The sequence below is a fragment of the Lolium perenne genome, chromosome 3, assembly GCF_019359855.2.
Source record: "Lolium perenne isolate Kyuss_39 chromosome 3, Kyuss_2.0, whole genome shotgun sequence".
NCBI lineage: Eukaryota > Viridiplantae > Streptophyta > Magnoliopsida > Poales > Poaceae > Lolium > Lolium perenne.
The window spans coordinates 34,809,690-34,881,778 of NC_067246.2; the positions used below are offsets into that span (position 1 = coordinate 34,809,690).

The 72,089-nt window shown below is 46.2% G+C and overlaps 3 protein-coding genes and 1 pseudogene across 3 annotated transcripts; all 4 read left to right on the forward strand.

Annotated features, from left to right (window-relative positions):
• Positions 1–12,224: 12,224 nt before the first annotated feature.
• Positions 12,225–13,133, forward strand: LOC127339080 (uncharacterized). Its single transcript, XM_051364976.1, has 2 exons — positions 12,225–12,652; positions 12,770–13,133. Exons 1-2 carry the CDS (start codon positions 12,225–12,227, stop codon positions 13,131–13,133), a joined length of 792 nt encoding a protein of 263 aa, XP_051220936.1.
• Positions 13,134–27,625: 14,492 nt separating this feature from the next.
• Positions 27,626–29,342, forward strand: LOC127339079 (putative F-box protein At3g25750). Its single transcript, XM_051364975.1, has 2 exons — positions 27,626–28,692; positions 29,189–29,342. Exons 1-2 carry the CDS (start codon positions 27,626–27,628, stop codon positions 29,340–29,342), a joined length of 1,221 nt encoding a protein of 406 aa, XP_051220935.1.
• Positions 29,343–34,304: 4,962 nt separating this feature from the next.
• LOC127339077 (putative F-box protein At3g25750) lies at positions 34,305–35,513 on the forward strand. The gene has a single exon (XM_051364974.1). The coding sequence runs from the start codon at positions 34,305–34,307 to the stop codon at positions 35,511–35,513; it is 1,209 nt and encodes a 402-aa protein (XP_051220934.1).
• An 18,209-nt stretch (positions 35,514–53,722) lies between these two features.
• Positions 53,723–54,678, forward strand: LOC127339076 (aquaporin NIP4-1-like; annotated as a pseudogene).
• Positions 54,679–72,089: the final 17,411 nt, after the last annotated feature.

The following is a 72,089-nucleotide window of genomic DNA, read 5'->3' on the forward strand; positions in this document are numbered from 1 at the left end:
AACTTGTGTTGCAAGTGAATTGCTTGGGCAGTCTCTCGGACACGTATTCTACTAACACTCCGGTGCTACTAGTCATGGTGATGGCCTTCTTGGCACAGTCAATCAATCCATGATGTTTCGACATCCAATCCATACCCAACACTACTTCCAAACCTTTGGCTCTCAGAACTATCAAATTTGCATAAAAATCTACTTCATGTATTCTGATGGGGACTGATTTGCAAATTTTTCTAGCTTTGGTGGTTGACCCAGGTATTTGAACTATCATAACATGCTTCAAACTGATGGGTTGAATCTTACTAGTGCATGTAAAATCTTCAGTAACAAACGAGTGCGATGCTCGAGAATCAAACAAAACTTTTGCAGGTACTGAGTTAACAGAAAACATACCCAGCACGACATCTGGCGCTTCCTGGGCTTCTTCAGCATTCATGTGATAGAGGCGGCCGTTGCGGTTGTTCGGGTTGCTTGGGGCAAACTTTCTTCCGGTGCTGACACGGTGTTGCTGCTGGGCAGGTGCAGCGGTATTGGGGGCAGTCTTGGCTAGCTTCTTGGGGCACCCATTGGAGTAGTGACCCGTAACTCCACACTCATAACAAGTCACAGTTGACTTGTCCTTTGGGGCAATGGGAACAACATTGCTCCCAGTCGTTGGAGAAGTGTTGGTGTTGTTGTTGCCGGGGGCTCTCGTAGGGGCACAGTTGAAGTGGTTGTTGTTGTTGTTGTTGTTGTTGTTGTTGTTGTTGTTGTTGTTGTTGTTGTTGTTGTTGTTGTTGTGGTGGTGGCCTCCTGGCCTGGGGTGTCCTCCACCACGGTTGGGGAAACTTGGGCGTGACAGCGGTGCCGAGGGCTTGTTGAATCTTGAGGCAAACCCTCCACTTGAGTTGGGGCGATACTTGGGTGTATTGCTGGGCCCACTCTGGTTCATCATCCTGCGCTTGCGGTTCTCGTTGGCCTGGTTGAGCTTCCCTTCCATCTGTATGGCTGAGTCAACAAGGGCTTCTAGGTCGGTTAACTGGATGTTCACCAACACAGTCTACATCTCATCATGCAGTCCGTTCAGGAATCTCTCCTTCTTCTTCTCGTTGGTGTCGGTCTCATCCGGGGCGTACCTTGACAGAGTGAGGAAACTGTCGCGGTATTCTACCACGGACATTCTTCCTTGCTTGAGTTCGCGGAACTCATCCCTCATCTTCTTAATCAGACCCGGTGGCACATGGTACCGGCTGAACTTGAGCTTGAAGTCTGCCCAGGTCATCATCTGTCCTCCATTCATGGCACGGGCACTGTTCCACCATGCTCTTGCAGGTCCTGACAGGTTGTGGGTGGCAAACAATACTTTCTCCGTAGCATCTACTCCTGCGACTTCCAGGTTGTTCTCCATTGACTGGAGCCAATCATCAACATCTAGTGGCTCTTCAGTCTTGCTGAACATGGGGGGATTAGTGTTCTGGAAATTCTTCAGCTTAGATCCTGCGTGATCATGATTTCCATGTCCTTGATTGTTCTGGGCCATCTGCTGCAGTACGGCAAGATTGGCTTGTCGCTCAGCTCTGTCAACCTCTCTATCTGCTACCATCATCTGTAGCATCTGCATTATTGCATCTTGGCTATTGCTGCAGGTTGGAGGGGCCATCTGAATATTGAGATAGATCATGAGATAAGAGGGAATTTTCTATGGCTTGTTTTGGGTAAAGTTCAAAAAGTTTAAAACTTGAGTACTTGACATGTTGAATTCAAACACACTTTCATTCATTCATTCCAAGCGACATTACAAACTAACACCCAATGATTTTAAGAACCATTTCATCATTCTACGATACAAGGGACCGATACAAACTCACACCTACGCAAGTGCACAAGTGATACTACTCCTCATCAACATCTATCGGAATGAAGTCATCCACTCCGGCTTCCATGAACTCATAGCCATCCACATAGGGGTGGAAGGCCAGGTCTTCATCTTCTTCTTCCTCAAAGTCATCATCATTGCTCAGGTAGGAGGTTCCATCTCCCTGGATGTCTTCTCCTTCTCCTTCCAGGTCCTTCAGTTGGGTTTCATGGGCCTGGACAGTCTCCTTCATTGAGGCTATCTTCGCGCGGAGGCGAGCAATGGTGTAGTCCTTCTTCGCATGCTGACGGCAAAGAGTCTTGCACTCCTTGGCAAGGATATCTTGATGGTCTCGTGCTGTGCCTGCTGGAGGTAGGTCTGGTTGGCGTAGGCGCGGGAGTTGTCCAGCTCCATGCGAGTCTCACACAGAATGAATTCAAGGTGCTCCACATGGTACTTCACCACGGGGTGAGGTGACAGATCCATTGGCGCTCCCATGGAGTCATGCCTTGCAAGGTGTTCGAAGCGGGTTCCCCGGATCTGGTTCAGATTCTGCCCACACAGACGGGCAAGTGCTTCCTGCATGGCTCGAGCTAGTCCATTCGCCCAGTTGTTCTCCCTCAAAGAGAACTGTATCCTCTCGGACATAGGTGGCTCCAGCTTCCCTCGCAGGTCTGCAATCACGACCCACTGCAGTTGCCCTCCACGCTGATCGTTGACTTGTCCTCCAAAGAACTCCGGGTGCGGGCGCTCGAGGTACTCAGCTGAGGCCTTCAAGTCCTTCTCAAAGATCAGGCTTCCTCCGTTGCCCAGCTGGTAGAACTTGGTTTGGGTGAACTGTTCCATCTGTAGATGAATTGGATGAGTAAGTTAGAGAAGTGCAAGTGTGTCAAAATTTTAGGTAGAATTACTAGAAAGAGTAGAGCATGAATTTCTCTTTTTAAAAGATCTCAAAGGCAAGAGTGAGAATAAGTTTTCATAAATATTCACTTCATTCATTTTGAAACTTAGTTTTTCAGACGTCCATTCTAACTAGGGCCTCCTAAGGTCAAACAATGGCTCTGATACCAACTTGTCAACACCCGGATTTTTAAGTCCAGATGTCTATTATGCCGTACATCGCAATCCCAGGAAGATTTTTTTGCGAGACATAATAAGTTCATATCACAACACATCATTCATTACAAACCATAATTGTCTTACAACAAAGGATCACATGATCCAGTCTCATTACAACAATTGATCTAGAGATTAAATACATAACACACAACGGAAGATACGTAGTAGTGGTTCATCTGTTCCACAGGCAACGCTTGACGTCAGGAGGTAGTCCTAGTTATCGTAGACGTCATGTTGACCATCTTCCGGGTACTGGTTCTCCTCTTCATAGTCTGGCCATTTGAATAGCCAGGGACAAAGCCATGAGTACTTTAAAGTACTCGCAAACTATACTAATAGAATTACCAATATCTCTAAGTAGGTTCTAAGCTCTAGGTTCATTTGCATAAAGCCAGTTTTATTTCATAAGCACTTACTAGTTAAGACTCTTTATTTACCTAGACTTACTCAAGTGGGAACATTAGTGTCGTTCCCACAACTCTGTTGTGATTCAAGTCAAAGTCACATATCAAGTCACCATTCATTTTTAGAAAACATCTGACAACGGAACAGTATGGCCTTTCCAACTGTCCATGACCGCGGACGCGGCTATTCGAATAGTTTAAACTCTGTAGAGGTCGTACTCTTGTGCCACAACTTTTGATTACATCCGTCAGGGATAACCCTGAATCATCATAACTCAGTATGCGGATCATAAACCATTAACCTTTCACTTACATAATCTAGTATAGGCACCTCCCCTATGAGCTTGGCCTCCTAGTTATGGAAACTGCCATCCTAGGAACTGCACAGGGCTTGGGTAGGACATTCAAGTCTTTTTCACTTCATTTCACTTTCAACAGAGGCAGCCTCGGCATAACCTCTATGATGCTTGTTCAGGGGGAACCCATACTAAGATACATAAATTTCCAGCTAAAGCCTTATCCATAATCAGGTATTGTGGGGGTACTCTAAAATTGGAAAGGTATCGTCGCATCCGAACCCAACCATCAGTTTTTATCAAAATCACCATGTCATTCGAGTCACATTCACCTTCAAAATCTTTCATTAGAATGAACAATCATTCCAAGGTTTTCAAGATCATTTTTTCACAAGTTCCCATCTAGAGTAGTCAATTTTAGTTTAGCACTAGCAACTAATCCTGAGGGGTGCTAACTATAGTTTTGCTTTCTAATCTAAGGGTGAAACTCTTGTGATACTCTATACTTAGACATAAATTAAAATACAATAAGAAACCTTGGTAATTAAAGTAAAAGTAAAGCAGGATAAAAACTTGGGCTTCGATGAATAAGACTTTAAACACCAATACTAGTGCCCTGGTATCTTGCACTAGTAACTTGGCATAGTAGAGCTTGTATTAGGGTAGCTTGCCTTGGTTGGTGTACTGATCAAAGTTTTCTTCTTCTTCGTAGAAGACCTCCTCCTCCTTGTCCTTTATCTTGTATGCTCCTCCTTCAATTACTTCTGTGATGATGTACGGGCCAATCCATGGCGACTCGAGTTTTTCATGGCTATTTTGCGTAAGCCGAAGAACTAAGTCGCCTACCTGGAAAGATCTTGGTCGCAAACTTCGACTATGGTAGTTTTTCATATCTTGCTGGTACTTGGTGACTCTTGACAACGCCTCATCTCGAGCTTCGTCGAGTGCATCAACGTCATCTTCCAGGGCCTTTCTCGAGGTTTCTTCATTGAATTTTGCCACTCTCGGGGAATTGTGTTCTATCTCTATCGGCAGCACTGCCTCAGCTCCATGGACTAGAAAGAACGGAGTTTCCTGTGTCGCTGTATTTGGTGTTGTTCGAATACTCCATAACACGCTAGGCAACTCGTCAGGCCATGTGTGTCGAGCTTTTTCCAATGGTGTTAACAGGCGCTTCTTGATGCCGTTGCAGATGATGTCGTTTGCTTTTTCGACCTGACCATTGGTTTGCGGGTGCGCAACTGAGGCAAATTGTAATTTGATGCCTACCTCTGCGCAATATGCCTTGAATTCCTTGGATGTGAAGTTGTTGCTGTTGTCTGTGACGATGCTATGAGGAACTCCAAATCGAAAAATGATACTCATGATAAACTTGATTACCGATGCTGGATCTGGTGAGTTTATCGGCTTTGCTTCGATCCACTTCGTGAACTTATCGACAGCTACGAGCATATACTCGTATCCTCCTGGCCACGCCTTGTGCAGTTTTCCCACCATATCAAGACCCATTGAGCGAAGGGCCATGATAGCGGTATTGGCATCAACTCTGCTGCCGGAGAATGAGGCTTCGCGGCAAACCATTGGCACGCATCACAAGTACGCACTATGTCCTTTGCATCCTCAATTGTTGTTAGCCAATAGAATCCTGCTCTGAAAACCTTGGCTGCTATAGCTCGTCTGCTTGCATGGTGTCCGCACACCCCCTCGTGTGCATCCTTCAGAATAAGCCTTCCTTCTTCGGGTGTGACACATCTCTGTAGCACTCCCGAAATACTTTTTTTGTATAGCTCTCCTTTGATCACAGTAAATGCTTTGGAACATCTGATAACTCGCCTTGCTTTAACTGGATCTTCGGGTAATTCTTTCCTCAGGATATATGATACGTAAGCCTGCATCCAAGGAGTTTGTACCATCATTATCACGTGTGGTTCCTCCTCACCTTCCGATGTATTTGCTTCCAGTGCTGCTGGAGCCCCCGAGGCTTTCTCATCCTTCTCCTTCTTCTGTTGTTTCTTCGCCTTGGTTGATCTTTCAGTTATCTCTTCCCAGAATACACCAGGTGGTATTGCTAGACACCAGGTGGTATTGCTAGACACTGCGATCAAGAACATCGGCTTCGTCATTGCTGAGCCTGCTGATATGACTTACTTCGCACCCGTCGAACAGTTTCTCGAGCTCATTATATACTTCCTTGTATACTATCATACTATCATTGACTGCGTCACATTGATTCATCACCTATTGAGCCACCAGCAGAGAATCACCAAACACTTTTAATCGAGTTGCACTGCAGGCTTTCGCCATCTTCATCCCGTGTATAAGTGCTTCGTACTCCGCCTCATTATTAGATGCGTTTGGAAACATCATCCGTAGCACGTATTTCAACTTGTCGCCTTGAGGTAATACTAGTATCACGCCTGCTCGAGCTCCTTTTAGTCTCTTGGACCCGTCGAAGTTCATAGTCCAAGTTCTCGACAAATCTGGAGGTCCCGTATTTGGCAGCTCCATCCACTCTGCGACGAAGTCTGGTAAGATCTGCGACTTTATTGCTTTTCTCTTCTAATATGTGATATCCCGAGGGGAAAGTTCTATTCCCAAAAGGGAGACACGACCCGTAGCTTCTGGGTTGTTTAATATATTGGATAAAGGCGCCTCATTGACCACTATTATCGGATGCGCCGAAAAATAGTGTCGCAGTTTTCTTGCGGTTGTGAACACTCCATATGCTAACTTCTGGTACTGCGGGTACCACTATTTTGAAGGCGACAAGACTTCGCTTATGAAGTATACCGGCCGCTGTACTCCGTGGAGTTTTCCTTCTTCTTCTCTTTCGACTACAAGGACTGTGCTAACCACTTGAGGCGTGGCTGCGATGTATAACAGGTGAGGCTCCTTCTCCTTAGGCGCCACCAAGATTGGCGGTGTCGAGATTGTGCGCTTAAGGTCCTCAAAAGCTCTGTCTGCTTCTTCGTTCCACTGGAACTTCTCTCCTTGTTTGATCAAAGCGTAAAATGGCAACGCCTTTTCTCCCAGCCTGGCGACGAATCTGCTTAAAGCTGCGACTCGCCCAGTCAGCTGTTGTATTTCCTTCAACTTTGTTGGCTTCCGCATCGTCACGATGGCTTGGATTTTCTCTGGGTTGGCCTCGATTCCTCTTGCTGAAACCAAAAAACCAAGGAGTTCCCCTGCAGGAATGCCAAAAGAGCATTTTGTCGGGTTCAGCTTGAGGCAGAACTTGTCAAGGTTGTCGAAAGTTTCCTTCAGATCCTCGATCAAGGTTGACCCCTTCTTTGTTGTTACGACGACATCATCAATATACATTTGGACGTTCTTGCCAATCTGTGTGGCAAGACACTTCTGCATCATCCGCTGGTATGTTGCTCCCGCGTTTTTCAATCCAAAGGGCATTGTTCTATAGCAGAACACGCCGTAAGGTGTTATAAAAGCTGTTTTGACCTCATCGTCTTCTTTTAATCTGATATGGTTATAGCCAGAATATGCGTCCAGGAAGGAAAGACGTTCACAACCTGCCGTGGAGTCGATAATTTGGTCGATCCTTGGGAGGGGAAAGTGATCCTTTGGATAATGTTTATTGAGACACGTGAAGTTGACGCACATGCGAAGGACCTTTGTGTTTTTCTTCGGGACCAGTACTAGGTTAGCTACCCACGTGGCCTATGTATGTAACTCTTTGATAAAGCCAGCTTCTCTGAGTCGATTGATTTCTGACAGCATAGCTTTGTGGTTTGGTTCCGAAAAACGCCGCAAAGGTTGTTTAATTGGCCTCGCCATTGGATCCAAGTTGAGGTGGTGCTCGGCAAGTTCCCTGGGTACTCCTGGCATGTCAGCTGGACACCATGCGAAGATTTCCCAGCGCTCAGGGAGGAACTCGATGAGCGCGCTTTCCTATGCGAGGTCCATGTTTGTTGCAATGGATGTCGTTTTCTTGGGATCTGTCGGGTGGATCTGCACCTCCTTGGAATCTTTGGTGGTGTCGAAGGTTGGCTCCTTGAGCGGCCTCCCTACGTCTGGCAACACATCATAATCAGTTGTTAGCCTTGACGCCATATACTCTGCTTGCATCCCGAAAGTTTCTGATAGTCAATGAAAATCCTTATCGCACTTATCAGCTAGCGTGAAACTGCCTTTTACTGTGATCGGTCCCTTGGGTCCAGGGAGTCTCCACAACAAGTATGTGTAATGTGGTAATGCCATAAACCTGGCATAAGCTGGTCGTCCCAACAAAGCGTGATACTGCAACGGGAAATCCACGACTTCAAACTCCAATCTCTCTCTTCTGTAATTTTCTCGGGTTCAAAACTGAACGTCGAGGTTGATCTTTCCCAATGGATAACTGGGCTTCTCCGGTGTGATACCATGGAAACGCGTATCTGTTGGTAATAAGTTTGCCAGGGATATGTTCATCTTCCTCAATGTATCTGCGTACATGAGGTTTAAGCTGCTTCCGCCATCAATGAACACTCGTGAAACGTCGAATCCTGCGATAACCGCTGGTAAGATCAAAGCTGGCTGTCCTGGTCGTGGAACCTGTTGCGGGTGGTCGGCTATAGTGAAGCTGATATCTTGCCCTGACCAGTTCAGATACTCAATTGTTGGTGGTGGCATCTTCTCTGCCATAAAAACTTGCCGCGATATTACTTTCTAAGCTCTATTGGATGGCCTGCCTTTCTGAATCATCGAAACCGCACCACTGGTGTCGATATAAGGACCTGGTTCTGGAGCTGCCGCTAGCTGCAACTGGTGCCGATTTTCATCCGTAATTGCGGGTGGAGGTGGAAGGTGAATCTCACTCCTTGGCCCTTGGGGGTTTCTGTGTACTGCCTGCGTGCTAGTATGCCCTGCATATCTATGCAGCGCTAGAAAAGTTCGGCAGTCCTTCTACAGATGTCCTGACTGCCTCTTTCCATTGTTGTCGAGGTAAAAGTGATTTGGCATGGTCCATTTTAGAGATCCTCAGGTGATACATACGGCCTCTGAAAAGTTGGTCCATTATTTTGCCTATTGGGACGGGAGTCGTCCTTGTATTCACTTCGCTGCTCAGTGCTCACCACTTTTTTGATAATCGTCTCGATTGTTTTCCCCCGCTATTTCCTCGAAAACCAACCGATATTTGGCCGGGAGCATCATAATCTGAGAACTGTCGAGGGAATCATCGCCTATTTTGAAAGTTTTGATTGCGCTCATCCTCGGGCGATCTATGCCGCTTTTTATGAACAGCATCTTCTCCATCCGCCCAGCGATTTTTCCATGAGTGCTGCTATTGTTTTTGGGTTGGTTCTTCCCAAATCCTCGGCAAAGTCCCTCCTTCGGATTCCAGCGACGAATGCACCTATTGCTCTCTCGTCAGATATGTTCTCCGCCGAGTTTTTGATGATGTTCCACCTCTAGATATACGTCCTCATTGATTCGTCGTATTTCTGTCTACAAGCCCTTACCTGCTCCAATGATGCGGGTTTCTTGCACGTGGATCGGAAATTCTTCACAAATATATCCTCGAAACTTTCCTAGTTGTCGATAGAACCAGGAGGCAGCTTCTTTATCCACGATCATGCGGCTCCACTCAAGTGTACTTGAATGCTCTGCATGGTTGTTGCTCTAGTTCCACCCATCAGCTTTACCGTCTCTAGGTAGTCAATTAGCCAATCCCCAGGATCTTGCAGGCCATCGAATTTTTTGTAATTATCGGGTAGCTTAAACCCTGATGGAACTCGAGTTTTGCGGACTCGTCTCGTAAAGCACGGGAGCCCGCACATATCCTCTTCGTCAACCTCTGGTGAATGCCGATGTTCCCTTCTTTCGTGTCGCGCTGTGTCCACCCTTGCTTGCGTCGCTGTGTCTCTTGCCCCACTCGTTCTCGCAGGATCTTGCACCGCTGCAGTAGGTCGTGGGCTATTTTGCCATGCAGATCCTTCGGGAGGCGTACTTGCGAATGCTGTTCCCATGGCTCCAACTCCCGCCATGGCCATGTTATAAAGCGCTTCTCTTGGGTCTCCGGGAGGTGGCCTGGACGCCAGAATGAAAGCTTGTGTCGCCATATAACCAGCTCCTGGTGTTTTTGGAATAATATTCCCCCTTGTATCTATCGACATAAAGGACATTTCGAGGTTTTGAACTAGGTTCTCCCTCTCAGCCTCAGGTATATGTTGCAGTCGAGACCTTGCCCTATTTCGAGCTGCTCTGTGACTGTCTCCTCCCGAAGTACCTGATTGTCGACTCAACTCCGCTCTTCGCCTGCTTGACGCAGAGGCCGCAGCTTGCCTCCTATCCAGCTCAACTTTCTGTTTTTCGAGCTCTCGCCTAGCACGGACGAGTCTATATTGATATGCTTGCAACTCTTCCGCTATCGCAATTACAGTCATTGGTTCTGTGCCATCAATAGCTCTTGCAACTATCCCAATGCCTCCGGAAATTGTACCATCTGTCATGTTCCAGGTCCGACATATTTGGTTCCCAAACCTCGCGTAAGATCAGCGGGATCGACGTACGGATTTCCCGCGTTATCGAAGTCCTCGGATGTCTCCTCCTGTGGTCGGTTTGTATCTCCGATTGCATAGATTAGATGATATTTTGAACTTTGACCTTTGTCGGGATTGGTGACACCGTCGTATAGATCGACGAAGACTTCTCCGATGGAAGTGGATTTGTCGATGAAGCTGAAGCTGTCGACGCTGTCTGAGTCGCTGCTTATATTGGAGTCCGCTGACGACTCGAAGGACATGTTACCGAAGATCTTGGCGAACTTTTCGCTTGTTGTGGCTGCGATGAAGCGTGGCGGCGAAATCTCCTCATCGCCTGTCTCGAACGATGACGATGAATCCGAAAAATCGGAATCGACCGCCGACGGTTCCGACGAAATCGGAACCTCAAGACGATACGACCCTTCTTTCTCGATGCGGAAGTGGAACCTTCCGAACATCATCTCCATAGGCTCATCCAGATACGCATATGCATCCAAACGGGAGGGCGGGTGATGAACAAAATCGACTAGATCAGTTTCGATCTGTTTACCTCTATCCATCGCGTTGCTTGCTACCGAAGAAGTCGACGATCTTGAACGTGCCATTGAGATCAGCTCCTTGTCGCCTCCAATTTCCACCGACGATGCCAATTTACAAGGTATTAACTTGTCAATGCCTACGGATGCCTATGTCAGTCACAAACCAAATTTGCACTATCGAGTACCAAAGTTGCTCTGCAGACACTAAATTTGCTCGATCGGGCACCAAAGTTGCTCTGCAGGGTTCGAAAACTACGTCGCCGGGCACGAATGTTGCTCTGCATGGCACTTAAGTTGCTTCATCACACATTGAAATTGCTCCGATGGACACCAAAGTTTTTGTCGGGCACAAAAGTTGTGCCTTCATGTACCAAAAAGTCTACATGTTCCTTGCACACCAAAGTTGCTTTGTCGCACATCAAAATTGTTTTGTTGCATAATAAAGTTGTTCTGTCGCGCATCAAAGTTGCTTGTTAAAAAAATTCGTCGAAACATATGAAAATGTGGTCTAGTTTCGAAGATCTCATCGTGGAAATTTTAGAAATGAAAACGAATTGTAATTTCGTTGCACGGTTTAAAAGTTACAGTTTTTTTTTAAAACGATACCTCAGCTAGCCTATCAGCCGGACGCAACAGTCTGTCGACTAGTGCGTGTGCCCGGGACGTCCGTGTGGCACGCACCCGCCCGTAAGATTGCTCGCAATCCTACCCGATTCACATTGTGATTTGTGAGACCACTTCAAACATCCATCAAACTCTTCGACCATGCAAGAAGCTCTCCGATGCTTATAGTATGATACGTACAGACAGAGATTTGGTGCACATGGGCACCCGTATTCTCATTTCTAGAATAAATTAAAAATCATATTTTTGAGCTTCAAAAAAATCTGAAAAAAATCTTCATATAGCTCATAATGTATCGCACAAACGTGTAAAATATCAAATTCAAATACTTTATATTTTAAGTTGCACAAAAAATACAAAAGTTCAGATCTGAGTAGTCATTTTTAAATCTCCAAAAACATGTCAGATTTTGTTATTTTTGTCTAGCATAAAGTAAAACGAATTTTGGGTTAAGATTTTCCATAATTGTGAGATGTATCACTGACAATCGATAGAATTATTTTTCAGATTTTTGATAACTAATAAACATTTTTTATTTTTTTTAAATGACGAGAGCTCGGGTGTTAAAAGCACTTTTCGGATAGGTACAAAGTATTTAATTCCTAGTTTAGGTGCTTGAATTGTAGTTGTGCCCCTCAAACTTTTTAGTCTTTACCCGATTCAACATATCGTATGTTTGATATCTAAGAGATGTGTTCTCATACACCCTCAAACATATACATAATTACATATGAAGTGAGGCTTCCGTAATTGTTCTGATTCAGTTTCAGTTAGAGATGCGTTCGGACGTACGTGGGCGACCTCTCCTAGTCGGGCTCGGTTAGCTGGGCCTACAAGTGTATATGTTTGACTCTCTGATCTGGCCTTGGATCGAATCACATAGTGTAGTCTCCTAATTGATCAACCTGCAGTCTGCTCGAAGGTCGGCACACATGATCTCCGTTGGCAGCATCGCACAAGGAAGGAGCTCGCCGTGGTCGGCGGTGGAGTGGTCCAGCCTCCCCGACGAGCTCCTGGCCATAGTCTGCTCGAAGATCTTTTCACCGCGTGGCCGAGTCCGCTTCGCCGCCGTCTGCAGCTCGTGGCGCGCCGCCGCGTCACAGCACCCAGCGACGCCCGCTCTGCCGCTGCTGCTCCTGTCGGCCTCGAACAGGGGCACGGAGAAGCGGCGGTTATACTGCCCTGAGGACGATGACATCCTGAGCGTTCCACTCCCGAGGGCGCTGCACGGGCAGAGGACGTGGCTCAGCGGGTCCTATGATGGCGGCTGGATCGTGGCTGGGGGCATGAACAAGATCGCCATCGTGAACCTCTTCTCTGGCATCGAGGTGGCTCTCTCCAAGAAGCAAAGCAATGTCAAGTGCACGCGCCACCGTGGACCATACTTTGTCTGAAAAATTATCTTCTCTGAGGCTCCCACCTCGGACGGGTGCGTCCTAGCTGGCATCACTGACGTGTGCAACATCGCGCTCTGCAGAGTTGGCTGCCCAGACGGAGGTTGGACGATGGAAGGATGCGAGAGGGAGGAATTAGGGGACATTGCCTTCTGCAAGGGCCAACTCTATAGCCTAACAAAGTGCAGCGAAAAATTGTTCAGATACAACATAGGCGAGAACGAAGATGGCGCCCCGGTCGTCACCGCAGCCTGCCTGCTGAACGTCAAAAGACGCGATGGCCCCGTATGCAAGAGCAAGTACTTCAGTGATTACGTCAGCTACAACTTTGAGTTCTGTGGTAAGCTGGCCATGGCCGTGAGGATCCCGTGGTACCGAAACGGCAAAAATTTCTTCAAGGTGTTCGAGCTCGACCCAGCCAATGCCAACAATGATGCACATGACTAAAATTGGGTAGAGCTGCATAGCTTAGGCGACTACGCCTTGTTCTTGGGGTCAGCGTTCTCCTCGAGAGTTGTCCACGTGCCGGTGGGCGGTCGTGGGGGCGTAAAGAGAAACCACATCTACTACTCACACCATCTAAGCCTATCAACCAAACATGATAAGGAGTCCGACGGGAAAGTGTATCCGACAGGCTCTGCGCACGGTGGCCAGATGTATTGCAGGGAAGATCAAAATGCCAGGGACGGTGGCGATGATGTGGAGCAGATCACAACACTAGTATACTACGTTGTTGGTGAACCTTGCGTTCCCACGTGGTGCTTCCCTCCTGACTTCTACAACGTATTTCATTCTAGTGCAGTTTTTTTTTTTTGTACATACCATATTTTGGGTCCGCCAAAAGTTGTCTAAGATTGGTGGTGCATCATATTTTATTGTACATTTCCTTTTGGATTGGTATGATATTATATGCAACACAAACAACATTTGGATTCCAGTAAATATGGATAACATTTTTTTGGGGGGAAACCAAAAGAAACTGAAAGTTGTATAGGTCTTAGTTTTAGTCATGATGTTATTGTTTTTGTCATGTTCACACGTTTTTTGTTTGGACATAGAATTGTTTCATGAATGATTGGATATGTAACCCTATATTTATGTGCAGTAGTAGTGTCCCTGGAGATTGGTATTTATGATGCAAATGGTGAAGGTAAGTGCACAGAATATTTAGTCTATGATAAAATGTTGAAACATTTTGGATGAATTTCTGTTGTATGCATGGAACATTTGGAAACTTAAGGAAACTTGCACCATGATGCAAATGATGAAGGTAAGTGCACGAAATATTTATTTCTATGATAAAATGTCGCAAGAATATGGAAGAACTCTTGTTGTATGCATGGAACATTTAGCAACTTGAAGAAACTTGCATCTGAAGTTCTTAATTAGGACTTTATCTCAGGGCTTAAAGCATTGTTTGTTGATAAGCTTCATGATACGCACGCATAAGTATAGACCTGGTCCCGTAAGTTTGATTATTTTACAGATGTTTCTCAACACTCCTCGCGTGTATAAGTACACCAATAGTTGGTCCCTTATCTTAAAGAAAAAAGAACTCATATTAAAAAGTTCACTTGTATAGCTAAATATGGTATTGACCGAACTGAACTGCCCGAGATGAATAAGGCTGGGGACGCCGATGACACTGCGTAAAACGAGAACGAATCTTGTTATCGGTATTGTGCAACCTCTGCCGGCTGACCGGTCCCGAGGGTGCACAGCGTAGACGAAGTAGATGGACATCAAAGGTACACCGAATGCACAAAGTAGATTGACACAGCGAACATGGGGAGAGCTCTTTATTGATCTTTCTGGTAATTGAGCAAAGTATAGGCCAAGGGGATAAAAAGATAAAACCCACTTAACGTTAAACGTGGGAAAGACTTAGCCAAACGTTCCCACCTAAGTGGGCCACGCGGAGGCCCAAGTTTCCCAACGCTTCCCTAGGTATTATCCGTATATCCATGTCTCAAAACTCCGAAAAGACCCAATGGAAAAAATCTGGAGAAAAGGATCGTGTTATACTTTGCTATGTTGCACGAATTGCCTCATTAAAAACCTCATGTGAGAAACTTCATAAAAACTCACTTTTAACTGCAGAGTTAAGTACTCAATCATCAGGATCAAGATTTCAGTGACAATTTTATGAAGATTCTCCCCCTAAACCTTGCATCTCCATAAGTCTCATCATATCAATTGCACGAACACATCTCTCGAAAGAAGATGCCGGTAATGGCTTAGTGAATAAATCAGCAAGATTTTCACATGACTTAGTATGCAAGGCCTTTACCTCATTCATCTTCTGCAATTCATGTGCATATAAGAACTTGGGGTGTATGTGCTTTATAAGATTACTCTTCACATAACCCGTCTGGACTTGTGCAACACAAGCGGCATTATATTCGTAGATAATGTTTGGGGTTTGGACAGTATTCAACCCACATGTTATCTGGATGTGGGTGATCACCCTTCGAAGCTAAATACATTCATGTGATGCTCCATATAGTGCCATGATTTCTGAGTGGTTCTTCGAAGTTGATACGAGAGTATGCTTAGACAATTTCCAAGAAACCACAGTTCCATCACAAAGGAAAACATATCCAGTCCGCGACTTGGACGTGTGCGGGTCTAAAAGGTACCCAGCATCAGCATAGCCTATAACTGATAGGTCTTGATTTCTTCGATAAAACAAGCCAAGATCTTTAGTTCCTTGCAGATATTGGATGATGTCCTTAGCGTATTTCCAATGTCTCTTGGTAGGCTCAGAACTGTACCTAGCAAGCAAATTGACGGCGAATGCAATATTCGGCTGTGTACAATTCGCGAGGTACATTAGTGCGCCAATTGCACTCAAATAGGGGAATTTTGGTCCTAGAATTTACTCCCCCTCTTCCTTGGGCCTAAATGGCTCCTTGTCTGGCTGCAAAGATCTTCTGATCATCGGGGTATTAGAAGAATATGCATCTTTAAACCCAAATCTTTCCAACACCTTCTGGGTGTAGGTTGACTGGTGCACGAGAATCCTAGCAGGGGAATGCTCAAGTTGCAGACCTAGGCAAAACTTGGTTTTTCCCAAGTCCTTCATTTCGAATTCCGACATCAGGTAGGAACTCGCTTCCTCAATATCCGCAGGTGTGCCGATTATACTCAAATCGTCCACATGCACCGAGATAATACAGAAACCATCTTGCGATCTCCGTATGGGAAATCTTCATTGCTCATGTAGCCCTTCTGATGAAGGAAATCACTTAACCGATTAAACCACATCCTACCAGACTACTTAAGTCCATAAGTGACTTCTTAAGTTAAGCACCGTATAAACCTATGTTCGCTCTATCTTGGTTCGGGATAGGGATACTTTCCGGTACCTTCATGTATATGTCCGAGTCCAAGTTACCATAAAGGTAAGCAGTGACAACATCCATAAGTTTCATTTTCAAGTACATGTTGACTGTCATTGATATCAAGTATCTAAAGGTAATTCCATCCATGACCGGGGAGTAAGTTTCATCAAAGTCGACACCTGGTCGCTGGCTGAAACCTTGAGCAACGAGCCTTGCTTTGTACCTTACTAATTTATAATTTTCATTTCTCTTTCAAACAAAAACCCACTTATGGCCAATAGGGAGAATGTGGGGAGGAGTTAGACAAACAGGTCCAAACACCTCTCTTTTATTAAGAGATAATAATTCAGTAGTTATTGCCTTCTTCTAATCATTCCAATCTAACCTTTTCTTACAATCAGCGAGCGTGTTAGGCCCTGGGTCAAGATCTATGATTGAGGCGATTTTTCTGGAAAAATTAACGTCAATATTTGCCATGGCTCGATTGAATGACTCACCCAAATTAACATAGTTAATGGCCATTTCATCATGGAGTGCATCTGGCACATCCACTTGCTCCACCGAATTTCCCAATCTGGGAGCTAGGTCCTTTAGCTTTCCCGCTCCAATGTGTGCGCACACATCTTCTCTAGGCATTTCCGATATAGGAAAATTTAAGTCCGGGATTTCGTGCACTGAAATATCCGTACTTGTGCCACGTCTCAATTGGCTCCCCTCTTTAGGGCTAGACTGTAATAAATCCCTCTTGTCCTTTTTCTTTGGGTGTCCCCGGGTACTTGGGATTTGAGGTGCCGGATTCCTCGTCCTTTTAGGCCTTTGGACGGTGGCGGGCATACCATCGTTTCACTTTGGTATTTCAACCCTTTCCGGTGCATTGCGTGCGGGCATATGTGACTTTGTCACAGTCTTTAAGTCACTAAAGTGATCTGGCAGTTGATTCACTAGTGAATGCAAATCTATTATCTTTTGGACTTCTTTGTTAGAGCCAACAATGCGCGGTCATGAGCGTGGGTCCCCGTGGCTTGCCACATGATTTCTCGACTTTTATCGTCAAGAGGTTGATTTCCTCCCCCTAAAGTCGGGAAAAGATCCTCGTCGAAAATGCAATCAACAAAGCATTTCGTATGACAGTCGCTTGACATAGGGTCCAGGAACCGGATTATGGACACAGTCTCATAACCAATGTATATCCTTGAGTTACGGGGAGGTCCCATTGCCGATCCAGGAACCGGTGCCGACCCTTGCGCAAGTGCCATAGGATAATGGATATTGTAGACCGATGGTCGGAAGTTGATGAGATTGGCAGCGTATAACACCGTGTGGCCCCAACATGTAGTTGGTAAATTACAACCTTGAAGGAGCGGTCGGGAAATGAATTTAATCCTCTTAATCAATGCCTCCGCAAGCCCATTTTGTGTGTGGACATGCGGTACAGAGTGCTCAACTTTGATTCCCGTTGCCATGCAATAATCATCGAACACTTTTGAACTAAATTATCCAGGGTTGTCCATTCAAATATACTTAATACGATGATCAAGGAATTTATTCCATATTGTATGATCTGTGAGATCAACTTTGCAAAAGCATGGTTCCTTGTTGACAGCAGGCAAACATTGGACCATTTAGAGGAATCATCGATGAGCACCATGAAGTACCTAAACGGCCCCGAGAGGGGCCGAATGGGACCGCATATGTCCTCTTGAATATGTTGCAGCAATGTGGGATTTTCATCATTTACCTTTAGGGGGTGGTCTAATGATTAATTCCCCCGTGGCGCATGCGGAGCATGTGAAATCATCAGGATTTGGGAATTTTTTTACATTGACCATATGACCATTCGAATTGTTTATTATATTTATTATCATCCTAAGATCAGGGTGGCCTTGTCTATCATGCCATAGACAGAATAGTTCAGAGCTTCGGAAGACAATTTTAAGGGTAGTGTACACAGGGGTGCTACGATCTTGGTGTAGTACAACCCGTAGCAAATGAAGGAAGCCTTTCAACCACATGTTTACCATTTTCGTCGCGCTTGGTGATGAGTAGGTACTCCTTACCATTGTTATCATCACCAGTTTCCATGTGGAAACATTTGCGTGTATATCTTTAAAACTTAAGAGAGTACGAGTCGATCCGGGTACAACAATGCTTCAGTAATGATCAAAGTTGTGCCCATGGGGAGTATAATAATAGCTCTTCCGGAACCAACTATGTTCGGACCGCAACCGGCGTTGGTCATAATATTCCCTAGATTTTTATTTATAGACTTGAAGTACTTTGTTTCTCTGAAGATGGTATTGGTGGTGCCGCTATCGGCAAGGTGCGTTTAATCCATTTGGGCGCCACACATGTTCTAAAATATAGTGTCTAATTAATATAATAGGGCGAGGAAGATGCATCATTAAGTAAGTAGACACATAAACATTCCAGAACATAACATAACCATCTCATATTAAATAATGTAATAAATGAATGAAACAAATGTCATCCAATCGCCGAAACAAATAATAGAATATTATTCAGCAGTGGGTGACATTGCCTTCGATAGCGAGACGCCTATGGTGACTTCTTCAGTGGCCAGATCCATTGGATCAGTTTCTTAAACTCAGCCTCTCCAAGGTTCTCATAGGATTAGAGGGTGTGTGTGTTTTCATAGAGGATAATTTATGTACCTATTTTTTTCGAAATCGGAAATGCCACGGCCTCTACATCAGTTGATGCACACATCATTTTATTATTCAATTCAGTGCTTACATCTCATGGGTCAGAGAGGGTCAATACAAAAATCAACCATCGAAAAAGAATGGGTGATTGTCTAGTCTAGACATCTTGCAATCTATTAGTATGCCGCCATTTAGCGTGGTAGACGATATCCTGAGCAACCATCAGCAGCCGGTTGCATCCAGTAACTAACTAACCATACACTCCGGCTTTAACCATACACTCCGGCTGATCCTTCGGGGAGAGAAAACGCCATAGATGAATCCATTGTACATCCAACCTGCAAATTTTTTGTAGAGTCCTCTATGTTAAAAACAATATTATTTCAACAGTTCCATATCGCCCAATTTAAAGCTAAAACACCAATGCGAATTTTAGCCTTAGTTTTAGCACTATACCATTCAACCAATTTCCAAACAAATTGGTAATATTAGTTCGTAGTGAGATACCAAAAGTAGCATGGACAACACGCTAGACTAGTTTAGCAAAAGGACATGAGATAAAAAGATGATTCACGGTCTCCTTCGAGTCACAGAAACAACATTTCGTACTCCCATTCCAATTCATTTTAGCTAAATTATCCCGTATGAGAAGTACTTTCTTATTTAGGAACCACATAAAAACTTTTATCTTTAGTGGGATTTTCAGTTTCCATAGGTATTTTCTAAGAAAACGAGTATGTACATTCATTAAGTCCACATACATTGATTTAACGGTAAATGATCCTAAAGGGTTCAATGTCCAGACAAAAGAATCAGGCTCCTCATTTAAATGTACCTCTATTTAGTATGCGGCATAAATGTACCCAAGAGTCCCATGTGTTGCCAATTAAACGCCGTGTGAAACCCATGTTAATAGGGTTCGAGGACAACACATTTGCGACGGAGACATGTCTCCATTGTGCAATGTTATATAAAGAAGGATATTGATGAGCAAGTGAGCATAAACCTAACCAAATATCTTTCTAAAATCGAACGGTAGTTTCATCACCAACTTTGAAAAGACCTCTATCAAAGTTATGTACCTATTTGTAAGCATCTGCATATATACTCGGTTTCCTAAAACAAAATCAACTTACATTACATGCTTCAGAACACAGGCCCAGCAGGTCCGGACCAAAAAAATGCATGACTAACCCAGATGATTTTAGTTTCGTGCTGCATACCATGGTCTGAATCATGTCAATGCATGTTACCTCCTATAACGATACAGAAAAACCTAATACTGTAGTTCTTTCCCGTTGTTTCGTGTTGCTGTAATGTTATCATCATGCATCATATCATCTACATGTGTTTGTCAAAAAAAAATCAAAACTTTTTTCAAATGTTGCAAATTCCTTCCCTCTCTTTTCTTTCTCTTTGAACTCTTGGCATATTGGAAATTTCATAAAATATCTAAGGGATTTCTATTTTCGTGCACTTGGATCGTTAGTTGTACTCAGTTTTCCCAAGCCCCTTAGTTTTTCCTCAGTTTTCCCCAAGCCTATGTCTGAAACCCGCAGAAGGAGCTCAGACGGAAGGAATCCGTTTATTTGGACGTTCTGTACTGACGTGTTGCGCCGCGTCGTCTGTGGAGCCGCGTCGTGTGGGGCCGCGTTGTGTGGGGCCGCGTCGCGTGGGGCTGGTAGAAAGGGACCGCGTGGGACAGGACGAGAAGCGTTTGGTTGCACGTGAGCAGGAGCTGGGTTTTGTCTCTCTCGGTCCAAATTGGCATTTTTAAGACCACCTTTTTCCCTCTTTCTCTCTCTGTCTTTTTCACCAAATTAGTATCAAATCTAGAGAAGCTTCTATTTCTGTCTTTCTTCAGTATGGCAGCAAATCTAGTAGCAAATCTAGTAGCAAATCTCTGGGGTTATTTATGCCTTTTGGCCCTCGTTTTTTGCCCAATATGGCAGCAAATCTAGAAGCTAGTATATGATAAATTCACAACAGCATAATCAGAAAACTAAGTATAATACATAAACTGCATACAGCAGCCAAAAGCAGCCAATAACGTTGTTAATGTTTACGACAAACTAAGCTGAAAAATATACAAGACGCACGCAATGTATGGACAACAAGAAGATTAGGATAGCGACCCCAGGATGAATGAATTTGTTCTTCATTCCTCCCCATATATTTCTTCCTCCCTCCATTCGTGCATTACCCCAAGGAAATATGCACTGAACTCCTTCCGTCTGCAGTGTGAGGCCAATACATCCTCCAAACGGTATGGCCTGTGTTCATTTCTCATACCGTAGAGTCCTATTCTATCCACACGTAGTGGCCACTCATCCCAGGCCTTTGTATCATGAGAGTACTCTCTGATATAACCCAAATCCGTGTAGTAGATGCTGCCAGGTCGAAGTGTCGGGTACACTCTGGTGTCGACGGAGATACACCGGATATAATTCACGAAGAAGACATTACTGCCAATGTTACTGACCGGATGGAGAGAGTGGCTCTGAGTGTCCACACGGTACACCAATGGTTTTCCCGCCAAAGCCTCGCTGACCAACAACACAAGCAGCAGATCACCATCCGACTTCACAAGGTAGAACTTCTGACGTCCAAGTTCTGGAAATGAAATTAGTGTCTCCATCTTGACAGTGCTCGCGCGCTGCTGCAAGTGTACATTGGTGCACACTATTCTTCCGATCTCAAAATCGCCCGTAGCTACTGCATACAGTTCACCATTGAACGGGGTAATGGAACGCAGACAATGGTTCTTGATCGAAAATCTTCCTTCTCCCCAATCTTCATTTATATCCTTAGTTGGAGTGCTCTCATCGACCCACCAATTTCCGATGGGTAATGTGCGGCAACGAAGACCATAGTCGGGGATTTGATAACAACGACTGATTTTAGAAAAACAGATGGCATCTGCGCCTCAAACATAGTGTTCGATTTCTTTGTGAGTGGGTTCAGCAGCCGTATCTTGTGCGGCGGGTTCTTCTGGGCAAGCACGATGACGCCACGGCAAAAGCCGACGAAGTAGTATCTAAAATATATTGATGAAGATAACATTCAGCACTAAGATGTTTAAGATTGAAAATAAAAAGGTAGATATAGAGGAATTTGAACCTTGTATGAACTTCCGATAGATCTATGGTGACGTAGCGTGATGTGCCGAGTTGGAGGAAGGTGAACTCAGCGAAGCGTGGAAGGGTGTGGTCTAGCATGATCCATTCGTCCAGGTGCACGTCGGGCTCAGGCAAACCTGAGCGCCAATTTCTACAGACTTGCCTCATAGCAGAGTAGGTGTCGGCGTACTCCTCGTTCGTCAGCTAGCATTCGCCGATCTTGTGAAGTGGTCCATCAGCCGAGAGAGAGACCCAGTTCACAGAGGCGCTGCGCTTGGATGCGCCGCCCTCGGAGGCGACGCGCTCGGCGGCGACGGGCTCGGCGGCGACGGGCTCGGAGGCGACGGGCTCGGAGGCGACGGCCGCCGGCGCATTCTTCTTCTCCATCGCCGGCAGGGTAGCGTGCGTACGGCGGTTGGGGTTTTTTCGATTTGGAGAAGTTGATGGGACGTGAGAGGGGTGGTTTCGTGCGTGAGCGAGAATGAGACGACTGTGTGCAGAGGGAGGGAGGGAGGGGCTTACGCGTCCTAAATGCGACCCGCATCCTACGCGTCCACTATTTGCACGTCTGCACCGCGACACGCGTCAACAATGGCACGTCTTCCACTTCTGCATCGCAACACGCGTCCTCGGGTCTAACCCTGGAAATTTAGATATACTCAGGTATACCCTCGAGTCATATACTAGCATTTTTTGTGTGCTCAGTTTTCCCCTTGAGTGCTAATACTGGCTAGTGCAATATACTCAGTTTTACCCTCAAGTGGCTGGTTAACAGAGAGTCAACAAATGGGATTAACTAGTTAAATGAGTTATTTAATGTGCAAAAAAATCCGAAAAAGAGTGGCACTTACTCATTGAGTCTTTACCATAAATTGCCACTTCTCAAATCGTAGATAAATCATAGATAAATCAAGTTTCACCACAAATTGCCACTTCTCAAATCACCTAGTAGCTATGAAGGTGCATGGTTTTCCATAATAAGCCCTACCCAAAACATCTTTCCCCGAAATATACTTTGTCTGAATGAGGCCATAATTTTCACACTCATGTAGATTTGTATTGCAAATAGTTTGAGGTAGGCCAAGATGGGTTTCATTGTACAAAACACGCATTTTCCATTTTTTAAATCTCATATTTGAATCCCTTAGTCTGTTTACTACTCACTTGCCCTTGGTTTCTTGATACTACTCAGTTTTGCCCTCTCCCTTCACAAACTCTCACACACGCCCAACATTGCCCTGATTGGTCTAGCCCATGTCACGCGGATCGTGCCCGCCGACCGTTGATCGTATGATATAACGGGCAGGATAACCCCTATCTCTCTCTCTGGTCGGGGCCACCACCCTCTCTCTCTCTGTCGTCGGTTAGCTTCACGCAAAGTTTGGTTTTCTGCATTATTTTTCACGAGCTAAATTATAAACTCTTTTTAGGCATTACTTTTCACGCAAAAAATGATAAACCATCACCGATTTGTTGTATCCATTACTTTTCACGCAAAAAAATGATACACCATCACCCATTTCTTGTACCCATTACTTTTCACGCAAAAAACGATAAATCATCATCGATTTTGTTGTAGCCATTACTTTTCACGCAAAAAATGATACACCATCACCCATTTCTTGTAGGCATTACTTTTCACGCAAAAAATGATAAACCATCACCGATTTTGTTGTAGCCATTACTTTTCACGCAAAAAATGATACACCATCACCCATTTCTTGTACCCATTACTTTTCACGCAAAAAACGATAAATCATCACCGATTTTGTTGTAGCCATTACTTTTCACGCAAAAATGATACACCATCACCCATTTCTTGTAGCCATTACTTTTCACGCAAAAAACGATAAACCATCACCGATTTTGTTGTAGCCATTACTTTTCACGCAAAAAATGATACACCATCACCCATTTCCTGTAGCCATTACTTTTCACGCAAAAAACGATAAACCACAACCGATTTTGTTGTAGCCATTACTTTTCACGCAAAAAATGATACACCATCACCCATTTCTTGTAGCCATTACTTTTCACGCAAAAAATGATAAACCATCAACGATTTGTTGTAGCCATTACGGTAAATGATAAACTATCACGAATTACCATTTCTTTTAGGCATTACTTTTCACGGTAAAATGATAAACTATATCACGAAGTTCCATATCCGTCAAGATAGTCCGCATTACATTTTTGTTGAGATATGTACCCCCACAACGGTCGTCTCCTCCTTAATTTATTGTGTAAACCCCCACAACGGTCATCTCCTCCTTAATTTATTGTGTAAACCCCCACCAACGTTCACCTCCTCCTTATTTTATTGTGTAAACACCTACAACGGTCATCTCTCCCTTATAAATACCAACACGGCCATCCCTTGTGTCAATAGGTTCTGCCTCTCTCTTCTTCGTTCACATACACTTGATCCATTGCCATGGCTTCCACGTCTCGGAAGGGGAAGGGGAAGGGGAAGGGGAAGTGGATCATCATCATTGCCACCACCACCGTCAACACTGCCATTGATCATAGAGGAGTTCTTCATCGTCGTCTATGAAGATCCTTTGGCCAAGAAGGTACGTACGCGTTCCCACATATATGATGCATGTGATTAATTATGAGCATGTTCTAAAAAACCTTTAATTTCAAACGATCGGCGCTCGATCTCTTTGCAGGAACTCCCAAAAAAATTTGCGGACTATCTTGACGGCCAGGAGCTAGCTAAGGTGTATCTGCAAGCAGCTGACTGCGGTCCTCGTCTCTGGACCGTGGAGGTCCTATTTGACGGACAAGGCCGGATGTACCTCGACAAGGGCTGGGAGAAATTCGCCATCGCGCACGGTGTGGATTTCGGCTGCTACGTACACTTCAAATATGAAGGCGATGATGTGCTCACAGTGAAGGTGTTCGACGGAACAATGTGCAGGAGGTACTACTACTAAGACGACGAAGATACTGACGATGAAAGCGACGACGACGTGAAGCCATGCATCCATCCCCTTTAGATAAGGGGATTATGACCAAGAATATATATGTAGCTTCATATGCATCGATTTAGAGATCTAGCTATTTTCTATATATTATGCATGTAAAAAATAATATCGCATTCCCTTTCCACTATTATTCGAGCACCACATCCTCCAAACGATGCCGATGCGGATGCCGATATCGGCCTGGTCAGAACGTCTATGCTCGCCGCCACTGCTAGGTCAACGTCGGGATGCACAATGTTTAGCATAAGAGTCACTTTAGATTAAGCTGCGAAAATAGTCACCTGCCACAACGGTCATTGGCTGCGGAGGCCCCACAGAGCGGCAATATAATTTTCTATAAATAAATAGACGACCCACTGGTCATTGGCTGCGGCAGCCCCATAGAGCGGCTCCATTTGTCATTGGCAGCACCGCGTATACAATCAGGAAATAAAACGGCCCACGCGTTAGCGGTAGATGGATGGCTACCCGTCAGCACGAGACGGTCAGAGAGGAACTGACCTGACGGTAACGGTAAGGCCTCTGACCTGACGGCAACCCGCGTCTTCGAGGAGTTTCAAACTAGAGGGAGGGGAAAGCTGAGGAAAAACTAACGAGCTGGGGAAAACTGAGTACAACTAACGAAGTAGGGGCACGAAAATAGAAATCCCAATATCTAAACGAGCCTTTTGCTTTCTTCTTGGATTCAATTCCTCATTTGCTGATATGCATGTACATAGAAAGTAGCATTATGTTTTTTTAGCGACATATAATTAAGAGTTACTAGAAGAATTGCCCCTGCGTTGCTTCGGGAGAAAAAATATGACTCAACCTTTCCTAAGAATGAATTTTATTGGCTATCTAGTTGTCTTTAGTATTATAGGAATAGGAAATTTACCCGTGCGTTGCATCGGGCACTTCGTTAAATCATCCACACTGACACTTCTCATATATGCTACTATCATCAATGAAGATTGCTTTGCTACAGATAATATCATATATGCTCAAAATAAACTTTCTCTCTCGCTGCAAGCCTATACAAAGATCCACTGATGTGGTTGATGTTTTGGTGGCACCGCCACCCCGCTAAGGAAAGGTTTTGCCTTTGCTTGCGTGGTGTATCAATACCATTGAAGCTGACATAGCAATGCCGGTGCAAGCCTTTTTAATGTACTGCCTTAAAGAGCAATTTGGAAGAAAAATGGTGCGGTAGTGGCAATAGTAAGAATAGATAGATTCAGCTAATGGCAAATAAATAATGTGAAATATATGACAGGATTATAAAACGAAGTTAGAATCATGAAATAGTTGTAACATGATCTAAGTATTTGATGTGAAGAAAATCAAGTCTGGTCATGACGATTGATAAAAATCCAGTAAAGAAGAATCAATTTCAGTAGAGCATCGCCACACATATAAGAATCTGGCAGCCTAGCGGCTGCACTTGTCCACAATTCATCACGATCATGCTACTCTCCACCGTGAAATAGTCCTCGCGTCCCCAGCTGCCAGCTGTTTCTATCGACTTTGCCTGCCCCACTCAGCTGCTGCTCGCTCAGGCCCCCTCCCCCTACTCTGCTTCTCTTCTTCTATATCAAAGGTTTCGGCGGATCTGACATAGAGCTCCCGAACTCATCTTGATAGGACGGGCAGGCTGCGGAGGAGCTCGACGCCAGATCTGTACGGGGAGGAGGCCGGCGTTGATTGTCACCATGCGGGTCCCAACCTTTATTTCCTCCGGGGATGATTATCGGAGCGCCGCAACATGTTGGATCGTAGATTGTTCAGGGAAGATCACCAATTCTCGCAGTGAAATCGAAGCCTTGATTTCCGCCATGGAGGAGTAACGGAGCGCCACCGCGTGTTGATCTCGAAGCGACCACCGTAGGAGCGCGCATCTCGTCAAATCGCTATGATATCTCCGCTCGATTACTCGATTTCGATTGTAAGCTTGGATCGATTTGATGCACAGCAACCGATCCCTCACATATTTAAAGACTCGCGGAAGGAAAGAAGAGGATTCGGTCCGGTCGATCCGTCTGAATAAGGTGTGACGGGCGGCGCTGGCGGAGGAGGCGTGCTCCTCGCGGAGTCACACGCGACGTACGAAGGAAACAAGCCACGGAACCAAAAACAACTACGGAAGACGGAAATAAACAAACCGGTACAATCCCATGGCAGATATTATGTAATTTGGTGGGAGGGCAAAACCGTCTAATAAAAATTAGACGACTACCGAGGGAGAAACCCTTTCGCTTTTATTATTAGGTATAGATATACACTTTTGGTACCACAACTTGTATCAGATGTGCAATTTAGTATCACATCTTGCAAAACGTGAACCTGTGGTACTACAACTTGTATTAAGGGAGCAAATTGGTACCAAGTCAATCTAGAGCTGACAACCTTTTTTTTTTGCGAAACATAGTACAATCGAAGACGCTTACACATACGTGCACACTAACTCCTTATGAAGGCACGCACACCATATAGGCACCTCAAGAGACTGCGCAGCTTTCGACGGGAACGTCATCTTCCACTGAAAAATGTTCCGACTTAATGCAGGTTGTACAGCATCTTTAAGTTTTATAAGATATGGTACTAAATTGCACATCCAATATAAATTGTAGTAGTATCAAAAATCGTATATGACTCTATAATAGGAGTAGGGTTCCGTAATTGTTTGATTTCTAAGAGATTCAGCCCGTACACGCGGAGTCCTTCTAGCATTGGACTTCGACTACGATCAAGTCCGTGACGTTAAACTCGAAGTCGTAGCAATATATCGTTCGGCGATCTGCTCCTAGCAATTTATCGATCTGCACTGAACATCGACACGCACAGATGGCCGCCGCCGACACCTCGTCGACGGAGGTGGACTGGTCCAACCTCCTGGACGACCTGCTGGGCATGATCCGCTCGCGAGTCGCTTCCCACCGCGGCCGCATCCGCTTCGCCGCCGTCTGCAGATCGTGGCGCGCCGCCGCGTCTCGGCACCTGGCGACGCCGGCGCTCCCGCTGCTGGTCCTCTCACTCCACGTCTGGGGCGAGAGAAAGTACGGGGAACTCTACAGACAGAGAAAGCAACTCTACTGCCCCGAGGAAGGCAAGGTTCTCCGCCTTTCGGTCCCGAGCAAGCTGCGCAACGCGCGGTTCTGCGGAACCTATGACGGCGGATGGATTGCCGCCATGAACATATGGGCCGCGGCGACATTAACGATCGTCAACCTCTTCTCCGGTGTCGAGGTCGCACTCTCCGGGAAGCAGAAGAGCATGGCATGGCAAGGCTACCGTGGAAAACAGAAGTTGATCCGGAAAATAATCTTCTCCGAGATCCCCACCTCGAGCGGCTGCGTCCTTGCCGCCTTGACCACCGACCAAGGCAAGGTGGCACTCTGCAGGGTTGGCTGTCCAGATGAAGAGTGGACGATCCTCGGATGCGGCACCGAGGAGTTCAGGGATGTTGTATTCCACTGCGGGGCCCTCTATGGCCTGACGCGGCGTAGCGATAAATTGTTCAAGTTTGACATCGGCGTTTACAAAGATGGGGCGCCCACCACCGCCCACCTATTTGACATCCAATGGCACGGCAGTCCTAATAGCACAAAGAAGTTCACCACCTACATCTTCGGATTACATGGTAAGTTGGCGATGGCGGTGATGACCCCATGGACGCGAAACCGCAAGCCTTTCTTCAAGGTCTTTGAACTTGCGGCCAAAGATGCACACCACTATGAACAGAAGGAAGTGCGTACCTTGGGCGATTTCGCGTTGTTCTTGGGGCAAACATGCTCCTCCCGGATGGTGCATGTACAAACTGGCGGGCGCGGCATTGTAAAGAAAAACCACATCTACTACTCAAAGTATAGCTATACGATGAGTAATGAGCAACTAGAGCTCTGGGAAACCCAGTACTTTGCGAGCTCGGAAAATGGTGACTATATCTACTGCAGGAAAGACACGAAATCGGAAGGCAATGGCGAATGCAAGGAGCAAATTCCCTCGGTAGGATACATCACGAATAACAAAAATTGTCCAATGTGGTGCTTCCCTCATGACTTCTAGGTCATGTTTGATTCAAACGGTTTTGTTTACGGGATGATTCAAAAGGTTTACATGATTCAAAAAGGTTTTGTTTGCAGGGATGATTCGAAAGGTTTACATCTAGATAGGTCATGTTTGATTCAAAAGGCATTTTCATTTGCGGGAATGATTCACAAGGTTTACACGTAGAAGTCTTACTGTGCGTTCAGGAAAGGCATTGCTCTTCTTGCTAGAAATTTCTTTGGAGTATATTCAATAGCTTTTATTGAACTCGAGATTATAAGAAACATTAATTTTCTTGTGTTGCAATCAAACAAGTTTTGATGCATATAAATCATGTACGAACACAATCGCTTGGCTCAGGCTCCTCATCGTGTCCATCGGCCCTCCCGACTCCAGCCCGATCACCAACCACCACCGCGGCTCTGATGGCCATCCCTCTCACCGCCTTGCTCTGCATGCAATGGAATGGCTTGGCGAGGGCGATCATGAGGACGGCGGATACAAGGAGCTCTAGGAGGAAAGGGAACGGAAGCCGTGCGCCGGCACCCCAGCACCAGATTCACGCGCAAGGAACGTTGCCACACCCTCCAACACTAGATTCACCCTGCCACCAAGAACGTCTCCACGCCCTCCAGCACCACATTCACCCGCCACTAGGAACATCGGCACACCAGCTTCACGCACACGAACATGATTGATTACAAGCCGATTAGTTAATTAACTATGAACAAAAGGTGGTGCTTCCTTGCCACCAGGAGCGGATGATTCCCGACTCCAGCCTGACCACCACCGTCGGCGTCCCCACTGCGGCTCCGATGGCCATCCCTCCCACCGCCTTGCTCTGCACGCAATGGAATGGATTGGCGGTGGCGATCCTGAGGACGGCGGATGCGATGAGCTCCAGTAGGAAAGGGAACGACTGCCGTGCGCCTGCACCCTAGCTTCTCGTGCAAGGAACATTGCCACACTCTCCAGCACCAGATTCACCCCGCCACCGGGAACGTCGCCACGCCCTCCAGCACCATCTTCACGCAAACAAACACGATTGATCACCAGCCGATTAGTTGATTAACTCACGGTATTAGATAAGGCTCAGACCGCTGTAAATTATTTAGAAACGTGAAATCTCGCCTCGATTTATGTGTTCTGATGTAGATGCAAAGGTGGGTGGAGAAATGTAATCCCTCATGTAAGTTGGCACCACAGGTCTCTCTCCTCGAAACATCCTTTGATTATGCTATATTAATATAGTAACCACACGATACAACCACAAATTCTTAGAAATAATGACAATACTTGGCAGCAGCAAACACACACCCAACCAAAGAAAAGAAGAAAAAAATGGAGACATAAGCTAATAGATTAAATGAAAGAGATGCACAACCGTTGCGCCCTACGGAGAAGTACCACCATGCCCCAAGCACCGGATCGTCACGTACCAAGCAGCACCTTCAAGAAAGAAAGCGACCGCTCCTGCCCAAATCAAATAGACCTAGGGTTTCTGTCGGCACACAGAGGGAAGTGGAAGAAGGGTAGCCACGATGTGCTCCAAGAAGGAATGGTGCCACCCGCGCGCGGGCGGCACTGTTTTGGTGTTAGGCGAGCAGACAAGTATTTCTCCCAAAAAACCCTATCCACCACCCCCAGGAGATCATGCCCGGCTAGAACACGGCCTCGCCACCACCAAACTCGCCGCCCACAAACAAGCACAACTACGGTCAAAAATATTCCATCATCGTCTTACCGTGGATAGTTTCATGAGGCCTACAAGGAAGAGGCGGAAAGTAGCTCGAATCAGGGCAAGTGGGACCGTGGCCGCGTAGGAGGGAACTACCTTCACCGCCGAGGAGGTTGTCGGCCGAACGCCGCGGCCGTAACACCAGACTAAGTTAGGTACAGCCGAGCCCGGTAGACTAGTAAGGCCTCCGTGGGGTCAATCTAGTCCCAAGAGTGTTTGGCCAGACAAAGATCGGGTCCGTAAAGACCGCAACCACACTGCAACAGACCGGACGCCATAGATGCAAACCCCATTAGTAGCCACTTCACCTTCGGCTGCAGAGCAAATAGAAAAAGGAGAGTTCCCGGCGCCCCCAACCTAGATTGGGCCCAAAGGGGCCCATATCTGGGCCGAACGGACCCGTTAGGGCTGTCCCGCTGCCACTAGCCATCCTGCGTCGCCCCGCATCACCCTGGCCACGCCGCCGTGCCACCGAGTCACCACCGTCTAGGCGCCGCCAAGCCGCCACAACCCAAGAAGAACCACCGCTAGCACGGGAGCACCGCGCGTTGCACGCCTTGCGGACGGGAGGAATTCCGTCAGCGGTGGCAGGAGAAGGAGTGAGGAAGTCTGGCGGCACTAGGGTTGATGGTCCACCCGCCTCCGCCCGTGGGGGATGTAGCGGAACAGTCTCTCTTGTTGGATTGTTGTAGACCCGTTCTCCTTTTCTTACAAATCAACTCTTTCACCTTAATTCTTACTAAAAGTTTAGTTATTTCGAGAAAACAGCATTGCCGGATTGCTCTCGTATGTGGTGAGAGGCTTATCAGAGAGAAATTCCAGCGAAGCCGGAATCGTTCCAGCGCGCCGGTTGAAACAGGTGAGAAAATCGGCCCGCCGATCTCGGCCGGGCCTAGCCTTGTGCGATGTAGATAACCGGCAAGGGTTTCAGTCCCGAGTTTGCTCGCCGGATCATTCCGGCGGGAGGACAAGCTCCGCTGAAATTGCCTCCCGTTTGGATCACATGAATTTCCCCAGCCACCTAGTTTTCTTCATTAGACTATAAATATCCCTTCTTTCTCCTTGAGAAATTAAGGTCAACCATTCTATTTTCTCTCTCTCATATTCCATCTTGACCCTTAAAAACTTCCTTCATCTCCCTTCTCTCCTATGATTATTGCATCTTCTTGAGGGTTCTAGAAGATGGGATCTATCTAGATCTACAATCCCCACCCATTAAATTCCTCCTATATATGAGGGGAATCCATTATATCTAGATTTTGGATTCATTTCTTGATTTTCACCTTTGTTTTTCTTCTATAATTTCTCCCTAGCACTTGTTTCTTTGATGGGATTTCAGTGTGAAGGATTTGACAAACTTTGGTGTTCTTACTTTGCATCCTTTCATAATGTTTAGCTCTCTTTTACGATTAGTTCGAGTGAGAGACCATGAGCTTGTTACGCTCGGCTATAGAGTAACTACTTGAATAACAAGTGTCGAGGCTAGCAGCCGTAGAGAAGTAGTCATGCAGTGGTGGATCCTGGATGACGACCTCCATGAAGGGTCACAACGTGGCCTAGTGTATATACTGAACAAACTTTAGCAGAGTCAATTACTGTTCTTAAACAAGCACAAATTCACAAGCGTGCGACAATTAACAAATTAAATTTGATTTCCATTTCTATTTCATGCAGATTCTATTACCACATTCTTTTTCCATTTCTACTAAAATTACAAATTCACAAGTTTGCAACAATCAACAAAAATATATTACCAAATTGAATAAAAAATGAAATAATTCCTACCAGGGATGTGCCAGAAGCTTCCATGGGGTTGGGGGTGTGCTGAGAGGGGTGGTGCTTCTCCTTGTTAGGATCCTCGTTGGAAACCGAGGAGGGTGAGCTCCTCATTGGATCCGAAGAAGGCGGGCGAGCTGGCGTGTGGCTCGAGGTGAGGGCTCGTTGGTGAGGTGGTGGCTTGGGGTGAGGGTCGTGACGTGGGATAGGGAAAGGGAGGTGGCAACGTGATTTGACGGCAGGCGGCGCGTGGGAGGCGGGCGGCTGCGAGCCCGTGGTCGGGTGCAGCTAGATTTGGGGCACGCGGCCGACTCGGGCACGGGCATGGGACGATTGGCCCACCGAAAAACGAGTCTACGCCAACGCCACTGCAGTCGGCCCATCTAGCAAAAAAAGGATTTTTCGACTATATTATACTAATATATAATACTATAGGTCCACATGCAAGTTTTTGGGTGATTTCACCGCTCCGATGCTTGGTTTCCGGTGAAACCCTAAACCGGCCCCCCGCATATCTGCCCCTTTGATCGGCTTCCAGCGATGGTTGACCAACGGAGTTTTACCTTTATTTTTATTATCTTAGGTCATAGGAACATGTAGTAGCAAGGCTAATCCCATTTTATCTCAAGATTCCCTCTAGTTGATCCGACGCGAGAGTTCCCCTAATATGTCTAGAACCTTTCCTGAGTGTCGTTAGCACACGTCCGTGAAGCGGTTTATTCCCAGGGGATAAATAATATATAATCAACCTCCCACCACACTTTTATACATACCATAGGGACATATACGAGTTGGGGCCGGGGGGGGGGGGGGGGGGGGGATTCCGACCCTCCGAGATTGGAATCAAGCAAAAAACTAATCCATTGATCGCGCGGTCAAACCTTTGACCAGATCCCAGTGGCGGTGTCTTAATGGACTTCTACTTCCTTTGTGATTGTTAGTCACATGAACATGTAGTAATTAACAAGGATGAGCCCATTTTATCTCAAGGTTCTCTCCGGTTGACCCGATGCGGGAGTTCCCCTATATACGCCCAAAACCTTCGTGAGTATCATCAACGCATGTCTGTGAAGCGGATCACATCAGGGGATACATATTGGATCTACCAAGCTCCCACTACACTTGCATACATACCATAAGGACACATGCAAGTTTTGAGGGATTCTGACCCTTCTAAGAGCAGGATCAAGCGAAACCCTAAGCAGTCTACACCTTTGACCGGATCCTAACGGCGATGTCCCAATGGACTTTTGTCTTTCTTTGTGTTTGGTTAGGTCATAGGAATATGTAGCAACATGGATGAACCCATTTTATCTCAAAATTCCCTCCGGTTGACCTGACACAGGAGCTCCCCGTATGCGTCCAAAACCTTCCTAAGCGCATGTGATATATTTATTGAAACTAAAACTATCATGCAACAAAAAAAAATACAAACACAACAAAATCATACATAGGAAATAAAAGCATTATTGTGGAAGATGTAAAAGAGGTACGCTGACAACATTATATTGCCATCGGATAGCGCCATATGCTATCAAATATTAATTCGGGAAAAGGGTAAAAGAGCTATGCCGAAGGTATGTAAACTTCCATCGCAGCAGCACACTCGTTTTTTCTTCAGTTTTTGCACGCATGATGACCTATTAATCTGGACCCTCCGATAAAAATTAATGGACGGTGTAATAGTTAAGTCTTCTCTAATTTGGCAGCTTTAAGAAAATCTGCGTTCCAGCAGAGTCCTACTCTACGTTAATTTCGGCATTTACTCAGCAGAGAATCCAAGATGGGCTTTGGTTCCAATACCCATGGATAGGGCTTCCGTAATTGTTTGATTTGCTGCAAGAGATTCGGCTGGAAACGTTGGTAGCATTGGACAGGTTCGTGACGTTAAAACTCGTGATCGATTCGGCGATATCTGTTCGTACCAATTTGTCGATCTGCACGGAACATCGACACGCGCAGATGGCCGCCGACGACACCTCGTCGACGGAGATGGACTGGTCCAACCTCCTGGACGACCTCCTGGGCATGATCCGCGCGCGGGTCGCTTCCCCGCGCGGCCGCGTCTGCTTCGCCGCCGTCTGCAGATCCTGGCGCGCCGCCGCGTCTCAGCACATGGTGACGCCGGCGCTCCCGCTGCTGGTCCTCTCGCTCAAGGCGTGGGGCAAGAGAAATGACCTCTACTGCCACGATGAAGGCAGGGTTTTCCACGTTCCGCTCCCAAGCAAACTGCACAACACGCGGTTCTGCGGAACCTACGATGGCGGATGGATCGCCGCGATTACCATACCGAGCACGTTAGGGATCGTCAACCTCTTCTCAAGCGTCGAGGTGGTACTCTCCACAAAGCAGAGGGACATGGCATGGCCAGGCCGCAATGGACGACGACAGTTGATCCGGAGAATAATCTTCTCCGAGGCCCCCACCTCGAGCGCCTGCATCCTTGCTGCCTTGACCACCGACCACGACAAGGTGGCGCTGTGCAGGGTTGGCTGTCCCGGCGGAGGATGGACAATCCATGGATGTGATAGGGAGGAGTTTTGTGATATTGTATTCCACCATGGGGAGCTCTATGGCCTCACACGGCGTGGCGAGAAATTGTTCAAGTTTGACATTGGCATTAACCAAGATGGGGCACCAGTGGTCACCGCCGCCCACCCATTGGACGTCCAATCGTGTGACGCACCAATAGCGAGCAGTTACATTTACTTCACCACCTACATCTTCGGTTTACATGGTAAGTTGGCAATGGCCATGATGACCCGATGGTTTGAAAATCACAACCCTTTCTTCAAGGTGTTTGAACTTGCGGTGACAACAGATGATGCACATGACTATGAGTGGAAAGAGGTGTGCACCTTGGGCGATTGCGCCTTGTTCTTGGGGCAAACATGTTCCTCTCGAGTGGTACATGTGCAAGAGGGATGGCGCGATGTTGTAGAGAAAAACCACATCTACTACTCAAATTATCGCAATACGGAAAGTAAAGAGTACCAAGAGTTCAACGAGGAAGTGCACTTGGCAAGATCGGGATATGGTGACGATATCTATTGCCGAAAAGACGCAATAACTGATGGCCACGGCCATGGAAAGGAGCTATTCCCCTCGGTGAGATACTACACTACAAGTCGCACAGGTTGTCCAATGTGGTGCTTCCCTCCCGACTTCTAGGATAAGTTTTATTCATAAGGTTTTATTTTGCTGCGACAATTCAACAAATTTACATTGATTGTTTAGTGATGGCATTGTTATTCTTGCTAAAAATTCCTTGGAAGTATATTTTATGACAATTTACGTTAGATTCTTTGGCAGATACATTTTCTGGTGTTTGTTGCAATTAATCAAACAAGTTTTATTGCAAAGTCATCATGTGTTTTTTTTTTCTCCTTTCTACCAGGGCATTATGTTTTAACGTGTCTAGTGAGTTAATTAATGAGATGAGTTTATGGTCTCATAGATATTGGAAACATGAGTGAAGAGAAATGCATCAAACAATTATAGTAGTATCAAATTGTCCCGCCTAATTCTAGTATTTCCTCCTCCTCGTTCAAATTCTCTATTTGTGTCTCAAACTCCACTTCCAGACACTGATACTACAGTGCCATGCCAACGGATGGATTTCCATATTCACAAGAACGGGCAAGTTAGTGATCCTGAATCTTTTCTCCATCCCATCGTTGGGGTGGCGCTCTCGAGCAGGCAACTAAAAATAGGCAAGGCCACAAAGGGGCACGATTTGTTCGAAATATAATTTTCTCTGAGGCCTCCACCTCGAGCGCATGCATCCTCTCTGCCTTGACGGGCAAGTTAGTGATCCTGCAACTTTTCTTTATCGTTGGGTGGCGCTTGATGGCGTGTAATACACACGTTCGTTGGGAACCCCAAGAGGAAGGTATGATGCGCACAGCAGCAAGTTTTCCCTCAGTAAGAAACCAAGGTTTATCGAACCAGTAGGAGCCAAGAAGCACGTTGAAGGTTGTTGGTGGCGGGATGTAGTGCGGCGCAACACCAGGGATTCCGGCGCCAACGTGGAACCTGCACAACACAACCAAAGTACTTTGCCCCAACGAAACAGTGAAGTTGTCAATCTCACCGGCTTGCTGTAACAAAGGATTAGATGTATAGTGTGGATGATGATTGTTTGCGAAGAACAGTAAAGAAAGTATTGCAGCAGATTGTATTCAATGTAAAAGAATAGGACCGGGGTCCACAGTTCACTAGAGGTGTCTCTCCCATAAGATAAATAGCATGTTGGGTGAACAAATTACAGTCGGGCAATTGACAAATAGAGAGGGCATGACCATGCACACACATGATATGATGAATATAGTGAGATTTAATTGGGCATTACGACAAAGTACATAGACCGCTATCCAGCATGCATCTATGCCTAAAAAGTCCACCTTCAGGTTATCATCCGAACCCCTTCTAGTATTAAGTTGCAAACAACAGACAATTGCATTAAGTATGGTGCGTAATGTAATCAATAACTACATCCTCGGACATAGCATCAATGTTTTATCCCTAGTGGCAACAACACATCCACAACCTTAGAACTTTCTGTCACTCGTCCTGCATTTAATGGAGGCATGAACCCACTATCGAGCATAAATACTCCCTCTTGGAGTTAAGAGTAAAAACTTGGTCAGAGCCTCTACTAATAACGGAGAGCATGCAAGATCATAAACAACACATAGGTAATAGATTGATAATCAACATAACATAATATTCTCTATCCATCGGATCCCGACAAACACAACATATAGCATTACAGATAGATGATCTTGATCATGTTAGGCAGCTCACAAGATCCGACAATGAAGCACATAAGGAGAAGACGACCATCTAGCTACTGCTATGGACCCATAGTCCAGGGGTGAACTACTCACTCATCACTCCGGAGGCGATCATGGCGGTAAAGAGTCCTCCGGGAGATGATTCCCCTCTCCGGCAGGGTGCCGGAGGCGATCTCCTGAATCCCCCGAGATGGGATTGGCGGCGGCGGTGTCTCAGTAAGGTTTTCCGTATCGTGGCTCTCGGTACTGGGGGTTTCGCGACGGAGGCTTTAAGTACGCGGAAGGGCGGAGTCGGGAGAGTCACGGGGGCCCCACACGCTAGGGCCGCGCGGGCCCCCTCTAGGCCGCCCCGCCCTAGTGTGGCGGCGCCCCGTGGCCCCACTTCGTCTCCCCTCCGGTCTTCTGGAAGCTTCGTGTGAAAATAGGCCCCTGGGCGTTGATTTCGTCCAATTCCGAGAATATTTCCTTACTAGGATTTCTGAAACCAAAAACAGCAGAAAACAGCAACTGGCTCTTCGGCATCTCGTTAATAGGTTAGTGCCGGAAAATGCATAAATATGACATAAAGTATGCATAAAACATGTAGATATCATCAATAATGTGGCATGGAACATAAGAAATTATCGATACGTCGGAGACGTATCAGCATCCCCAAGCTTAGTTCACCTCGTCCCGAGCAGGTAAACGATAACAAAGATAATTTCTGGAGTGACATGCCATCATAACCTTGATCATACTATTGTAAGCATATGTAATGAATGCAGCGATCAAAACAATGGTAATGACATGAGTAAACAAATGAATCACAAAGCAAAGACTTTTCATGAATAGTACTTTCAAGACAAGCATCAATAAGTCTTGCATAAGACTTAACTCATAAAGCAATAAATCAAAGTAAAGGTATTGAAGCAACACAAAGGAAGATTGAGTTTCAGCGGTTGCTTTCAACTTATAACATGTATATCTCATGGATATTGTCAATGTAAAGTAATATAACAAGTGCAATATGCAAGTATGTAAGAATCAATGCACAGTTCACACAAGTGTTTGCTTCTTGAGGTGGAAAGAGATAGGTGAACTGACTCAACATAAAAGTAAAAGAAAGACCCTTCGCAGAGGGAAGCATTGATTGCTATATTTGTGCTAGAGCTTTGGTTTTGAAAACAAGAAACAATTTTGTCAACGGTAGTAATAAAGCATATGTGTTATGTAAATTATATCTTACAAGTTGCAAGCCTCATGCATAGTGTACTAATAGTGCCCGCACCTTGTCCTAATTAGCTTGGATTACCGAGATTATCATCGCAATACACATGTTTTAACCAAGTGTCACAAAGGGGTACCTCTATGCCGCCTGTACAAAGGTCTAAGGAGAAAGCTCGCATTTGGATTTCTCGCTTTTGATTATTCTCAACTTAGACATCCATACCGGGACAACATAGACAACAGATAATGGAATCCTCTTTAATGCATAAGCATGTAACAACAATTAATGTTCTCATATGAGATTGAGGATGTATGTCCAAAACTGAAACTTCCACCATGATTCATGGCTTTAGTTAGCGGCCCAATGTTCTTCTCTAACATTATGCATGCTCTAACCATTAAATGAGTGGTAATCTCCCTTACTTCAGACAAGAGGGACATGCATAGCAACTCACATGATATTCAACAAAGAGTAGTTGATGGCGTCCCCAGGAACATGGTTATCGCACAGCAAACAACTTAATAAGAGATAAAGTGCATAAGTACATATTCAATACCACAATAGTTTTTAAGCTATTTGTCCCATGAGCTATATATTGCAAAGGTAAAGAATGGAAATTTTAAAGGTAGCACTCAAGCAATTTACTTTGGAATGGCGGAGAAATACCATGTAGTAGGTAGGTATGGTGGACACAAATGGCATAGTGGTTGGCTCAAGGATTTTGGATGCATGAGAAGTATTCCCTCTCGATACAAGGTTTAGGCTAGCAAAGTTATTTGAAACAAACACAAGGATGAACCGGTGCAGCAAAACTTACATAAAAGACATATTGTAAACATTATAAGACTCTACACCGTCTTCCTTGTTGTTCAAAACTCAATACTAGAAATTATCTAGACTTTAGAGAGACCAATTATGCAAACCAAATTTTAGCAAGCTCTATGTATTTTTTAATTAATAGGTGCAAAGTATATGATGCAAGAGCTTAAACATGAGCACAACAATTGCCAAGTATCAGATTATTCAAGACATTTTAGAATTACTACATGTAGCATTTCCCGATTCCAACCATATAACAATTTAACGAAGAAGATTCAACCTTCGCCATGAATACTATGAGTAAAGCCTAAGGACATATTGTACATATGCAACAGCGGAGCGTGTCTCTCTCCCACACAATGAATGCTAGGATCCATTTTATTCAAACAAAAACAAAAACAAAAACAAACCGACGCTCCAAGCAAAGCACATAAGATGTGATGGAATAAAAATATAGTTTCAGGGGAGGAACCTGATAATGTTGTCGATGAAGAAGGGGATGCCTTGGGCATCCCCAAGCTTAGACGCTTGAGTCTTCTTAAAATATGCAGGGGTGAACCACCGGGGCATCCCCAAGCTTAGAGCTTTCACTCTCCTTGATCATATTGTATCATCTCCCTCTCTTGATCCTTGAAAACTTCCTCCACACCAAACTCGAAACAACTCATTAGAGGGTTAGTGCACAATAAATATTTACATGTTCAGAGGTGATATAATCATTCTTAACACTTCTGGACATTGCACAAAGCTACTGGACATTAATGGAACAAAGAAATTCATCCAACATAGCAAAAGAGGCAATGCGAAATAAAAGGCAGAATCTGTCAAAACAGAACAGTTCGTAAAGACGAATTTTAAAATGGCACCAGACTTGCTCAGATGAAAATTCCCAAATTGAATGAAAGTTGCCTATATATCTGAGGATCACTCACGTAAATTGGAATAATTTTCTGAGTTACCTACAGAAAATTAGGCCAAGATTCGTGACAGCAAAGAAATCTGTTTCTGCGCAGTAATCCAAATCTAGTATGAACCTTACTATCAACGACTTTACTTGGCACAACAATGCACAAAACTAAGATAAGAAGAGGTTGCTACAGTCGTAACCAACTTCCAAGACTCAAATATAAAATAAAGTACTGTAGTAAAAACATGGGTTGTCTCCCATAAGCGCTTTTCTTTAACGCCTTTCAGCTAGGCGCAGAAAGTGTGTATCAAGTGTTATCAAGAGATGAAGCATCAACATAGGTGTTGGGAGTTTTCTCAACTATGCATTTTGTCTTATCTATGTGAGTTTTAGAGGCTCCCTTTTCATTATTCTTAGGTTTGCTATCCTCGTCAAATAAATTTTCAGGAACAAGCCAACCATAGTTATTTTCTAGAGCGTCATTCATTCCCAGGAGCTTACAAGGTATTGTTGTCTTAATCTCCCCATCATCATTAATATTATTAGTGTACCTTATTCTCTCCATATCCATCTTTTCAAGGATACTAACAAAATTGGTATAAGAGCCAAGCATATTGTATTTGGTAAAGACCTTTCTAGCCTCTCTTGCTACACCACCAAATTCTTTAAGAAGGGTTTCTAAAACAAAATCTTTCTTTTCCCCTTCTTCCATATCACCAAGTATGAGAAACATGTGTTGGATTATAGGATTAAGATTAACAAATTTAGTTTCCAACATGCGAACTAAAGAAGCAGCAGCAATTTCATAAGTAGGAGCAAGTTCTACCAAGTGTCTATCTTCAAAATCTTCAGTGGTACTAACATGAGTGAAAAAATCTTCTATATTATCTCTCCCAATTATAGACCCACGTCCTACCGGTATGTCTTTTAGAGTGTACTTAGGAGGAAACATGATGAAATAAACAAAAAGTAAATAAAGTAAATGCAAGTAACTAATTTTTTTGTGTTTTTGATATAGAGAACAAGGCAGTAAATAAAGTAAAACTAGCAACTAATTTTTTTTGTGTTTTGATATAATGCAGCAAACAAAGTAGTAAATAAAATAAAGCAAGACAAAAACAAAGTAAAGAGATTGGATTGTGGAGACTCCCCTTGCAGCGTGTCTTGATCTCCCCGGCAACGGCGCCAGAAAAAGAGCTTGATGGCGTGTAATACACACGTTTGTTGGGAACCCCAAGAGGAAGGTATGATGCGCACAGCAGCAAGTTTTCCCTCAGTAAGAAACCAAGGTTTATCGAACCAGTAGGAGCCAAGAAGCACGTTGAAGGTTGTTTGTGGCGGGATGTAGTGCGGCGCAACACCAGGGATTCCGGTGCCAACGTGAAACCTGCACAACACAACCAAAGTACTTTGCCCCAACGAAACAGTGAGGTTGTCAATCTCACCGGTTTGCTGTAACAAAGGATTAGATGTATAGTGTGGATGATGATTGTTTGCGAAGAACAGTAAAGAAAGTATTGCAGCAGATTGTATTCAATGTAAAAGAATAGGACTGGGGTCCACAGTTCACTAGAGGTGTCTCTCCCATAAGATAAATAGCATGCTGGGTGAACAAATTACAGTCGGGCAATTGACAAATAGAGAGGCCATGACCATGCACATACATGATATGATGAATATAGTGAGATTTAATTGGGCATTACGACAAAGTACATAGACCGCTATCCAGCATGCATCTATGCCTAAAAAGTCCACCTTCAGGTTATCATCCGAACCCCTTCTAGTATTAAGTTGCAAACAACAGACAATTGCATTAAGTATGGTGCGTAATGTAATCAATAACTACATCCTCGGACATAGCATCAATGTTTTATCCCTAGTGGCAACAGCACATCCACAACCTTAGAACTTTCTGTCATCCGTCCTGCATTTAATGGAGGCATGAACCCACTATCGAGCATAAATACTCCCTCTTGGAGTTAAGAGTAAAAACTTGGCCAGAGCCTCTACTAATAACGGAGAGCATGCAAGATCATATACAACACATAGGTAATAGATTGATAATCAACATAACATAATATTCTCTATCCATCAGATCCCGACAAACACAACATATAGCATTACAGATAGATGATCTTGATCATGTTAGGCAGCTCACAAGATCCGACAATGAAGCACATAAGGAGAAGAGGACCATCTAGCTACTGCTATGGACCCATAGTCCAGGGGTGAACTACTCACTCATCACTCTGGAGGCGATCATGGCGGTGAAGAGTCCTCCGGGAGATGATTCCCCTCTCCGGCAGGGTGCCGGAGGCGATCTCCTGAATCCCCCGAGATGGGATTGGCGGCGGCGGTGTCTCAGTAAGGTTTTCCGTATCGTGGCTCTCGGTACTGGGGGTTTCAACTTATAACATGTATATCTCATGGATATTGTCAATGTAAAGTAATATAACAAGTGCAATATGCAAGTATGTAAGAATCAATGCACAGTTCACACAAGTGTTTGCTTCTTGAGGTGGAAAGAGATAGGTGAACTGACTCAACATAAAAGTAAAAGAAAGACCCTTCGCAGAGGGAAGCATTGATTGCTATATTTGTGCTAGAGCTTTGGTTTTGAAAACAAGAAACAATTTTGTCAACAGTAGTAATAAAGCATATGTGTTATGTAAATTATATCTTACAAGTTGCAAGCCTCATGCATAGTGTACTAATAGTGCCCGCACCTTGTCCTAATTAGCTTGGATTATCAGGATTATCATCGCAATACACATGTTTTAACCAAGTGTCACAAAGGGGTACCTCTATGCCGCCTGTACAAAGGTCTAAGGAGAAAGCTCGCATTTGGATTTCTCGCTTTTGATTATTCTCAACTTAGACATCCATATCGGGACAACATAGACAACAGATAATGGACTCCTCTTTAATGCATAAGCATGTAACAACAATTAATGTTCTCATATGAGATTAAGGATGTATGTCCAAAACTGAAACTTCCACCATGATTCATGGCTTTAGTTAGCGGCCCAATGTTCTTCTCTAACATTATGCATGCTCTAACCATTAAATGAGTGGTAATCTCCCTTACTTCAGACAAGACGGACATGCATAGCAACTCACATGATATTCAACAAAGAGTAGTTGATGGCGTCCCCAGGAACATGGTTATCGCACAACAAACAACTTAATAAGAGATAAAGTGCATAAGTACATATTCAATACCACAATAGTTTTTAAGCTATTTGTCCCATGAGCTATATATTGCAAAGGTAAAGAATGGAAATTTTAAAGGTAGCACTCAAGCAATTTACTTTGGAATGGCGGAGAAATACCATGTAGTAGGTAGGTATGGTGGACACAAATGGCATAGTGGTTGGCTCAAGGATTTTGGATGCATGAGAAGTATTCCCTCTCGATACAAGGTTTAGGCTAGCAAAGTTATTTGAAACAAACACAAGGATGAACCGGTGCAGCAAAACTTACATAAAAGACATATTGTAAACATTATAAGACTCTACACCGTCTTCCTTGTTGTTCAAAACTCAATACTAGAAATTATCTAGACTTTAGAGAGACCAATTATGCAAACCAAATTTTAGCAAGCTCTATGTATTTTTTCATTAATAGGTGCAAAGTATATGATGCAAGAGCTTAAACATGAGCACAACAATTGCCAAGTATCAGATTATTCAAGACATTTGAGAATTACTACATGTAGCATTTCCCGATTCTAACCATATAACAATTTAACAAAGAAGATTCAACCTTCGCCATGAATACTATGAGTAAAGCCTAAGGACATATTGTACATATGCAACAGCGGAGCGTGTCTCTCTCCCACACAATGAATGCTAGGATCCATTTTCTTCAAACAAAAACAAAAACAAAAACAAAAACAAACCGACGCTCCAAGCAAAGCACATAAGATGTGATGGAATAAAAATATAGTTTCAGGGGAGGAACCTGATAATGTTGTCGATGAAGAAGGGGATGCCTTGGGCATCCCCAAGCTTAGACGCTTGAGTCTTCTTAAAATATGCAGGGGTGAACCACCGGGGCATCCCCAAGCTTAGAGCTTTCACTCTCCTTGATCATATTGTATCATCTCCCTCTCTTGATCCTTGAAAACTTCCTCCACACCAAACTCGAAACAACTCATTAGAGGGTTAGTGCACAATAAATATTTACATGTTCAGAGGTGACATAATCATTCTTAACACTTCTGGACATTGCACAAAGCTACTGGACATTAATGGAACAAAGAAATTCATCCAACATAGCAAAAGAGGCAATGCGAAATAAAAGGCAGAATCTGTCAAAACAGAACAGTTCGTAAAGACGAATTTTAAAATGGCACCAGACTTGCTCAGATGAAAATGCCCAAATTGAATGAAAATTGCGTATATATCTGAGGATCACTCACGTAAATTTGCATAATTTTCTGAGTTACCTGCAGAGAATTAGGCCAAGATTCGTGACAGCAAAGAAATCTGTTTCTACGCAGTAATCCAAATCTAGTATGAACCTTACTATCAACGACTTTACTTGGCACAACAATGCACAAAACTAAGATAAGGAGAGGTTGCTACAGTAGTAAACAACTTCCAAGACTCAAATATAAAATAAAGTACTGTAGTAAAAAGGGATTTCTATTTTCGTGCCCTCGGTTCCTTAGTTGTGCTCAGTTTTCCCCAGCCCCTTAGTTTTTCCTCACTTTTCCCCAAGTCCTTGTTTGAAACCCGCAGAAGGCAGCTCAGACGGCAGGATTCCCGTTAAGTTGGCCGCTCCGTTCTGACGTGTGGGGCCGCATCGTGTGGGCCCGCGTCGCGTGGGGCTGGTAGAAAGGGACCGCGTGGGACAGGACGAGATAGCGTTTGGTTGCACGTGAGCAGGAGCTGGGTTTTGTCTCTCTCGGCCATTGGCATTTCCCTTTTAAGAGTACCTTTTCTGCCTCCTTCTCTCTGCCTTTTTTCACATAATTAGTATCAAATCTAGAGAAGCTTGCATTTCTGTCTTTCTTCAATTATTATTTGTGCCTTTTGGCCCTGGTTGTTTTCCCAATATGGCAGCAAATCTAGTAGGGAGCCCAATCTAGTACTCCATCTGGTCCATATGTATGTAGTTAAATCTAGAAGCAAATCTACAGGGAATGTACGATAAATTCACAAGGTCATATAGTAGAATAGGGATAGATAATATAGATAATAAGCTGCATTCAGCAGCCAAACATAGTAGGGTTCGAGGTTCTTCACAGCAGTACAGCACCATCATACTAACAACATAACAACGAGGGATCCCTAGCTAACAACAAAGGGATCCCAACAACAAAATGGAGGAGGCAGCAGCAGCACACGTCCAGGACTCCGCCTACCCCATCTGCCTCTGCCTCCACTTGTTGCTCCCCTTGGGAGCCTTGGGCTTGAGCGGAGGCATGCGCCCGCCGGAGATCTCCACCCGCTGGATGCTGCGGAGGTGCATGCCGAGCGCCAAGTGCTTGGCGCGGAAGGAGTTGGGGTTCACCGACGCGCCGACCTTGGGGTTGGTGTGGCCGATGTTCTCGGCATGCGTGAGGACGCAGTTGAAGTCAGTGCCGCCGAGCCTCCTAGTGCAGAAGGGGCACCTGTAGACACCCTTGGCGACGTCGAGGTAGGAGACATACTGGCCGACCTGCAGCCTCCGCAGCACCTGGCGAGTCTTGACGTCATGGTGCTCGTCGTTGCTGCCGACGTCGCTGCCAGACAGCTGATCCATATCAAACGGGAATTTATTAGTGAATGAGTTGCAAACGTGCATGATAACAAAGTTAGGAAAAACAGAGGCAGCCTCAGTTAGAGTGGACACGATTATATGTCTACAGGGACGGTGTAAGCGAACCAAAGCTCATGCACAACAGATTTGTACACAGAAATGGTTCGCTGAACCCTCCCTGTAAAAATCTGTGCCCACCGATTCATCATAGGCAAAGAAACAGATTCCAGATCTGAACTTGAACACATTCCAGATTATTTGCAAAATTAAACGGTTGATATCTTTTGATTCGTGCATAAAATAACTGATTGAGATCCTATGATTACTTGCATAAATTAACTGATTGAGATCCCATTATTACTTGCATAAATTAACCGAACGGCCGAAACCCAAATCTTGAACGAAATCAAGGAGGGATCAAAGCAAAATGGAATAAAATCGGCGCAAATATTAGCCCAATACTCATCCATCCACAGATCCATCTACACCAGCACAAATAGGGTTCAAAAAGGAATGGGGAACAAAAAAGGAAGCAAACCGTAGTTACCTCGTTCCATGGGTCCTCTATGGAGGTGTCGTAGCGGTTCGGGGGCGGGACGTACGGCACCGGCTCGTAGGGGTCCCATCCCGGCGGGATCTGACCGCGACCGGCGGCAGCAGCCTCCGATGCACCGGCGGAGGCGGCGGCGACGTCCGTTGAGGGGACGGCGTCGAAGAGGGAGGCGTCGCGCTTGGAGCCGACGGCACCGTGGACGATGGGATTGGCATTCTCCTTGTCCATCTCGCCGGCAGAGGAGAGGGAGAGGGAGAGGGTTTTTTTGCTTTGGAGAAGATGATGGGACGTGAGAGAGGCGGCGTTGCGTAGGCGAGTGAGAGTGACAGAGATAGTGGGAGGAGGCATCTATAAAGGCAAGGGGTGGTTAATGCGACCCGCGTCCTACACGTCCACCGCTGCACGTCTGCCCGTCTTGGACTTCTGCAATGCGTCACGCGTCCACGATTGCACGTCTTCGACTTCTGCACCGCGACCGGCGTCTACGCGTCAAATATTGCACGTCTTTCATTTCTGCACCGCAACACGCGTCCTCGAGTCTAACCCTGGAAATTTAGATATACTCAGGTATAACCTCGAGCATTATACTAGCATTTTTTGTGTGCTCAGTTTTCCCCTTGAGTGTTAATACTGGCTAGTGCAATAAGCTCAGTTTTACCCTCAAGTAGCTGGTCAACAGACAGTCAACAAATGGGATTAACTAGTTAAATGAGTCATTTAATGTGCAAAAATTCCGAAAAATAGTGGCACATACTCATGGAGTCTTCACCACAAATTGCCAGTTCTCAAAACATAGATAAGTCATAGATAAATCAAGTTTTACCACAAATTGCCACTTCTCAAAGGCCTTCTCAAATCACCTAGTAGCTATGAAGGTGCATGGTTTTCCACAATAAGCCCTTCCCAAAACAGCTTTCCCCAAAACATACTTTGTCTAAATGAGGCCACAATTCTCACACTCATGTATATTTGTATTGCAAATAGTTTGAGATAGGCCAAGATGGGTTTTATTCTACAAAACACGCATTTTCCATTTTTTAAATCTCATATTTGAATCCCTTAGTCTGTTTATTACATAGGTGCCCTTGGTTTCTTAATACTACTCAGTTTTGCCCTCTCCCTCCACAAATTCTCTCACACGTGCAACATTGCCCTGATTGGTCTAGCCCATGTCACGCGGATCGTGCCCGCCGACCGTTGATCGTATGATCTAACGGGCAGGATAACCCCTCTCTCTCTGTCGGCGGTTACCTTCCACTCTCTAAGTTTGCTAAATGGCGGTTTTCTGTATTTATTTTCACGCGCTAAAAATTATAAACTCTTTTAGGCATTACTTTTCACGCAAAAAATGATAAACCATCACCGATTTGTTGTAGCCATAAATTTTCACGCAAAAAATGATAAACCGTCACCGATTTGTTGTAGCCATTAATTTTCACGAAAACCCAAATGATAAACCATCACCGATTTGTTGTAGCCATTAATTTTCACGCAAAAAATGATAAACCATCACCGATTTGTTGTATCCATTACCTTTCACGCAAAAAATGATAGACCGTCACCGATTTCTTGTAGCCATTACTATTCACGGTAAAAATGATAAACGAACCAATCTATCTATCTCTGTATTTGAAGTTTGGAAGGGTTCACCATCTAGTTATGTTAACTTTCGAGGTTTTGACCTGAAAACAAATGGGTATTATAAAGGGAAATAAAAGTTCAAAAAATGTAAACACGAAACAATCTACCTATCTTTGTATAGAAGATCGTCTGTATGATTTTTGAGGTCATTTAGAGAAGGTAGAAAAAAATCCCTTTTGAGAAGGTCGAAAAAACCTAACTTGTTACAAAAGCTGGTTTCAGTGAGATCTAACCAAATTTGGCATACATTATGCCATATCTATATCAACAAGGAATATCTAAAAGGGAAAGTTTCACAAAATTTGAAATTTATGGCGAAAATGATGCCATACATGATGCTGTTTTTCGAGGTTTTGACCTGAAAATCAATTGGATATTATAAAGGGAAATAAAAAGTTCGAAAAATATAAAAACGAAACAATCTATCTATCTATGTATAGAAGATCAGCTGTATGAAATTTGAGGTCATTTAGAGGAGGTAGAATAAATCACCTTGTTAGAAAAGCTGGTTTCAGTGAGACGAAACGGCATGCGTTTAAGCAAAGTGATTTTTTCGAACATCTCCAAATGATCCCAAATTTGCCATACATGATGCCATACGTGTAACAACAAGGAACCCTATCTAAAACTGTCAAAAAAGTTTGCCCAACCGTATAGCTCTATCAAAAAGAACCTCACCATGGCGCTAGTATAATTTTGGGCTTAGTTACAAACTTTCGTTACCTAACCTTCAACACGAAACTTATTTCAAATCACTTTTGGCGTACAAGAAACAAATCCCTCCTTGATTCGAGCACCACAGCCTCCAAACTTTGCCGATGCCGATATCGGCATGGTTAGAACGGCTATGCTCGACGCCACTGCTAGGTCACCGTCGGGATGCACCCTCAATCCCGTCCCCTCATTCGATCACTGACACACCAGAGATACCACCGAGGCCAATGCCGAACGTACATGCTGATGCCAATGCCGAACATGCATCCACGCCGATGTGGGCACGGCCACGCCGCCCTGCTATGTTGGACGCCACAGACCACCGCGAGGTCTTTCCCTTCGCCACCACACTCTTCTAGCACCCATCTATACACGCCAGAAAGGAGAGACACTAGTTTTCTCTACATTGCTCGCGTTCGTGTCGGACACGGTCAGTCAAAGTTTTGAGGTAGTCGTCGATGTCGTTGACCATTTCTTCTCTTCTTTGCATGGTTAAACGCGTCTAGTTCATATCTATCTAATGCGTCTGGTCTCGCCTCATGCAGTTCTTTGTGGACGTCGATCTCATCTCGGCACTCCGCAGGCCACCTCCTCCGTGCCATCGCTGTAGAGCTCCGTTTAAAAATCTATTCCTACCCGTGTATTGCCCCTTGTATCAGCGCCATGGCCCACTTGTCATTCGATATACCGAAGCCCCACTCGTGCGTGTTTTGGTCAGGGATACAGCGATGCTTACGGTCAAACAAAGATGGATGGTCTGACGTGTCTTTGCGGGCTCTACATGGCCCCACTAGTCAGAAGATAACGGTCAGATAACGGTCAACCGTCGGGCAACCGGCCGTTACAGCATCTGTGATGGTTTCAGACAAGGTCTTGGGGAAAACTGAGGAAAAACTAAGGAGCTGGGGAAAACTGAGCACAACTAAGGAACCGAGGGCACGAAAATAGAAATCCCTAGTAAAAACATGGGTTGTCTCCCATAAGCGCTTTTCTTTAACGCCTTTCAGCTAGGCGCAGAAAGTGTGTATCAAGTGTTATCAAGAGATGAAGCATCAACATAGGTGTTGGGAGTTTTCTCAACTATGCATTTTGTCTTATCTATGTGAGTTTTAGAGGCTCCCTTTTCATTATTCTTAGGTTTGCTATCCTCGTCAAACAAATTTTCAGGAACAAGCCAACCATAGTTATTTTCTAGAGCGTCATTCATTCCCAGGAGCTTACAAGGTATTGTTGTCTTAATCTCCCCATCATCATTAATATTATTAGTGTACCTTATTCTCTCCATATCCATCTTTTCAAGGATACTAACAAAATTGGTATAAGAGCCAAGCATATTGTATTTGATAAAGACCTTTCTAGCCTCTCTTGCTACACCACCAAATTCTTTAAGAAGGGTTTCTAAAACAAAATCTTTCTTTTCCCCTTCTTCCATATCACCAAGTATGAGAAACATGTGTTGGATTATAGGATTAAGATTAACAAATTTAGTTTCCAACATGCGAACTAAAGAAGCAGCAGCAATTTTATAAGTAGGAGCAAGTTCTACCAAGTGTCTATCTTCAAAATCTTCAGTGGTACTAACATGAGTGAAAAAATCTTCTATATTATCTCTCCCAATTATAGACCCACGTCCTACCGGTATGTCTTTTAGAGTGTACTTAGGAGGAAACATGATGAAATAAACAAAAAGTAAATAAAGTAAATGCAAGTAACTAATTTTTTTGTGTTTTTGATATAGAGAACAAGGCAGTAAATAAAGTAAAACTAGCAACTAATTTTTTTTGTGTTTTGATATAATGCAGCAAACAAAGTAGTAAATAAAATAAAGCAAGACAAAAACAAAGTAAAGAGATTGGATTGTGGAGACTCCCCTTGCAGCGTGTCTTGATCTCCCCGGCAACGGCGCCAGAAAAAGAGCTTGATGGCGTGTAATACACACGTTCGTTGGGAACCCCAAGAGGAAGGTATGATGCGCACAGCAGCAAGTTTTCCCTCAGTAAGAAACCAAGGTTTATCGAACCAGTAGGAGCCAAGAAGCACGTTGAAGGTTGTTGGTGGCGGGATGTAGTGCGGCGCAACACCAGGGATTCCGGCGCCAACGTGAAACCTGCACAACACAACCAAAGTACTTTGCCCCAACGAAACAGTGAGGTTGTCAATCTCACCGGCTTGCTGTAACAAAGGATTAGATGTATAGTGTGGATGATGATTGTTTGCGAAGAACAGTAAAGAAAGTATTGCAGCAGATTGTATTCAATGTAAAAGAATAGGACTGGGGTCCACAGCTCACTAGAGGTGTCTCTCCCATAAGATAAATAGCATGTTGGGTGAACAAATTACAGTCGGGCAATTGACAAATAGAGAGGGCATGACCATGCACATACATGATATGATGAATATAGTGAGATTTAATTGGGCATTACGACAAAGTACATAGACCGCTATCCAGCATGCATCTATGCCTAAAAAGTCCACCTTCAGGTTATCATCCGAACCCCTTCCAGTATTAAGTTGCAAACAACAGACAATTGCATTAAGTATGGTGCGTAATGTAATCAATAACTACATCCTCGGACATAGCATCAATGTTTTATCCCTAGTGGCAACAGCACATCCACAACCTTAGAACTTTCTGTCACTGTCCCAGATTTAATGGAGGCATGAACCCACTATCGAGCATAAATACTCCCTCTTGGAGTTAAGAGTAAAAACTTGGCCAGAGCCTCTACTAATAACGGAGAGCATGCAAGATCATAAACAACACATAGGTAATAGATTGATAATCAACATAACATAATATTCTCTATCCATCGGATCCCGACAAACACAACATATAGCATTACAGATAGATGATCTTGATCATGTTAGGCAGCTCACAAGATCCGACAATGAAGCACATAAGGAGAAGACGACCATCTAGCTACTGCTATGGACCCATAGTCCAGGGGTGAACTACTCACTCATCACTCCGGAGGTGATCATGGCGGTGAAGAGTCCTCCGGGAGATGATTCCCCTCTCCGGCAGGGTGCCGGAGGCGATCTCCTGAATCCCCCGAGATGGGATTGGCGGCGGCGTCTCAGTAAGATTTTCCGTATCGTGGCTCTCGGTACTGGGGGTTTCGCGACGGAGGCTTTAAGTAGGCGGAAGGGCGGAGTCGGGAGAGTCACAGGGGCCCCACATGCTAGGGCCACGCGGGCCCCCTCTAGGCCGCGCCGCCCTAGTGTGGCGGCGCCCCGTGGCCCCACTTCGTCTCCCCTCCGGTCTTCTGGAAGCTTCGTGTGAAAATAGGCCCCTGGGCGTTGATTTCGTCCAATTCCGAGAATATTTCCTTACTAGGATTTCTGAAACCAAAAACAGCAGAAAACAGCAACTGGCTCTTCGGCATCTCGTTAATAGGTTAGTGCCGGAAAATACATAAATATGACATAAAGTATGCATAAAACATGTAGATATCATCAATAATGTGGCATGGAACATAAGAAATTATCGATACGTCGGAGACGTATCAGCGCTCTCGAGGAAGCAGCTAAATATATCACAGCAAGGCCACAAAGGGGCATAATTTATTTGAAATATATTCTTCTCTTGGGCCTCCACCTCGAGCGCATGCATCCTCTCCTCCTTGATATACGATCAGGATGATGTGGCGCTGTGTAGGGTTGGCTGTCCGAAAGGTGGGTAGACCATACAAGGGTAAGATGCAGATCAACTTAGGTTTTATTCTACCATGGAGATTTATGCCCTAACAAGAGGTGCCGAGAAACTAATCATTTGTTACATCACCATTAGCAAAGATCGGGTGCCGGTGGTCACCTACGCAAACCTGTGGAATGTCCATTGGCACGACAATCCCAAAATCAACATTTGTTTCTTTATCAATGGCACCGACATGTTATGGTTACAGGGTATGGTGGTGATGGCGGTGATGACCCGGTGGATGCAAAAGCACTAGCCTTCCTGGTGTTAAAACTTATTGTCACCACTGACGCTACAGATGGGTACAAGTGGGAGGAGGTGCATACCTTAGGCGTGTGTGTGTTATTCCTCGGAAAACACATGATTCACTTTGGGTGGTGCATGAGCAACCGGGCAGGCTTGGTGGCACAGAAAAAAAATCACATTTACTATTTGAACCACTGCACGCTAGCGTGTAAAGAGCACCGAGAGCCTCGGGAACTGGCAAGCCATTGAGGATGGTGTCCGTCCTTCTCCACGCGGTCCTTTAAAACATGACAGGCGATTAGTCTCACTTCCTGGGTGGCCCCACACATGCCAAATCCTGCGTGTCACGAGGCGCTAGCGCCCGTTTCCTGCCATGTGCATACGGGCCGGTAAGGGTGTGCTGGCGGTTTTATTGAGCTTGAAAACATACCGGCGCATCATTGGGCGCTCCAGTGTGAGCCTAAAAATGTCATCGCCCCCCAAATTCATATGGGGTTGCTATTAGGCGTGTCGGTGGAGATGCTCTAAATGTCTTTTGAAATTGAAATATTCAATGATTATGCAGCGTCGAAGTTTGGCTTCACTTGAATTTTTTTTCCATTATAGAACAGTTTAATATACTAAGAAAATATAAAGCTTTGTAGACAGTTTGTACTATCAGTAACATATAAAATTCTAGAGGAGGGACGTTTGGTTTTCTTCATTTCGTCTCAGTTTTTTTAGTTTGTGATTTTAAGAGAATACACGATGGAGGAACGATGAGGATCTTTATCCGGCCAGAAGCAGCAGCACACAAAGCGAGTGCAACAGCAGTATGGTTAATTCAGTTGATCCGGTACGTAGTACGTGCACACTCTCCCGTAACAGCAAGCAGCAGAACTAGCAGCAGCATTCCCCCGTTTTACCCTTGAGTTTCTGAGACGCCAAGAGCGTGTGCTCCAGCCACCGCGGCTTGATCTGCTCCAGCCCGTTACATATGCACGGTGGGTGGCCGAGACGTTTATATTGGCGGGAGCAATGGAGCACACGAGGGAACGGTGAAGTCCACCACCATGGATCTTGACAAGATGACCGACGGCGAGCGCTTCGCCGCGGCGAACGGGCAGGACCTTGAGCAGGCTCGCCGTGGCCAGGACCTGCCACCGTCCGCCGGCCACGGGACCAATCGTCTCGCCATTGGCAATCTCATACGGGAGGTACAGAGAAACGAGCTAACAACTGACACTGTCAACTGGCATGTTTTAGTTAACTTGTGATCGATCGATCGATCGTGTGAGTGAAGCTGGTGCTGGAGGGCGTGGCGACGTTCCTGGTGGTGTTCTGGTCGTGCACGGCGGCGGTGATGCAGGAGACCCGGCACGCGCTCTCGTTCCCGACGGTGTGCCTCGTCGTCGGCCTCACCGTCGCCTTCGTGCTGGGCTGGATGGGCCCGGCGCACCTCAACCCAGCCGTCACCGTCACCTTCGCCGCCTTCCGCTACTTCCCGTGGCGCAAGCTCCCGCTCTACGCCGCGGCCCAGCTCGGCGCCTCCGTGCTCGCCTGCCTCTCCGTCAACGCCGTCATGCGGGCGCGCGAGGAGGACTTCTACGGCACCGTGCCCAGGCCGCCGGGCGCCGGCGCGCGGCTGCCGTTCCTCCTCGAGCTCCTCGCCTCCGCCGTGCTCATGATCGTCATCGCCACCGTCGCCAGGAGCTCCGCCGTGCGTATACAGTTTCACATACTCGTCGTCCCGCCGCTGCAACGTTAACTAACAGTATCGTCCGTTGTTGCATTGCATGCAGAGCAAGGCGGCGGGAGGGATGGCCATTGGAGCGGCGGTGGGGACGCTGGGGCTGGTGATCGGGCCGGTGTCGGGAGGGTCGATGAACCCGGTGAGGAGCCTGGGCTCTTAAACTTGGCCGTCCGGCAGTCCGATGCGATCGTTGGTTTCCTTTGTGGCGGCAGAGGAACGTCAAGCAGGATCGTCGTCATCGCTCGCCCCGTCGGTGGAGCGACTGGGTCGAACTAGCTAGCTAGCCGACGACGTCGCACGTATATATGCAAGTACCGACTGCTGTATTCTTCTTTACACAACTGGGCGGAGTAGTTACTCGGTAACACTACTTCATTCTAACACTACGCAGTTTGCTTACAGACGTGCAGAGTGGCATTCCCTCTGTAAACTTTGTAAATCAGTTTGCGTTCCTCCGAAAAAAAAAACCAGTTTGCGTTCCGAGTATAATGGAAATCAAACTTTGTAAGCTTTGATAATATTTAGAGAACAATATTTACATTTTCAACGTAAAACATATATTGTTACAATCATCATAAGGTGTTTTTAGCATTAAGCCCAGCATGTAATTCCTTAGCTAAGCGCCGTTCACCACATGTAGTGTTGCCGTTCATATATCGAAGAAATATAAAAAGGAAAAGAACAGGAATGTAATGTCATGCATTCTACATGATCAGTTGCATCAAAACTTGTTTCATTCACACACACACACAAACACACATAAACAAAGAATATTTTTCAAAATCTCAAGTCAATAAAATATTCTATGAAATACAATAATTGCTAATTTTCAGCTAACTCGGAACTAGCTTATTGATTAGTGAAGTTCGCAACTAATAGATGTCCATCACAATTCATGCGCATCATGAGTTGCAAGTGGAGATAAAACTAAGATTTTTATTTGTAAATGAGGTTACAACTCAGCTTTTTTTTTATAAAATACCGGAATTGCTAACTCAGAACTAGCTTAGTGATTAGTGAAGTTCACAACTAGTAGATGTGCATCGCGATTCATGCGCATCATGAGTTGCGAGTGGAGTTGAAACTAAGGTTTTCATTTGCAAATGAGGTTGCAACTCAGATTTTTTTTATTGCCAATTGAGATTTTCCACTTGCAAGTCGAGTTGCAACTGAGACTTTTCTAGTTAACAGTTAGGTTGTAATTCAGATATTTATATCACAAGTGAGTAAATGGTTCACGCGCTACTAAATTATTGGATGACATCACTTGACTGGGAATTAAGCTCGTCTAAAAATTAGTCATGCCCATAAGATATACTTGAAAGCAATTTCTAGCAGAAGAACAATTGTATTGCTAAAGACCTCACATAATATTTTTTTCAAACATGACATAAAAGTCAGGAGGGAAGCACCACGTAGGAAAATATATGCTACCTGTAATGCAATAAACTACTTGCCATCAGATTTTGGGAAATAGTAATACTGAATGAAATTTTGGAAAATTTATTACTAGTCAATTTGATAAATCTTGGGCTGTATTTAGGCCGGTGTGTTTAGAGGAACCGGATTTTCACCCCTACTAACAAGCACACACGTCAGACCGCAGCGTCGACCGAATTCCATCGGCGGTGCCCTGCGTGTGTTTACGTCTTCGCCAACGCGTTTCTTATGTCATGAGCTCCAGCTCCCAGCTCACACGCCTCTCTTTCAGTTTGTTTTGGCACGCAGAGTGTGTGCGCCAGCCTACACAACGGCGGGAGCACAGAGGAGAAGGGAGCTAGCTCCTGATCAACCGAACTGAAGCCGCGATCGGTGGATCGTGACAAGACGAACACGGCTGTCAACGGGCAAGAGGCTTGCCGTGGCTAGGAGCCGCCGCTCGCCTTTGGCCAATTCGTACGTCGGGTGTGCGCGTGATCTGCATCTACTAATTAGTAAAACTCACGGCTCTAGGTAACAACGCTAACAACTAACTCGTGGACCGGTGGCGTTGACAAGATGTTCCTCCAAATAGATTTCGGTGCAGCCAAATTGATATAGCAACCACGCGATACAACGATTTGTATGGATTGCCAAAATGCCAATAGGGACGTCACGTGTTAGTGGCGGACACAAGCTTATTAATCATAGGTATTCAGGTCTCACCATTATATTTGGCCAAGAAAAATTACATGGTATTCAGCCTGCTGAGTTAAACCAATCTGGCTGTCCTCCTTGCTCATAACATCTACAATAAATTTAATTCAGCGGCACAACGAGGCTGAGGCTGCGATCTTTTGCCTAAATTTGAATACCCATTGTACATATCTAGTTCGCGCGATGGCCATGTGCGATCGGCCTGGTGTTGACGAGTTCGATGGACCCCCGGGGATGGTGTTCGGAAGGTACAACTCTTGACATAGGGCTTGGGCACCTCCTATAGGGGGGTGTTGTATGCCGACCTGGTCGGCACGGACCACGCACCGCACCCCCCCCCCCCCAGGTGGGTTGTTAGGCCGGCCCAACATTCCCCTGCCTTTTATTTTATTTTATTTTATTCCTTTTGTTTTTTCTATTCTATTTTTCTTTTTATGTTTTCAAAAGGCTGATTCTATAAAATCTGGAATTTTAAAATTTTAGTTTTTTATGAAATATAAATATTTTCAAAATTTGAACGTTTTTCAAACTTGAACATTTTTCAGACTTTTGGTTTTTTTCGAAATTTGAACATTTTTTGAATTTAAACATTTTCGAATATGAACATTTTTCGAATAAGGATAATTTTAAATTTGAATATTTTCAAAATTTGAACACTTTTCAATTTGAAAATTTTTCAGACTTGAAAATTTTAAATTTGAACTATTTTCGGATTTGAACATGTTTTAATTTGAACTAATTTCGAATATGAAAATTTTGAATTTTAACAAAAAAGAAAAATAAACAGGAAAGAAAAGGAAACAAAAAAGAAAACAAATAAACAAACAAAAGGAAAGAAAAAAACAGAAACAGAAAAACGAAAAGACAGGAAAAACGTAAATGGGCCAGGCCCGATACCCGACAACAGTGTGTGGTGCCTGTTAGGCACCGACCTGGTCGGTGTATTTGTCGGGGGGATGGCCCCCGGTAGGCCAAAGGTATGGCAAAGTAGCCATATTTCTCTTAAGATACCGGATTAAAGGTTAATCTGGATGGTTCGTTTAAGTTGGTAAGTGCCAAGTTAAGGCATACCGGTATAACCAGGAGGGGTATACCGGAGTTCGGTAAACATAAAAGATACCGGAGTACCGGCATGAGTTTCACTATAGCCTGTCGGCACTCTGGTCAAACATTCTCCAAAGGACTAGAGGACAAGGATGAGCGAAGCAAAGTAGCTTTAATCGAAGCCCTGACGCCAAAGGATCAAGATGACGTAAAAGGTGCCGGAAGAGGTCATCTCCTCCTGATTAAAGTCAAGACCGGAGTCATCCGGGCCAAAGAAGCTTTATAAAGTAGCTTATATCATACAAGATGCCATTAGGGTTCCTTCCGTTGTAAGCCACCCTCTCCCCTATATAAGGAGAGGGGGCACACCCTTGCGCGGGACGGTTCATTAGGATACGATCTGATAGAAAACATCTGTAGCAAGAGCTTGTACTGTTCATCTTCAACCTCTAGCCAAGGCCAAGTTCATCAATAAGATACCGATATTCCACCCAAAATCCATCCTTGTGTTACCAAAACCCTCCCCCGAATCCTCTAGCGCATATTCGGCCCCAACTCAAGCCATCCCATGGCATCTGTCTGTTCACCACGACGACAGTTGGCGTCCACCATGGGGCCAGCAGCTGCGCTTGCTGGAGTTCATATTCGGGCGGGCCTCCTCACCATCTCCGGTGAGCGGGTGGTGTCTGGACTTGTTCAGCGCCTCTACTCGCTGGACTTCATTAACGACAACGCGGGCTGCTTCGCCAACGGCGGCAAGTTTCCCAAGAACGGCCGCATCATCGAGTTCGGCTCCATCCGCGTCTACTACGGCACCGTACCGGAGTGCTAGTACCCCTCGCCGGTACTGGTGGCGTCGGACCCGCCAAGGTCTTCTGCTGCTCGCGGGCTGCGTGCCGGTCGCGCTGCCAGCAGCGTGGAGGTGATGATGGCTGGCGCAGGAGGCGTCGACAAAGAAGCTGCTGGAGAGGGCGTTGGGCAGACGACATCCACGCGCGCGACCAAGCAACCGCTCGAGCGCGGCGAGGGCATCGCCGGGCATCTTCCGCAGCACCGGAGGCAACCCCGCTACAAACGGCCATGAACGTGCTGGCCACGCCCATCGCGCAAAACGTCGATGCGGCGGCAACCCAAGCTGAGCTGGAGGCGCAGCGGCAGAAGCTGCTCTCCGGAGGCGCGGACATCATCAAGGCACAGCGCGAGCTGAACCTAACCCTACGTGAGTACAATGCTGCCCATGGCTTTGCTTCTGTTAGCGCGCAACCGGTTAGAGCTGCTGCGTCGGTGTCTCTGAGCGTAGTGGAAAAACCTAAGTATAGCAGTCCGGATAAGACGATAAAAGCTGCTAGGGCTGCTGTACAGATGTGCGAGTCGCTTTCAGGCGAGGCTTTGGCAAAACAGCAAGATAGAGTAAGAGAGTTGCTTGACATGATAGAGGCACAAAACGCTGAGCTTGCTAGGATCAACAAAGCAGCTGTAGCGTCAAAATCGATCCGGTCGGCAAAGAATGCCGGTAGCAAGTCCCATGGGCAGGCATTGTCCCCCCATCCGGACAGAAGAAGAGAAAAGGAAGGGAATGCACGGCAGATGACCGTGTACGATCCGGTTCTTGCCGGAAAACAACAAGCCGACCAATATGATGCCGGAAGAAAAAACCAAGGGGCAGGTCATGGCTATGTCGGAGATGACTATGCCGGAAACGCTTATGCGGGAAATGCTTATGCCGGTAAAGGTGAAACCGGGCAAAATTATCGAGCGCCCAGAGCAGCTTACGTTGAGGAAATACCACCACCAAGGTACAGGCAGGCAAGAGCCGCGGTACCGGAAAGATGCGATGAGGCCGATTCCGGAATGGAACGAACCGGAGCATACCAGAACCCGTTGGGGGAATGTGTGGGAGAAAGATGCCTGCCAGGCCAGGATGCAAGGCACAGGAGTGCATCTTTCCGAGATAATCGAAGCTGAGGGTCCGCCCGGTCCACAATGCTTTGGCCTGCGGATCATGAGAGAAGAACCACCGGTGCGCAACTTCCAGTTGCCTCGGGATACAAAAACATACGATGGCACGACTAAGCCGGAAGATTGGTTGGCTGATTATGTCACAGCTGTTTATGTCGCTAGTGGCGGAGGAACAGCTACCGGTGGAGGAAACCGGCGTTGGGCAGTGAGAATCGTACCATCCTTCCTAGTGGGGCCGGCACGAATTTGGCTTAACAATTTGGCAAAGGGAAGTATCAACGGCTGGCTGGATTTTGAAAAAGCCTTTGTGAGCAACTTCAGCAGTACATACCGGAGGCCAAACAGGCCGCAGCAGCTGGCAATGTGCCAGCAGCGTCAAGATGAAACAGACCGGGATTTCCTGACCCGGTGGAACTGCACGAGAAATTCGTGTGAAGGGGTGATAGAAGCGCAAGCAATTGCCTGGTTTTGCCATGGATGCCGTAGAGGATCTCCGCTGTGGCAAAGGCTACAAAGGAACATGCCAACCACTCTGGCTGAGATGATCCGGGTGACAGATAGCTACGCATTGGGAGACCCAATGCAACCGGCAATCGCGGGTGATGCCTTGGCAAAGGGCCCCCAGCGTCCGGCTCAGTACCGGGATAACCGGCATAACAAAAGAAGAGAGGACTTTCCGGATCGGAGATACGGTCTGCAGCAAGTGGCCACGGTGCAGGATAATTCCAGCGCCAGCGAAAGCTAGAGGCAGAAAACCGGAACGCAGCCTTGGGCTGGTCCGAAGAAACAATGGGTTGAGAAAAGGCCGAGGCAAGATCAGGAAAAATACACCATGGAATCCGCAATGGACCAACCATGCCGGTGGCACACACCAAATCCGGCGAGGCCGGCGAACCACCTGACAAAAGATTGCTTCTGGACCAAGAGGTTGATGGAGAGAGACATGATGAAAGATGCCAGAAACCAAGGGTTCGAGAAGTTACCGCCGCCACCGCCGCTAACCGAGGCAAATGCGCCGCCTGTTTTTGCTCAGCAGAACCGGCCGCAGAAGCAGCAAGAAGTTCACCAAGTGGCAAATGGCAATGACCAAGGACCACCACCGGCACCTTTGGGCCGGAACGTTTATCAGGATCCGCACCTGTGCTGTGTTGTGTTTGTTACTGAGACAACAGATAGGCAAAGTGTCCATCGCCGTTCCATGGAGGTGAACGCGGTGATGCCGGCTGTACCAAAGTACATGATGTGGTCAAATCAGGAACTTACCTGGTCTTTCAAGGATCACCCCAAGATCATGTCGAATCCGGGTGGATACGCCCTGGTTGTGGACCCAATCATGCATGGACCAACAATACGGGTCAAGTTCAGCAAGGTGCTGATAGATAACGGAAGCAGCATAAATATCATGTACCGGCACACCATGGTAAAGCTCGGCATAAAAGAAAACATGTTGCAGCCAACCCACACTACTTTCCACGGCATCGTTCCGGAGTTATCTTGTTCGCCCATGGGAAAAGTCCGGGTGGATGTGTCTTTCGGAGGACGTGACAATTGTCGGGTGGAAAACCTTCTGTTCGAGGTGGTCGATCCAGACAACCCATACCATGCACTGCTGGGGAGACCGGCACTGGCGGCCTTCATGACCTCAACTCATACTGCATATCTCAAGATGAAGATACCGGCACCCAATGGTCCTTTGACTGTGGTGGGAAACTACAAAGTGTCGCTGGAATTGGCTTCCGCCGGATCAAACCTGGCTGAATCGCTGGTGATAGCTGAGGAAAAGAAGAGGATGCAAACCGCTGTGGCGCTGGCTCAGTCCTCCCAGCTGAACTTAGCGGCCATGAGCAGCAACTTGGGCACACCGGCATTCAAGCCAACGAAGGATACCAAGGACATTGTGCTGGACCCGGCATGCCCAGAGCGCACCGTTCGTATCGGTGCCGGTCTGAGCCAGGCATAGGAAAGCGCGCTCGCCAGCTTCCTCCGTGAGAATCGGAACATCTTCTCCTGGTCTACTGATGACTTGGTGGGTGTGCCGAGGGAGTTGGTTGAGCACTCTTTGATTGTCCAGAAGGATGCAAAGCCGGTACGATAGCCTTTACGCCGGTTCGCTGAAGATAGGAGGAAGATTATCGGAGAAGAAGTTACCAAGTTACTGGTTTCCGGTTTCATTGTGGAGGTACTGCATACTGAGTGGCTGGCCAATCCAGTGCTGGTCGAGAAGAAAAAATAAGAAGACCCCAAAGCTCCAAAGGTGTGGCGCATGTGCATCGACTACACCAACCTGAACAAGGCGTGCCCGAAAGAGCCTTTCCCTTTACCTCGGATTGATCAAGTGATCGATTCTACTGTTGGTTGTGAACTGTTGTCTTTTCTGGATGCTTATTCTGGATTCCACCAAATTCCCTTGAAAAAGGAAGATCAAATAAAGATTGCGTTCATTACCCCGCACGGGGCTTACTGCTATGTCATTATGCCTTTTGATTTGAGAAATGCCGGCGCAACATACCAACGTTGTATGCAAAAATGTTTGTTCGACCAGATCGACAAAAACGTGCAGGTCTATGTGGACGATGTTGTGATAAAAACTAAGGTAAAAGATACCTTGATCGATGATCTAAGGCAAACGTTTGACAACCTGAGAAAGTTCCGGATGAAACTTAATCCGGCAAAATGCACTTTTGGTGTGCCAGCCGAAAAACTTCTCGGTTTCTTAGTATCCAGCCGCGGTATAGAAGTTAACCCGGTAAAGATTCGATCCATTGAGAGGATGACCATACCTCAGGACCTCAAAGATGTCCAAAAGTTTACCGGAAGCTTGGCATCGCTTAGCCGGTTCATCAGCCGGTTGGGGGAGAAGGCCTTGCCTCTCTATGCCCTAATGAGAAAATCGGACACTTTTGTCTGGACCCCGCATGCAGACGCAGCTTTCAAGGAGCTAAAAAACATGCTAGCCACAGCTCCGATAGTGGCTTCACCTTTGGAAAGGGAACCCATGTTGCTTTACATAGCGGCAACCAACCGGGTGGTAAGTGCTGTGGTTGTAGTAGAAAGAGACGAGGAAGGAAAAACCGTGCAGAGACCGGTATACTACCTGAGCGAGGTGCTCTCCTCTTCAAAGCAAAACTACCCGCACTTCCAGAAAATGACCTACGGCGTGTTCATGGCCGCCACAAAACGCAAGCACTACTTTGAGGAACACCTGATGAAAGTGGTGAGCGAGGCACCCATCTCGGAGATCATGGGCAACAAAGATGCCAGTGGCCGGATTGCCAAATGGGCAATTCAGCTATCACCATACGTTGCGTATGAAAGAAGAGACGCCATAAAATCACAAGCCTTAGCAGATTTCCTGATTGATTGGGCTGAAATGAAGTACAAGCCGCCTAAACCGGAAATGGACTACTGGAAGATGCACTTTGATGGATCCAAACTCAAAGAGGGTCTAGGTGCCGGAGTGGTTCTCACCTTACCAAAAGGGGATCACTTGAGATACGTGTTGTAGATACACTTCAGGGCATCAAACAATGTCGCTGAATACTTGGCTTTGGTTCATGGGCTCAAGGTGGCAAAAGAAATCGGTGTGCACCGGATCATTTGCTATGGTGATTCAGATTTGGTGGTGCAGCAGTGTTCCGGTGATTGGGATGCAAAAGATGCCAACATGGCCGCATACCGGTTCCATGTGCAAAAGATTGCCGGATTCTTCGATGGATGTGAGTTTCACCATGTACCGCGGGCAGAAAATGAGGCCGCGGATAGCCTTGGAAATTCCTTCCGGAATAACCTTGGCTCACCTGAGAAAACCATCAACTACACCAAGTCCGGAATCTGAATCAATTTTCGTACCGGAATCTCACATCGTACCCATGGATGTTGACGAAGGAAACCCGGGGACTATTCCGGTAAACCCAGGAACTTCGGGGTCAAAACCGGAAGAGACTATGATGGTGTTTACAGTTCGAGAAGCACCAACCTGGATTAAACCTATTAAGGAATTCCGGATCAACGATGGTTTGCCGGATGACGAAACTGAATCAAGGAGGATCCAAAGAAGGTCCAAGGCGTACACCATTATCAACGGAGAGATGTACAAAAGAAGTGTTACCGGTGTCCTCCAAAGATAAGTGGAACCGGAAGAAGGAAGAGAGATGCTCGTGGAGGTTCATCAAGGAGAGTGTGGGCACCATGCCTCATCCAGGGCACTGGTGGCAAAGGTGTTCCGGCATGGGTTCTATTGGCCCACTGCTTCGGAGGATGCTGAGGACTTAGTCCGAAAATGTAATGGGTGCCAGAGGTACGCCAAGCAGAACCATACCCCAGCATCCGGTTTAAAAACTATACTGATAACTTGGCCCTTTGCGGTTTGGTGCCTAGATATGGTCGGACCGTTCAAAACTGCAAGAGGAAGCATGACTCGCACCTTGGTGATGGTCGACAAATTCACTAAGTGGCTAGAGGTAAAGCCAATTGCAAAATGTGATGGGCATACAGCCGTGAAATTCTTGAAAGATGTCATCTTGCGGTATGAATACCCACACAGCATCATTACAGATAACGGAACAAACTTTACTCAAGGAGAGTTTAAGTGGTTCTGTGATGATCACAGTATCCGGTTGGATGTGTGCTCTATGGAACACCCACAAGGCAATGGGCAAGTTGAGAGAACAAATGCACTTGTGCTTTCCGGTATCAAACCGAGGCTTATTGAGCCACTCGAAAAAACGCTGGGATGATGGCTTGATGAGTTACCATCAGTGCTGTGGAGCATAAGGACCACACCAAACCGGTCTACCGGATATACGCCATTTTTCATGGTATACGGAGCAGAAGCGGTCATACCAACTGACATTCTCCATGACTCGCCAAGAGTGTAGCTCTATACCGAAGAAGAGGTAAAAGAGGCTCGAGAAATTGATGTTGATTTGCTCGAGGAGCAAAGAGAAATGGCTCTGGCAAGGTCAACCATATACCAGCAAAACCTCAGACGCTATCATAGCCGGAAGGTAAACCCGAGGGTATTCCGGGAAGGAGACCTGGTGTTACGTCTAGTGCAGCGCACTGAAGGACGGCACAAACTCTCACTCCGTGGGAGGGACCATTTATTGTGAGCAAGGCTCTGCACAATGATGCCTACTACTTGATCGATGCACAGGAATCCAAGAAGGAAAGGAAGGACATGTCAGGAGAGGAGACCAAGCGCCCATGGAACATAGCATTACTCCGTCCTTTCTATTCCAGAAGATGTGGTGTAAGAAGTTCCTTTTTGTACCTTACTTGCTATGAATAAAATATCGGCACCTCGAATGTATCTCGGGGACTGCCTCTACCGGAATTGCATGCAATGTGTTTATTTTTTCTGTATACCGGTTTGATTGTTGGGAGTTTTCTTTTCTGGTTCAGTAACGTGCTAAACCTAAAGGAGTCTTTGACTTGCTGCTGTCCGCAACCCGGCTTCATGGCAAGCAAGATAAACCGAAAGGATTTAAGCACACGAAAAACATAAAAAGAAACCGAAAACAAACAACCCGAACAAAATTTTAACTAACCTCGGTTATACCGGTTTTTTGTGAAAAATTTCGAATTTTTTCTAAGTTCAAGAAAATGCTTGCTTGGCAAAAGAACTTTGTGTCTCATACGCCAAAACACCCAGAGAGGTAGGCAGAGCCAAAGCAAAAGAACCAAGTGTGCTTCAGATTGAATTCGGAAATGAATCCGGAAGATTCACCATGCAAGATCAAAGCAAACCAAAATGAACCAGAATGGTTTAAATCACATAAGTTACCGGATTAATATATAAGCACGTTGGCCTACCGGCAAAGTTAAGAGTGGCATCATCAAAAGGACTTAATTGTATTAGATTACATTTCCCACCCGGCATACCGGGGAAATTTCACGATGTTGTTTGTTCCTTAAGGACAGGATCATGGGGTACGATACATGGGAGATGAGGAATCTTGGCCCGGCACAACGGGAGGCTCAGAGGGAGTTTATGGGGCAGCCGGCGTTCCTGGAGCTTGCTCTGGAGGCGCGCCAGTTTGTTCTTCCGGAACATCCTCCTCAGCATCACCCTCGTCCTCGTCGGCATCTTCTTCCTCCTCGTCCTCAGATATTTCATCAGCAAAGTCAGTTGGAGGAGGGATGAAGGTGCTGGTGGAGGCACATTGGGCGATCTGGAATGCGCGGTCACGGCGCTTGGCAGCTTTGGCCGGATCAGTATTGGTGGGTGCGTCCGCACGCATGCTGTGGAGGGCGTCCAGGTCTAGCTCATCATACCAGGAGCACGCGACACGAAGTGCTGCGTCAGCTCCGGCACGGGCAGAGGAGCGCTTCCACTCGCTAAACCTTTGGCCAGCATCCCTTAGCCGCTGAGCGAGCCCGGTCAGGTCTTCTGGCGCAGCTTCTCCAGGCCACAGAAATTTAAACACCTGAAGGGCAACTTCCGGCACATCGCCAAGATGCCACTCGACAACCTTCATGTGAGTGATCCAGGCGTAGAGCACGACAAGATGGTCGTAGGCGTTCCATGCAGCCTCCAGATCGGCGACGCCGTGCTCGGTCCGCATTTCCATAACCCTCTTGTGCGCGAGTGGCTGGGAGTCTGGGAAGAGCTCTGAAAGGAAAGACAGAAAATGGTATAAGGATATATGCCGGAAAGTAAAAACTAGAGCATGAGAAGAACTTACTGAGCGCATGATTGTCGGCTTGAGCAACCAATCGGTCAAACTCAGCTTGATCCACGAGCACCGCGGCGTTCCGGTACTGCGCCTCCTTGAGCGCCTTAGCCTTGTCCTCGAGCTCCTTCTCTAGCTTCCCCGTGGCCTCGGTAAGCTACTTCTGGACCTCCTTCACCCTGGCCTCACCGGCAGCTTTGGCTTCCTTAACCGCCTCTGCATGCCGTACCTCGGCCTGGATCAGCTTCTCCTTTAGCTCACCAAAGCTGGTCCGCTGAGCTTCCAGGGCGTTGCTGTGCTCAAGGGCAAGCTTCTCCTTCTCAGCTGTAATCTGGAAGAGCAAAGATTCAGTAAAAGAAGCCGGTAGGCTCAAGCAAAGCAGATAAACGAACAAGTAAAGTTTACCTTGGAGCGCCGAGATTTGGCCGGTAAGCTCCTGAAGCGAGGTTTCCGGGAGGGCAACTGCACGAAAGTAAAACTTCTAAGTAATATGATCAAAGGAAAAACCGGTACGACAAAAGCCGGAAGGGTAAAACTAACCTTGGCACTTGCCGTGGGCTTGCTCGAGGGTGGTGAAGGCCTCGCTGTGGTCCCGGTACTTCCACAGCAGCCCCTCAAAGAGTTGCTTCCGGGCGTCGAGGGTGTCCTAGACAAGTTCAAAGTTACAGTGAGCTATGCCGGTTTTTTGCAGTTTCGCGCTAAGTACTTCGTGCTTAACCCGAAACTCGGGGACTAGCTATGCCAGTTTTTTGCAGTTTCGCGCTAAGTACTTCGTGCTTAACCCGAAACTCGGGGACTAGCTATGCCAGTTTTTTGCAGTTTCGCGCTAAGTACTTCGTGCTTAACCCGAAACTCGGGGACTAGCTATGCCGGTTTTTTGCAGTTTCGCACTAAGAACTTCGTGCTTAACCGAAACTCGGGGACTAGCTATGCCGGTTTTTTGCAGTTTTGCGCTAAGTACTTCGTGCTTAACCTGAAACTCGGGGACTAGCTATGCCGGTTTTTTGCAGTTTCGCGCTAAGTATTTCGTGCTTAACCCGAAACTCGGGGACTAGCTATGCCGGTTTTTTGCAGTTTCGCGCTAAGTACTTTGTGCTTAACCCGAAACTCGGGGACTAGCTATGTCAGGTTTTTTGCTTCAAGGAAGTTTCGCGCTAAGTACTGCGTGCTCAACCCGAAACTCGGGGACTGTGAGGATATATTTGTAGGCTGGAAAATTAAAAACCGGCATCGGTGTAAAAGAAAAGAGTTGGAAGTTTTAAGTGTTGAGCTTACCACCATGTTGACGCTAGCGTCGTGCTAGGCCATGTCGAACTCCTTCACGGCGCGCTTGAGCCGGCTGAGGTGCTGCGCCGTGCTCCGCGGGCCGGAGTTGTCCACAACCGGCAGCTTGTCCTTGCCCAAGCCGCAGGTGGCGGGGGAGAGATCCGCCCGGTTCCACTTCTCAACGTACTCCCGGAGGCCGCCCAGATCGGCCACGCCGCGGGTCACTTGAACGATTCGGCCCAGCTGAGCTGGGGCCTTCTCGCCAGCAGAGACCGCGGCGCGGCCGGCGTGAAGCACCAGAGATTGGCCCTGGGAGCCGGAAGGGGGCGCGGTCGCCGATGTAACCGCCGCAGTGAGCTACTGCGCGGTGATGATAGTGCCTTCCGGAGGAGTTGGCTGGGGAGCAGAAGCCGGTTTGCCGGCAGGAGGTGCCGGTGGCGGCGCAGGAGCGCTCTTTGTCGGTGGCGCCGCAAGAGTGTCCTCTGCCGGTGGGGGCGCAGGAGTGTCCTTTGTAGGCAAATAAGTTTCCGGCGCATCCTTGGCCGGTGAGGATGTTGCTGGCGCGGAAGGCTCCACCTGAGGCTTGGAGGGGGAAGCTGTGGGTCTTCTTCTTCTTTTTCTTTTTTTCTAGGATGGGCGGAACCAGAGGTTCTGATCGCTCGGCATCTTCTGTGCCGACGCCCATGTTGCTGGCGCCGGTGTCTTCAACATCAGGAGGGTAGGTAAAGTCCTCCGCGCGGAAATCTGGCGGGTTAGGGGCCGCGCACCCTGAATTTGTTTTCCCCCCACGAGGGGAGGATAGAGCTTTGCCGGCACCAGAGCGTGCTGGACTTGGTTGAGGAGGAGGAGAGCTCCTGGCCGGTTCCTCGGAAGCTTCCGGCATCATATCAGGAGCGCTCCTGGTAAGTGACAGGGGAGCCCTGGGAAAACGAAGAAGTAAAAAGTTAGCCAAGAGACAACATGAGGGTTGAACTGGAAAAATATGTTATTACACTTACCCAGTGGAGACCGGCATCTCGTGCCGACGTTTCCTTCCGGGAGGACCGGTGCTCCCCTTCTTTTTGTGGCGCTTGGCGGGCGGAGCCTCGCTGGGACCGGCATCCTCAGCCGGAGCTTTGTTCTTCCGGGATTTGGGGGTCTGACCTTGGGCCAGAGCCTGTTCAAACTCCGGGCCAACCTGGGCGGTGAGGGGAGCCACGTGCTCCAGCACCTGGTGACAAGGTATCAACTTGTCAATGCCTATGGATTGTAGGCTAGGGTTTAGTTGGAAGTAGAGGGCAAGTAGATCTCGAAGGTTTCAGCCGAAAAGTACTCGACGATTATGAGAACTAGGGTTTGCAACAATGATTCGATTGCCTCTTCGTCCCTCGACTCCCCCTTTATATAGGAGGCGGAGCCGAGGGTTTCGTTTTGCACAAATTACAAAGTCCGGGACGGTTTCTAACTCATCCCGCCAAATTACAAATAACACTTCCTATTACAACTCTAACTTTCCTTAATATATCTTGGGCTCCCGAATCTTCTTATTCTTCGGGTATTGGGCCTTCAATAAACCCCGGGTACTATCTTCGGCAGGCCCATTTGGGATGCCTATGTCAGTAGCCCCCGAGATTTTGCTTGAATCGTAGAGTCAGGGAAAATCTCCACTGTTTATTTTTATTCGAGAGCTTTAACTTTTTTATATTTCTTCACATAAAATTCTATATTGTACAGGGATAATGGTAGTTGGGGCTAGTTCATCTGACGGATCAGGTACTAGTTAACTGCTCTAGTGGCAATCCGCAAAAACCTACTTCAAGATCACGTCCCTGGACATGATCTCGGGATACTGGTGTAAACTTCGACAGGTGCCGCTTAAGGTCTTACCATTCTGTCGAGTCCCAGTCAAATTTATCGAGTACCTAACGCGTCCGTTAGGATTTTTCTTCGTATCTGTTGATACGGATAAAAGTAGCAGAGCGCAGTCTTTGGCGATGCCACGCCCAGCAGAACGGATCTGGGGTCTTACCTTCGCAAATTTGCGGCATTCAGAAATTGATCGCAACTTTGGCGTTCTGAGAATATATTGTCGAGTGTTTTTCCGGCTGTTGGAATGGCACATTTTATCGAGTCAAATATGACTTATATTGCTCTCCCGATGGGAGTATATGTAGAGTTAATTATAACTCGAAATATACTCTCTTGCTTTTCTATCTTTTCTTTTTTAATTTCATCGGGCACGCGAACAGCGTTCCCGATGGGAGTAGCCCCCGAGGCTACAGCCAAGAACTTGTGCTTGGTTGTAGGCTCAACATTTTAGTCCACCTTATCGCTATATTGTCATTATTTCCCAATATGATCTTCTTTTCATCTCTCGGGTGCGCGAACAGCGCTCCCGATGGGAGTAGCCCCCCGAGGCTACAGCCAAGGACTTGTGCTTAGTTGTAGGCTCCCGCAATTTCTATACTGCCATACTCGAAATTTTACTTTTTGTCGAAGTAGCCCCCGAGCATTTGGGCAAAAACTTGTATTTGATCAAAGGCTCCCGAAGTATTTAATAACTTCTCTTGTCGCCAATCTTCTTTTTTTTTCTTGTCGGCATGCTTCCCTTAATCAAATTTACTTCATCTCTTTTAATAGTCGTGATTTTTCTGCCTTGTGGGTCCATTGTTTCCACCACGTTGACACGTCGTGCAAGTGGGGGACACACGTCCTCCGCTTTTCCTGGCGCACGTACGGTAACGCCTATCTCAGTAAAAATACCTTTTTACCCTTTTATCTAGAAGATCTTTTTTCACCACACGATTTCTTCATCCAACGGTGCATTGCTTCGCCCGATTCTTATATAAACCTTTCTTCAACCTCCGTTCACTCCTTCTCTTGCGCCGCACATCTGTTCCTCTGTGCAAAAACTTCCCCTGCGCCCAACTCTCTTTGATCTTCCGCACTCACGAACATTGCTTTTTCCAGTGCCGTTGATGCCACCGCGCACGCGACTCACTCGCCACAGCACTCCAGAGTCCAAGATGGCCGCTGAAGATCTTGAGTGGGAGAGATCTAAAATCTCCAACCAAGACGTCAACACGCTGAAGAGGCTTGGCCTGATGAAGAAAGAAGACGCCATCCGCTTTCCCAGCGAAGAAAGCTACCCCAACCCTCCAATGGAGTACCGGGTTAGTTTCGTTGATCACCTCATCCGCGGCCTTTCGGCCCCAATTCACGATTTCCTCCGCGGCCTTCTTTTTGTTTACGGGATTCAACTGCACCAGTTGACCCCCAATTCCATCCTTCACATTTCCATTTTTATCACGCTGTGCGAATGCTTCCTTGGAATCCCTCCTAACTGGGCTCTGTGGAAACGCATTTTCTGCCTCCGCCGCAATGGCTCCCACAACGCCACCTATAACATAGGCGGCGTTGTTATCTGTGTCCGAACTGACGTTGATTATTTCGACGTCAAGTTTCCTGATTCTGTCCAAGGATGGCGCAAAAGGTGGCTCTACATTCACGAAGAAAGTGCCAACTCTGTGGAACACAACATAATCCCTTTCGACGGAAGTGCCAAAATTCAGCGCCGCCGTTCCTGGGACGCTGAAGCTTCCGAAGAAGAGAAAAAGGCGACAGAAGCACTTATGTCTCGTATTCATCAGCTTCAAAATACTCGAGGCAAAGAACTGTCTGGTGTTCAAATCACTGCCTACTTCCTTAGGATTAGAGTGCAGCCTCTTCAGGCTCGCAAAAATCCCCTTTGGACGTATTCTGGTGAAAACGACGCCAATAGAATCTCCAGTGATCTTTCTGCAAAGGACTTGGAGAAGTTGATTCGAAGAGTTTCCCGCTTGGCCAAGAAGGATCCTATTCCCTCCTCTTGTCGCGTGGAACCATACAGCTCCGCCAGTCCTCTCCCCGAGGTATTTTGTCTTCTCGAGTTTCTGTCTTGTTCCGAACTTTCCCTGCCTCTCATTATATTGATATCTCTCTAATTTTCCTTTTGTCGCTATTTTCTTGCAGAACCATCCTACTATGGCTTCCCTTCCGCCTCTTCCTGAGGATCGAGAAGTCGAAGAACAGGCTATCGTTGCCGAAGACACCCAAGGTTCTTCTATTCCTGAAAGTGAAGTCGCAGGTTCTCACAAATCTGCGGCTTCCCATGAAAAAGAAATTGAATCTGAAGCCAGCGAGTCGACGCAATCCCTTCCTCCTGCTGTTTCCCCAAAGAACAAAAGGAAAAGGAATGATGCCGATGATTCTGGCACTTCTAAGGCTGAAAAAGTTGTTCCTTCTCATCCGAAGGCAGCTTATGATCCTTATATTGAATCCCTCGTCAGCTCGTAAGTCATCTTTATTTCTCCCTATTTCTGTACTCGAAATGTTTATCTTGTCTTGCTTTTTATGCTGCCGATTTTTGATCAACAGTGATGACGAAGAAGTACCAACTGTTGACGTGGCTCCTCGGACAAGCACGTCACATACTGTACTTGCCTCAGACACGCTAGTTGAAGGAGAAGAATCCTCGCCTCCTCAACAAAACGTCGTCACCACAACTCCGCCAGCAAGCCCCCTTGCTCCTTCACCAAAAAGGACAAGGATTGAAACGATTGTTGAACCTGCCCCTCAATTGGGCAGCTC

Excerpts from the sequence above, each read along its gene's own strand:
- LOC127339080 (XM_051364976.1), top strand. The coding sequence starts at position 12,225 with ATGATCTCCGTTGGCAGCATCGCACAAGGAAGGAGCTCGCCGTGGTCG. Across the intron at positions 12,653-12,769 it reads AAGAAGCAAAGCAATGTCAA|AGTTGGCTGCCCAGACGGAG; the intron begins GTGCACGCGCCA and ends CGCGCTCTGCAG.
- LOC127339079 (XM_051364975.1), top strand. The coding sequence starts at position 27,626 with ATGGCCGCCGCCGACACCTCGTCGACGGAGGTGGACTGGTCCAACCTC. Across the intron at positions 28,693-29,188 it reads CTAGAGCTCTGGGAAACCCA|GCTCCTCATCGTGTCCATCG; the intron begins GTACTTTGCGAG and ends CGCTTGGCTCAG.
- LOC127339077 (XM_051364974.1), top strand. The coding sequence starts at position 34,305 with ATGGCCGCCGACGACACCTCGTCGACGGAGATGGACTGGTCCAACCTC.